The following is a 71,567-nucleotide window of genomic DNA, read 5'->3' on the forward strand; positions in this document are numbered from 1 at the left end:
TTTTCCACAGTCCCATCATTTTTAGGGACACATGAGTGTGAGGAGACAGTGTCTGTTGTACACATCACCTAATAATCTCTAATTCCAGGGGATTGGCAAATGTTTTGTGCTCCCCGTCATTCAGTCTGTGTAACTCCTATAGCTGAGCCTGGGCTTCTGCTCTCTCTGTCTATCAGCCTGTGAACACTTAGGCTTTGTGTTGTGTTTTATACAGAGCCGGAGACCTCGGAGTCTGGGAGGAGCAAACTGCTGACAGGAATCGTGGGGTTCATGTTGGGGGTTGTGTTCATCATATTGGGACTCATCATTTACCTGAAGAATAAAAAAGGTAAAATAATCAGAACTCGATAATCTCACCTCTTATTACTGTCACATCACTGTTCAAGGTAACCACACTCACAGCCAGATAATGTCATCTCTCCTGGGATGCAGTGGGTGAGGCCTATCTACCATATAGGGGAATTTCTCCTTTATATGGTAGACAGGCCCCATATGGTACATCCCAGGATGCACTGTGTGGGGTGGGGTTCCTCCAATTTTGTGTTTCAAGTTTAATCAATATTTGATATACCGCCTTTTAGAGATCTGTTGTGAGCTGTTTAGATTAAAATAATTGAAGGAAGAAAGGAAAAGGGAAAATAGTAACAGAGAGAGAGAGAACGAAGAGGTGCAATTCAACAGTATCAGAGCCCATAGGCAGCAGTGAGTTTGCATTGCTCTTTGGGCAAGTTACGAGGTTGGGGGCTAGGCTTAGGGTCATGGGGGATATGGGGTCCTGCTAGATTAACAGAGAATTTCTTCTATACCGGAGAATTTGTGTGGGGTTCAGACTGGGGGAACAGGGGTTGGGTTAGAAGGGGGGCATTAGACCACCAGGGATTTGATGTCAAGTGGAGAGAGGGGGAGCTGCCAGTCGGAAAACAATCGGGGAGCCCACTAGACTACTGGGGAGGAATCTTTAAGCTGGGGATACGAGGAGGTATTTGAGTAGAGTCAGGGACAGGGAGGGAGGGAGACTGCTAGGGTGCTATAGGCTGGTACACCAAGAAGTCCAGGGCAGGGTGCTTGAATTGAAGGGAGAGAAGGGGGTGTCACTAGACACCCACTCCTTTCAACAAACCCTTCTACTTTACCCCAAACTTGGTGAACAGTTTCCTGCGTTAAACGTGCAATGGAATCTTATGAGCATGGCTGCAAGGTACATAATGATCACATTAACATGCATTTAAATACATTTTAATGTAGTCTGCGGTAATAGTTTCAGCACAAGTTAATATCATTTGAGCATTGATTGGCCAGTAAAACCAGGTTAAAGCTGAGCTGATGGTTTGTGCATCAGCCCCTCAGATTGCAGCTGTCTAGGAACATGAAAATACCTACAGCACTTGAATGTTTGCTCTAAACATAAAAATCTTCACAGGCTCAAATTCCTGATCTTCCTGTATCTAGATTTAGGAATAACTCTGAATTGATTGATTTCTTTCTTTCTTTCTTTCTTTTTTCAGGTACAACTCAACTTAGGATTCCTCCCAATGAAGGTAAATAATCTCTAGAGAAAGACTGTGCCTGACGGTTTCCCTCAGCATATAGAAAGATGATGGATGAGACCGTGTGCAGAAAACACCCAGGAGAGTTTGTCTAGAATGCACCCAGGGAGTAGGGGACCTTGTAGTTAATATAATAGGTGGGGGTGAAGGCTTTGCAGTATATACCTTAGATGGTTTCCTACATAGAATTCACCTGGAAGGGAGCCCTTGCCCGTAACATTTCTTGTGAATTCTTTGCCCACAGTACAGTTGGGCAGGAAGCATTGGTGGGGAGGAGGCTGTGTTCAGAATACCCCATATTGTTTTAATCCCAGTAAGAGATATGTTAGGAAAGCTGTTTCATAAAGCATGAGAAGGTGATGGAGCGTGATGGAGAGACACAGACATAGAAACTTGGCCCAGCTGTAGGATGGGTTGGAGAGAGGGGGAAAGATGTACAAATCCAGGACTTAATGAGGTATCGGAGGACAGAGGAGAAGTTTGAGAAATAACCCCCTCCCCACCTCTCATTTATAGCTTTCTAATTCTTGTTACCCCTTGTGATAGAGTCACATCCAGGATAGTTGGGTTAAGGCAGTTTCAGTCTTTTTACAGATTAATCTTTTTTACAGATTAACTGGCTGTGCTGCAGCTCTGTCTGTACATTTTAGACTTAGCAGCTCTGTCTCTGAATCTCCCCCACAAATTCAAACTTAGTGGGTGTGACCTGATTCTCTGTTAGAGGGGCAGCCTTCTATACCAGTTTTTCTTGAGAAATCCACCTTTTTTACAGATTAACTGGCTGTGCTGCAGCTCTGTCTGTACATTTTAGACTTAGATCCCTCCCACCCACCCCTCTACCCACCCACCCCTAGGGTGATAGTTCTTATATACCCTCCCAAGCAACCTAATCTGCCTGCAGATAACTGCTCTGTCTCTGTGCTCAGGCTCTTCACCTCCTTTCCTCCCACATTTTTCAAACATAGTGGGTGTGACTTGTTCTTACTGGGCAGTGCCTACCTGCCTGCTGCCTACCATTCCAGTTTTAAGCCTCTAATCCAACTCTGCCGTTCTATCTATCGCTTAACACCTCAGTCACTACATATATACCCGTAACACCTCAGTTACTACTTATGGCCCCTTTACACATTCTCTTCCTTGCCCTGTCCCTTCCTAATCTTTTTCCCCTCCCCCTACCGCTGTCTACCACTGGAACTCACTGCCCACCCATGTCCTCTCCCATCTTGCTCACTACTGCAATACCCTACTCACCCCCGTCCCTCACCACCTCACCATCTCTCCTGTCCCCCTCCTCCTTCCTAGCTCTCAACCTTCAACACTTCCTTCCTGCCATTAACCCATCCCCATTCCTCCTAAGCGCATCCCGTCTTCGTCGCCTTCGTTGCCCTACCTCCCCCACCCTCCTCCGCACTCTCTTGCTCCTCCTCCTGCTATCCGCAGGAGACATCAATCCCAATCCAGGTCCCCCACACCTGTCCTCGTCCTATCCATGCAAACGTTTCCGGGATGTCTCCAATCTCATATCTATTCCCCTCCTCCCCCCCTCTTCACTCCCCTTCTCATGTGCACTGTGGAATGCCCACTCGGTCTGCAACAAACTTCCCTTCACCCACGATCTCTTCATCTCTCATTCCCTTCACCTGCTTGCCCTAACTGAAACCTGGCTCTCCCCTGACGACTCTGCCTCAGTTGCGGCTCTATGCCATGGAGGCTATCTCTTCTCCCATACTCCCCGCCTAGTTGGCCGTGGAGGAGGCGTCGGGTTACTACTCTCGCCCTCCTGTAGCTTCCAACCCCTCCTCCTACCACAGTCTCACTGCTTCTCATCCTTTGAAGTCCACTCCATCCGTCTATTCTACCCGTTGCCACTCAGAGTGGCAGTCATTTACCGCCCCCCTGATAAATCCCTCCCTTCCTTCCTCACCGACTTCGATGCCTGGCTTTCTGTTTTTCTTGAACCCTCATCTCCATCCCTCATTCTCGGAGACTTCAACATACACGTTGATGACCTGTCTAACTCTCACGCTTCTCAGTTCCTCACTCTAACATCCTCCTTCAACCTCCAGCTATGTTCCACCACCCCTACTCACCGTGATGGCCATTGCCTTGACCTCGTCCTCTCCTCTTCCGGCTCACCCTCCAATTTCCACACCTCAGCTCTTCCTGTCTCTGATCATCACCTGATCACCTTCACACTTCTTCACCCTCCCCCTCAGCCCCGCCCAACATTAACCACTACTTCCAGGAATCTCCAGATTATTGACCCTCCCACCTTATCATCTAGTATTTCTAATCTCCTCCCCTCCATCATGTCCTCCGAGTCTGTTGACGAGGCTGTCTCCGCTTACAATGCCACTCTCTCCTCTGCTCTGGACACCCTTGCACCATCCACCTCCCGTCCCACAAGGCGTACTAATCCCCAGCCCTGGCTGACCCCTTGCATCCGTTACCTTCGCTCCTGCGCCCGATCTGCTGAACGCCTCTGGAGGAAATCTCGCACCCATTCAGATTTCCTTCACTACAAATTCATGCTATCCTCCTTCCAGTCCTCACTATTCCTTGCCAAACAGGACTATTACACCCAATTGACTAATTCTCTCAGCTCTAACCCTCGTCGTCTCTTCGCCACCCTTAACTCCCTCCTCAAAGTGCCCTCCGCTCCCACCCCCCCGTCACTCTCTCCTCAATCACTGGCTGACTACTTCCGCGACAAGGTGCAAAAGATCAACCTTGAGTTCACTACCAAGCCACCTCCTCCTCTTCACCCTTCAACCCTCTCCCTCAACCAACCAACCCAGACCTCCTTCTCCTCCTTTCCTGATATCTCCGAGGAGGAAACCGCCCGCCTTCTTTCCTCCTCAAAATGCACCACTTGTTCCTCTGATCCCATCCCCACCAACTTACTTAACACCATCTCTCCTACTATCACCCCCTCCATCTGTCATATCCTCAACCTCTCTCTCTCCACTGCAACTGTCCCCGACACCTTCAAGCATGCTGTAGTCACGCCACTCCTCAAAAAACCATCACTAGACCCTACCTGTCCCTCCAACTACCGCCCCATCTCCCTCCTACCCTTCCTTTCCAAGACACTTGAGCGCGCAGTCCACAGCCGCTGCCTTGATTTTCTCTCCTCTCATGCCATCCTTGATCCGCTTCAATCCGGTTATCGCCCTCTTCACTCGACAGAAACAGCACTTTCTAAAGTCTGTAATGACCTGTTCCTTGCCAAATCCAGAGGCCACTACTCCATCCTCATCCTCCTGGATCTATCTGCCGCTTTTGACACTGTCAATCATGACTTACTTCTTGCCACACTGTCCTCATTTGGGTTCCAGGGCTCTGTCCTCTCCTGGTTCTCCTCCTATCTCTCCCACCGCACCTTCAAAGTTCACTCTCATGGATCTTCCTCCACCCCCATCCCCTTATCTGTTGGTGTTCCCCAGGGATCGGTCCTTGGACCCCTTCTCTTCTCAATCTACACCTCTTCCCTGGGCTCCCTGATCTCATCTCATGGTTTCCAGTATCATCTCTATGCTGATGACACCCAACTGTATCTCTCCACACCAGACATCACCGCGGAGACCCAGGCAAAGGTATCGGCCTGCTTATCCGACATTGCTGCCTGGATGTCCAACCGCCACCTGAAACTGAACATGTCCAAGACCGAGCTTATCGTCTTTCCACCAAAACCCACTTCTCCTCTTCCTCCACTTTCTATCTCAGTTGATAACACCCTCATCCTCCCCGTCTCATCTGCCCGCAACCTCGGAGTCATCTTTGACTCCTCTCTCTCCTTCTCTGCGCATATCCAGCAGATAGCCAAGACCTGTCGCTTCTTCCTCTTTAACATCAGCAAAATTCGCCCTTTCCTCTCTGAACACACCACCCGAACTCTCGTCCACGCTCTCATTACCTCTCGCCTGGACTACTGCAACTTACTCCTCACCGGCCTCCCACTTAGCCATCTATCCCCCCTTCAGTCTGTTCAGAACTCTGCTGCACGTCTCATATTCCGCCAGAACCGATATACTCATACCACCCCTCTCCTCAGGTCACTTCACTGGCTTCCGATCAGATACCGCATTCAATTCAAGCTTCTCCTTCTTACCTACAAATGCACTCAGTCTGCTGCCCCTCACTACCTCTCTACCCTCATCTCCCCTTACGTTCCCGCCCGTAACCTCCGTTCACAGGATAAATCCCTCCTCTCAGTACCCTTCTCCACCACCGCCAACTCCAGGCTCCGCTCATTCTGCCTCGCCTCACCCTATGCTTGGAACAACCTTCCTGAACCCTTACGCCAAGCCCCCTCCCTGCCCGTCTTCAAGTCTTTGCTTAAAGCCCACCTCTTCAATGCTGCGTTCGGCACCTAACCCTTACCGTTCAGTGAATCCAGACTGCCCCAATTTGACTGCCCCTATCGGACCGACCGTTCACTTGTCTATTAGATTGTAAGCTCTTTGAGCAGGGACTGTCTCTCTTTGTTAAATTGTACAGCGCTGCGTAACCCTAGTAGCGCTCTAGAAATGTTAAGTAGTAGTAGTAGTAGTAAATACAAGTCCCAGAAGGCATTGCAGGCAAGGAGCCAGGGGGTGAGGTGAAGAACCCGGACTAGACTCCTAGCTGCAATAGGGGAAGACATGGGTGTAAGCTGGCAGGACGTGTAGATTGGCTGCCACTAGTGGGAAAGAGAGATAGGAAACCCTGTGTGCAGGAGCTAATCATTAGTCTAATGTAAACTCCCTAGTCATGGAGCAGGTAAATTTGAATAATTAAAGAAATAAATGTATGGAAAGTCACAATTTCAAATAGGGTTCCCAAATAAACTCCACACAACCAAGGGATTTAACAAGAAAAGAAATATTAAAGGTTTATTAAAGGGTAAAGTAAATAGAAACACTGAGATATGTTTCTTAAAGGTGGTACCAATTTTTACAGGTTGATGGTAGCAAATAGAACTAGTGCAAGATGTTAAATGCTTTGTGATAAGTTACAAAGGAAATAAAGGCAATTACAATTTTACAATTTCGATCACAGCTACCAAGACCCCAACTCCACATGTGCAGTAACCCAAAACATCCCACAGCTCTAATTAGTGTACTCAGATCTGATATATATAATTTGTTAATTTGTGTGCACACAATAACACTACCAGTATATCAAAATCTTCGCTAGCATCGCGTTGGGTACCTTGGTCTTCTCCACATCCACGTCTCTTCAGTTGGTGAGGTCAGCTCACTGGTTCAGGGACTCCACGATACCTACTACTCTGACTCAAAAACTTGTGGACTAACTAGATTCAAATAAAAGATAAGCAGGGGGAATTCCTATCTAAAACCTCCCAAAACACAACCCCTTTTTTTCTTGTTCTGCTACACCACCCCTCTAATCACACTGATGGGCTGCTAAACTAAATCCCCTAAAGGCAGGTAGGCTCTTAAATGCAGGGCTCGAGGGCAGACTTAGGCTGGACAGTTTTCTTCCCAGGACAAGCTTCTGATATTTTCTCCTGAGGCAGACACTTGCTGGCAGGTACTCAAAAAAAAGTTCCTTTAGAGTCTGGGCATTCAGTGCAGGGGGGGATGTCTCTCTGTCTCTCTCCTGCTCCGGAGCTTCTTCCCTCTCTGAATCAGCCTCCCCTTTACAGGACAGCTCTCTCTCTCCTCTCTGAATAGGCAGACAGACACACACACGGATACACTGAGTAGACTTCTCTGGGATGCAGGGATCTTGCCACGCGGCTATTCAGCTCTGCACTGCTCCCAACCAGCTTCCCAGTGTTACAGCAAATCTTCTGCACCAGCTCACTCCAGGCCCCCTTTCTCCTCTTCTGTTCCTGTCTGCTTCAGTGCCCAGCCACACTCACCAACACTCTTTTTCTCCTCATCTGGGGTTCATTAGTGAGTCCTCTATCAGCCTGCTGCTGTCTCTCCTTGTCTTGATTGGATCTTATCCTCATCCAGCCTGCTTGAGCATGCCCCTCTGCCTGAGTCCGATTTCTCCTCTCAAGCCATGCTTGCAGTCCCCATTGTCTCCAATTGCCTTCTTCTTCCCAGGCAGCCTCTGCACTGCAAAACTTCTTTGTCCTACCTCTCTGTCCCCTGGATTGGCTTGAAATTCGCACCAATCTAAGGATCAGACTGCCTCCTGCTGTCCCATTGGTCCAAATTCTTGCCTTTAGCAGATCCTGGCTCCTATTGGCTATCTTCCACACTGTCCCCTCCTCTATTTCCAGCTCTCAAACAGCAAATCATCAGCCTTGTACTGGGCTCTCAGACAGCCAATCGGAAGATTTGTAACACGTTTCCTGCCTTTCTCCCACAGTTACAAACTGCTGAAACTTTATTAAACCTCCAGCATTTATGGACACCTGAGTTCTTTGTTTTATAGCAGTGCTGGAGCATTCTAAACACTTTAAACATTCTAACAAAAAGGTGCTAGTATTGTTGCTGGCTCTCAGCTTGTCCTCTGTGTCTCCCTGCCCTCTGCAAGATGCTCCCCCTGGGAAAAAGGGGAAGGGGGAGACAAGGTAAAGGCTTCCTTTTTTTTCTATATTTACACTAATGCTTAACTCAGCTGGTATGGATGTGGGGGAAGCTAATGGAAGGAGAATGATTGGTTGTGGTAGCAGAAGCCAGGGATTGATTAGGCAGGTGGGAAAGAGTCCCAGGAGAAGAGAGGGGAGAAGAAGGTAGAGTGAAGCAGATGCAGGGTGAAATCCCTTGGGTGTGAGAAAGTCCCAAAAGCATTTGCAGGCTGAAAACCCTTGGGTAAGAGAGGTCCCTAAAGTATTTGAATCTACCAGTGAAGCGGATGTAAGGTGGAATCAATCCCTTGGGTATGAGAAATCCCTAAAGTATTGAACCCCTTCCAAAGGTAACGAGAGTAGAAGGTAGAAATTGCTGCTTTGTGATTGAACTGATGATGAACTGAATGAACTGCCTATGTGGAATTGAACTGTGTTGAAAAGCATTGCTGAACTGAACTGAAAGGGATAGCCTTGCTAATTGAATTGAATTATGCCTGACAGAGGGGGAAGCCTGGAGATGTATTAAGTAGTGAATCTCCTGTTTCCTGAGGCACTATTTGCAGAACTTTAATCCTGAAAGGGCTTGGGGTGTGATACTGAGAAGGAAGAGACTGTGAAGGTGCTGGAGTGGTGAAGATACAGCGGGTGATCGTGACAACCTCTAAAATAAATAACTTCTCAAGTTATCACTTTTGATAGTCTCTGATGCTTGTCCTCCTTTGGTCTCCTGAGTTAAGCTGATCTCCGAGACCTCCAATCCATCATCTGAGACAGCAACGCAACCTTATGTCTAAAGCCTCCCACAGCCTAAGGATCAGGAAGGCGCCTCCGGCATCAGCAGCCAGGATTTAGAGGAACCGCTGCAGTCCCTACTGACACCTTGGGGTTTCCACTAGTGCTCCCAATACCTACAGCTGAGACCCTTCTCTGACCATGGGGAGAGGACTGAACCCCACCTGTAAGGAGCCCCTGCACCGTATGTTCTGAAGCACTTAAGAATCTCAGATCTATTCCTGTATGATATGTGACTGACAGAAATATTCTCTCCCATTTATTAACACCCCCTAGACTGGATCATTTCCTCCTCTCTGCTACACACGAAACTTACTGCACTATGGTACTATCTTCATTCTGAAACCAGCTGATGGACTGGGTGGACTTGTGATATGATCACATCAACAGGACAGTCACAACTAAGGACTGACATGCAAGTGGATCCTACTGTGAGAACCTTAAAGCAGGGGCTGGGGTCCTTCAGTGCAGTCAGTGTTATTGGTTGGTTTGTTTTGAAACCAGTTGTTGTAGCTGTGCAAATGGGAGCAGCCAAAAGAAAAAACTTCTGATCAATTGGGGTAGTGAAACAGGGCTGGTGCACAATGAGATCTTCCCAATTAAACTGAACAATCCTGATTATCCCAACATTATCCATCCATCCTGTAAAAATGCAGAAATGGACTCTCACTTTTAAATATTAAACTTTGTTTGAAAGGTGATATATAATGCAGGTGATTTCCAAAAGTCATTTACCAGATAAGTGGCTATTAAGCCAGGGAAATGGGCTACTTGAAAGTGATTGGTTTATAGTTAATTTTGCTTAAATAAGAAATCACTCTGGAAAATATTTTAACAGAACGGTGTACAAGATCAAAACAAAACCTCCTGATGCATCAGGGCAAAACAAGGGGGATCCTTATTCCTTGTGGAGGATTTTGAAGTCCTTTCAACAACGAGGACTATGGTTTGGATACACCACCCTCTTAAATGTTAAATCTGGAACACGGGAAAAGTGGTGAAATCCACATTCAGATAAGTGCACAGCATGAAGCTTGATTTTTGAGAAACTGTTTGATAATGTGAGTCTGTTAATTGAGAGAACTTGGATATTGGAGCCATTAAATACTTTTTCTATACTCGGCTTTTTCGGAAGCAATATTTTCTCCCTTTGGGGAGCTTTTCATTGCTCTTTTTACCGAGTATAATTTGTTGGAAACCAGTGGTAGGAAGCCATTTTGAGATGGACAGCGTTGGATGATCTCTCTGGGCAGTTGTTTATATAGGTTGTTTATATTCACCAGAACATAATCTGTTATTCAGGTTTTGTTTTCATTTGTTTGAACCAATAAAGAAATATTCATCCATTTCTTAATGTCTTCCGCCTTCCCATCTTCTTCTATAATGACTCTGTGTGTGATTCTGTGTTCACTGTGGTAAGTGTGTGACTTTCTTAGAGTGGCATAATCAAACGGCGCCGGCCATCTATATGGCCAGCCATCTTCGGGGCCGGCTCTGCAAAGGGGCGGAGCCAACTATTATCAAAAAAGATGGCCGGCCATCTTTTCTTTCGATAATACGGTTTGGGCTGGCTAAATCTCAACATTTAGGTCAAATGTTGAGATCGCTGGGTTTACAGATGGCCGGCTTCAAAAAAAGTGGGAAAAAAATCCAAGTGCTTGTCCGGGATGTCTTTAAGGCAGGGGCGTAGCCAGCCTTCCGTGGGGGAGGGGTCCAGAGCCCGGGGGGAGGGGGCACATTTTAGCCCTCCCCCCGGCGCCGCCCCCCCACCGCCGACATTGCCGCCCCCCCCCTCCCGCCGCGAACCCACCGCCACTGCAGCCTACCTTTACTTTTGCTGGCGGGGGATCCCACTCCCCACCAGCCGACGTCTTCTTCTCAGTCGTGTCCTGCTCTTTAATTTGTTCTCTGAGTACAATAACGTGCAGGATGTCAGCAAACAAATTGAAGAGCAGGAAGGACTGAGAAGACGTCGGCTGGCGGGGAGTGGGATCCCCGCCAGCAAAAGTAAAGGTAGGCGGGGGCGGGTTCGCCGGGAGGGGGGTCCTGGGGTGAATCTGCGGGGGCCCCGACCCCCTCAGGCCCCACGTAGCTACGCCACTGCTTTAAGGACATCCCTAACGTGCACTTTTTTGAACGGCCACCTCTGGATTACAAGACCAGTGCTCTAATCACTTGGCCACAGCTCCACTTATGGAGATGTCCCTCCCTTTTGATTATGCCCCTTCAGGTCTCTCTCAGCCATTCACAGACAGGGGTCTCTCTCAGCCACTCACAGGCAGCTAAATGCGCTGTGATTGGCTGAGAGCAACCCCTGTCTGTGATTGGCTGAGAGAGACCTGAAGGGGCATAATCAAAAGGGAGGGCCACCTAAGTAAGTGGAGCAGTGGCCAAGTGATTAGAGCACTGGTCTTGTAATCCAGAGATGGCTGGTTCAAATCCCACTGGTACTACTGAAAAAACCACACAGAAATGCTTTTGATTTAGGATGTCCCTGACAAGAAATTGGATTTTTTTTTGGGTGGGAGGGGATTAGTGACCACTGGAGGAGAAAGGGGAGGTCATCCCCGGTTCCCTCCGATGGTCATTTGGTCAGTTGGGGCTCCTTTTTGAAGTTTGGTTGTGAAAAAAAGGGACCAAGTAAAGCCGGCGAAATGCTCGTCAAGCCTAGCTTTTCTTTTTCCATTATCGGATGAAGCCAGCCATCTCGTGAGCACACCCCTGTCCCGTCTTCACTACCCTACCGACACGACCCCTTGAAATTTCACCGGCTCCACGATGGAAAGCAGTTGAATCCGGCCAAAATCAGACGGCCATCTTCCGATTTGTGTCGGAAGATGGCCGGCGATCACTTTTGAAAATGAGCTGGATAGTACCATAGGACTGCAGCTTATTTGGAATTTCTGGTTCAAGCCCTGAGTTGGCTATTCTGCTCCACAGGTTGGCCAGACCTGCGGTGCTGCGGAGGTGGTGTTCGCAAATCCTAGGAGGAAAGTGTCATGGTCATCACTCAAGGGTAATACCTAATAGCTGGATTCAGGATTACAGGAAGGGATCCCTAGTGCATGTGGTTTCACCCAGGGCCAGTGCAAATCAGGTGACAGGGTCAGCTCTGGCACGAAAAAACTCCAGCAAAGGCCTTGGCTTGGTTGGGCCTGTGTAGAAGACTAGATGGCCAGGGAGGAGGGTGTTTAAGCGGGTCAAATTGGTCTCCCCCCCCCCCCCCCCCAATCACCTACAGCTGTCTAGTTATTAATACTGTATGGGGCAGAAAGTTGCTTGGGTCACAGGCTCAGGCTCCTCCCCCCCCCCAATTGTGCTATTTATGAGGAGGTGGGGGCTGATGAGGACAGGAAGAACTAGAGGGTAAAAGATAGGGAAAGAAAGAGGAGTGAGGGAGAAAGAGGACTGAGATTTACCTGAAAGTGAAGAAAGAACATAAAGTAATGAGGATGTAAGGAAGAGATTTAGGGACAGAACAAAAATGAAAGAGAATGAGATTGAAGGAAAAATTAATATCTGTTGAGGAAATGTAATGAAAACAGCAGAGAGAAGAAAAAGTGGAGAGACTGAAAAAGGATTCAGAGGACAAAGAATAGAAAATCAGAATAAGTGACCAACATATACAAAATAAAACAAACAGAAAACACATGTAGAAAGAAGCCTCTTATTTTAGGTTTTGTGACTGAAATATGTAAGGTGATGCTCGTCACTTTATAGATGGAGTCTTTTGCAGGCAGTGATGGTTTTTATCAGATCTATGTGAGTTTTATCCAAAAATATTAACATGAGCTTCTAAGACCACTGAGGTCCCTTCTTCAGATGTGAATAATTTCTCAGATGTGACAACTGAAGCAACATCCTGAAACAGTACAACATGCTGCTTATCCTAGAAATAAGCAGTGGATTTTCCCCAAGTCCATGTTAATAATGGTCTATGGACTTTTCCTTTAGGAAGCAGTCCAAACCTTTTTTAAACCTCACTAAGCTAACTGCTTTTATGAAATTTTCTGGCAAGTAATTCTAGAGTTCAATTACATGTGTGAAGAAATATTTTCTCTGATTCATTTCAAATTTACTACTTTGTAACTTGATTGCGTGCCCCCCTAGTTCTAGTATTTTTGGAAAGAGTAAACAAGCGATTCATGTCTACTCATTCCACTCCACTCAATGTTTTATAGACCTCTATCATATCTCCCCTCAGCCATCTGTTCGCCAAGCTGAAGAGCCCTAGCCGCTTTAGCCTTTCCTAATAGGGAAGTCGTCCCATCCCCTTTATCATTTTCATCGCCCTTCTCTGTACCTTTTCTAATTCCACTATATCTTTTTTGAGATGCAGTGACTAGAACTGAACACAATATTCGAGGTATGGTCAGACCATGGAGCAATACAAAGGCATTATAACATCTTTATTTTTGTTTTCCATTCCTTTCCTAATAATACTTAACATTCTATTTGCTTTCTTAGCCGCCGCCGTACACTGAGCAGAGGGTTTCAACGTATTATCAACGACGACACCTAGATCTATTTCCTGGTCGGTGACTCCTAACGTGGAACCTTGCATGACGTAGCTATAATTCGGGTTCCTGTTTCCCCCAGAATGCATCACTCTGCACTTGCTCACATTAAAGGCCATCTGCCATCTCGATGCCCACCTTCCTGGTGGGAGGGTGGAGTTATTTTGGGAGGAGGGAGTGAGTGTTTTAAACCTTAATTAAAAAAAAAAAAAACCTTTAGAAAAGTGAGGTTGTGCTTAGTTCCCTTTATGCCTGATATAAAGCAAGCGGAGGATGTCTTTATAGTGATTTGGGGCTACATTGTTTTTACTCTTTTTATAGTATACTAGTAAAAAAGGCCCGTTTCTGAAAGAAATGAAACGGGCGCTAGCATGGTTGTCCTCTAATGGCCATTATGTTTTTAATGGAACTGTTAGGAGAGAGTATGTGTGAGAGAGTGAATGAGTGTGTGTGAGAGAGTGAGTATGTGTCAGAGAGAGAGAGAGAGAGAGAGAGAATGTGATTGAGAGACAGAATGTGTGTGTGTGTGTGTGTGTGTGTGTGTGTGTTTGAGTGAGAGAGTGTAGTGTGTGTCCCCTGTGCACCAATTATGCTCTCTCCCCTGCATTCATCCATATGCAGCAAAGTCCTCTGTGCCCTGCCCCCTTCATCCATCCATCTGCAGCATCTCTCCCCAGCCCCCTCCATCCATCCTGGTGCAGCAATTCTCCTCTGTCCCTTGCCCTCCCCCCCTACATGTGCATCAACTCTGCTTTCTCCCCTGGCCTCTCCTCCATCCACACATATCCAGGGCCCCCCTACCTCCATCTCTCTCCCCTCTGAGTTCCAGGCCCCCTCCCTACCTCTCTCTCTGTGTGCCCTCCGAGTTCCAGGCCCCCTCCCCTTTGAGTTCCAGGACCCCCTCACCTCCCCTTTGAATTCCAGGACCCCCTCCGCTCCCCTCCCCTTTGAGTTTCAGGACCCCCTCCCCTTCGAGTTCCAGGACCCCCTCCCTCCCCTTCGAGTTCCAGGATGCCCTCCCTCCCTCCCCTCCCCGTTGAGTTCCAGGATCCCCTCCCTCCCCTTCGAGTTCCACACCCCCGCGCCTCCCTCCCTCCCCTTCGAGTTCCAGGACCCCCTCCCCTCCGACTTGCAGGATGCTCCCTCCCTCCCTCCGAGGTCCACGCCCCCCCTCTCCTCCAACTTCCACGCCCCCGCACCTACCTCCCTGCTGGCTGTATTTTAAAAATTCTTACCTTGGGGTGCGGCGTTCACAGTGAAAGCGAGCGGTGCTTCACACTGCCTTTGCATGTACTGTATCTCAGCTCTGCCCCTGGTCCCACCTTCATTTCCTATTTCCTGCTCTCACTGGCAAGCAGCTGCCGGTCTTTTTTACCGCTGCCGTTCAGCTATCAGTGTCTTTCGAGTGCTGAAGCAGCTCCCACTCGTCTTTTTTGCCAGTGCCGTTCAGCTGTCACTGGTGTTAAACATCTGAAGCGGCACCTCGAGAGTAACATCTCTGCCCTCTCTTCATTATTGTGGTTGCGCGCTTCCCGCCTCCCTGCTAGGAGTAGTAACATCTCCTGACATCAGGCAAGCAGGGTTCTAGTGTGGGCCAGTGATGTGAGGAGATTGTTACAATCCCAGTGAGACACATTGGAACGTTGCAGGTGCAAATTATTATATAAACCTTGGAGCTGGGACCCGTTTGACCCCATCTATCCCCCCCGCCCCCCCTTTGGCCTGCCCCGCCAATAACTCGCCGACACCAGAGTTGGGTAACCATAGGCCGCAGCTTGCTTTATTAACCATGTACTTAATTAACTTCATTAGTTTGACGAAGCAATAGGCCCCCCCACCCTGAGCTACATATGTCCAGGCTTAACAGCAGCAGTTAGCCCCCCCCCCCTCTGCCGCTCGCCATGTTAGCAAAGCGGCAACTTCTCGGCTTCTTCCGGGCCCCACCATCACAGCAAGGGCTCTGCCTTGCGGACCTCCGCACATCTTCCGGGTCGCCCGACCCGCCTGTCAAGCCCTGGCTCAGCCCCCATGAGCCATAGCTCCCGTAGCTCAGGGTTTGATTGCTTCTTTTTGCCACAGGGGGAGGTTCTTGTGCCTGCAAGGACTCTCCCTCCCCCCCAAGAAAGCTGTGGCCTACTCAGACCCTGTCCCCCCAGTTGTTTTCCAGACATTCCTGGATATCCCACAAAACAAGTCCACGCCCACCTCGGACAAATGCACCTGGTCCCTCGCAATTAATCCCACACATTGGGTGTCCACCCAGTCATCCCTGATTTTGGAGACCCCCCCCCCCCCCCCCCATCCACACCCTGACCTGCCACAACCAACCAACAAGTGTGGTAAACAGGCCTAGCAGCCCGTAGTTCAAGGCGTTGTACCCCTCACCCCAACCTCTCAAGAAGGCCAGATGTACCTCCCATAGGCTCCCAAAGCCCACCTGCCACTACTGTGAATGGTGTCCGCTCCTAAGCCCACTTGACTGGCACTTGCTGCCGCCCCAATGCGGCAGGAATGCATCCCAAATTGCTCGGGATCTCCCCCGCCACTCCAAGTCACAGACGGAGTACTGCTGCCAATGGGTACCTCGTCAATACCGTGCCGTCGGCGTGCACCAACCATGAGGGGGAGCCCCCGGGCCGAACCTCTATGTAATCTGTCAACAAGGCTACTGGACCGGAGTCCCTACCTTGAACCCCCCTCGACCCTATTGTGCTCCTAAGCCCGCTTGACTGGCACTTGTTGCCGCCCCAATGCGGAAGGAATGCATCCCAAATTGCTCGGGATCTCCCCCGCCACTCCAAGTCACAGACGGAGTACTGCTGCCAATGGGTACCTCGTCAATACCGTGCCGTCGGCGTGCACCAATCATGAGGGGGAGTCCCCGGGCTGAACCTCTAAGTAATCTGTCAACAAGGCTACTGGACCGGAGTCCCTACCTCGAACCCCCCTCGACCCTATTGTGCTCCCTACCCTCCTCTGGTCTGCTTTAGACCGTAACAACTTGATGCACCACATGCCGTCCTGAATGCGTACATTCTCGTGCAGTAATCGCCACCAGCTCCCCCACACGAAAAGCCCCATAAAAGCCCAGGCAAAGGTGCCCGGAATGGTCTGGCTTCGAAAGCCGCCCGAGCCACCCCCAAGTATGTGCAACAATCGCACTAACAAGCCGTGGGTGATCAGCCTATGCGCATCCTCCATTGGAGGAACCATTCTGCTCCAACCTTTTACGGCACTGCCCACTAGGAAATGGGTACTAGGTTGACCCCCATCCAAAAGCCTTGCTGAAAAACGTGAAGCCTGCCAGCGCTGCCTAACCGCACTACTCGATCTCCCTTGACTCTGAGCGTTGTCGATGTATGCGGCGAGCTGCTCATCGGTAGCCTGCCCTCTGGACCAGCCCTCACTCTGAAGTAAGCTAGACACTTGGACATAGCCGCTGACATAGGCCCTCAGCATCTTCCACACCTTGGGTCTCCGAGTCGCCAAAGCTGCTCCGTCCTCTGCTGCCCTTCCAAGTCCGCTTCCAGTTCTAGGCCCTGAAAGGCTCAAATTGCAAGCGAGACAGTGCATCAGCTACCCGATTATCCAGCCCAGAAACATGTCTAGCCTGAAGGTGTACATTCAGACGCAAACAGCGCCGCACAAATTCCCGAATCTGGGAGTTCACTGACAAACGCCGCGCCGTCCACCACCTCCATGACCCCCTGATTGTCGCACCACCCTAGTATGCTCCTATCCCGCAGCCGCCCCACCACAGCTCGCGGGCTACCCCACCGGAAACAATTCCAAAAAGGTGATGTGCGCTGTAAGTCCCGCCGCAACCCAGCTGACCGCCATGGGGCAGCACACCAAGCACCCACACAGTACACTCCAAAGCCCAAGCTCCCCGCCGCATCTGTAAACAGCTCTAAATCCACATTGGACCCCACTGCACTCCACAGTGCCCAAGTACCATTAAATGCCAACAGGAATTCCAGCCACAACCACAGATCACTGCGCACCCCCGCAGATAATCGGACATGATGGTGAGGCTGCACTACCTCGGATGTCACCAACGCCAGATGCCGCGAAAAGGCACACCCCATCGGGATGACACTACAAGCAAATTTTAGACTCACCTAGAAAGACTGGATGGCCTCCAACGTGGCCGTCCTGCCCTGCAACACCCCCATGATCTGCTCCTCCAGCTGAACCACCTTCTCTTGCAGCAGCCTCATCACCATGCACCCCTTGTCGATCTCGATGCCCACCAACGTCAGAACCGACGTCAGAAATGACGTCAGAAGAAGGCGGGACATTGAGCGAAGGGAAGACTAGAGACGTCGGGAGCGCCGCCTCCTTCACTGACGCTGCGCCTTCGTTCGCTGCCGAAGGTAAATTTAAAAGGGATCTTGTGGGGGGGAGGGGAGAAGAGGGTGGGCAGTTGGGACATGGCCCAGGGAGCGGGAGGGCAGCGATCACCTTCACGGGGGGGGGGGGGGGGCGCAACTGTTCGTCTGCGGGGGGGGGGGGCGGGCGCCAACTGATCATCTGCAGGGGGGCGCCACAGACCCTGTCCGAACCCAATTAGAAACTACCCACCCCTGGTAAGAAATAATGAACCGACCTACCTGTCGCCCTGCCCTGCCTCCCGGGCGAGAGCCCCTCTTCCTGCCATACCCCCCATCTCGGGTCTCCCGCAGCCCGCCCGCCCATCCATGGAGCAGCCCGGAGGAGGGGGCACTGGCGCCATCCAGGAAGTCAGTCCAAAAAGGGGCCAGGCCCCCCACTGCTGCGGACCCCACCCCAATGTGGCACTGCCCGCTCTTCATGGTACTCCCTCCCCCAGCACCCCCCCTGGAAAAACTTTGCTGAGGCCCTCGGAGTGTCCCGCGCCACCCTGCTCACCCCCACAGCTTGCCCGCTCACCGGACACCCCCTTACCCGCTACTCGAGCCGGCCGCTGGGGCTCCTAACGCTCTCCCCCCCTCTCCCCTGCGATCCCCCTCCTGAGGAAAAGAGGCCTCCCCCGCTAGCTGGGGCTCCTAACGCTCTCCCCTGCGATCCCCCTCCTGAGGAAAAGAGGCCTCCCCCACCAGCCCCACCCCCATCGCATCTCCCATCGTCTGCACACACCCCCACCCCCCCAGCCTACGCCCACATGCTGCCTGCTGCCGTCTATGGAGTCACTGGCACAGAAGCAAGCTCCACATATTCCTGACTGTAATGCTTCTGACTGCCAACCCGGGACTCAATCCCCTAATGTTTCAGGCATAACTCAGTGCAGGCAGGAACTGTGCCTTCGAGCCACTGAAGCTGTGTGTCTGTAAGTTTTCCCACCTCATACAGCCTCGCTCCCTCTTGGAAAGCTGCACAGCTCGCCACAGCTCGCCACAGCAAACCGCCTCCGAGAAACAGGGAAAACGCCCTGAGCCTCGGAGGACCTTCTTTTTATTCCCCCCTTAGCCCCGCCCCCCCACGCCGCCATCCACCAATGGCAGCCCCCCAAAGACCCGCCAAGCAGCCACTAGCTTTAAACTGGCCACTCACTCAGGCGAAGGAAGGATTTGGGAGAGCTGGAATTGGAGCATCCTAAAAGGGTTGGGATGAAGGGAGGGGAGAAGTAGATCTAATATGAGGGAGAATGCTATTGGTGACCTCCAAAATACAGTTGGACAATAGGGGCACAAATTTGGATGGTCTGAACCGGTTAATCTGTAGTTCAGATGATATATAGGTTACACAGCATACATCCAAGTAGCTCCCGCGTTAGTTAAATAAGTAAAGTTGGGGAGGGAAGGGGGGAATTCAGGCTGGGAGGGGATTGGTTACATTCTAGATTTAAGCTGGTTTGTATTGGATTGGTTAGAATTTCTTTCCTTGTTGTAACCAAGACTGTTATGGCTAAAGAGGGGTGGGTCAGGGGGGAGGAGATGGGGGATATAAAAGGGGGGGGGGGGAAGAACTTGATGATGGATAATAGAAAATTTGAAATTGAAGAAAGCACTTATATATCTAGATTTCTGTATTTTTCTAGTGTTAAGTGAGCAATTATTTGTCATCAATAAAAATGTTGAACTTAAATATATATAAAAATAGAAGGGTGGGGTGGGGATAAAATGTTAAAAGTTTGATGACGGACGGTATCATGTTGTTTTTACAGAGTACATTTTCCTATTTGACTATCTGTTGTTCATTTTGTTGAATGTGTTTCTTTTGAATTGTCATCAATGAAAAATGTTGAACCATAAACTGGCCACTCACCGCAAACCCTTCCGCGCGTCATGCACGTGGCACTTCTGACCCCCTTCCCCCTCGCTGGCCCCTAACTAGAGCTGTCTTGAACGGGCCCAGCCCTCGTTTAACGGGGCCTGTCGAGACAAGCTCTCGGGCCTTTTATTATATTAGATTAGTTCATTTTCCAATGTTCATTTGTTCTATGTGCTGCACATTAATTTAGTTAAAAGACCTTATTAAATTAAAAGAAAACTTCTAAGCCCCATCATGTATCTCCTGTCCCGGTTCTTGTCCGACTGGTGCACAAACTCCAGGCTCTCAGTAGCACTGACACTTCTCACTCCCTGGTGACTGATGACACAGCTCAGCTTCAAAACCTGATTGGCTCACACACCTCTCTCCAGTGTTTCAGTGGAGGGGTTTTGCTGGTGTCAGTAGGGGTAGCAGTGCCAGTCTCCCTGTCACCCAGAAAGGGGTCTTTACTGGCTTTAGTCATTTCTTTTACTTTGTTTAATAAATAAAAACACGATGGTCTCTATCCGAGCGCCTGGAGCTGGGGGCTGCAGTCTGGGGGTTCTGATAATGATCCTGACTGTGCTGAGAACCCACTTAACTCACTGTGGGAACCCTCCAGGTAAGAAACCAAGAGAGATCTCTGATAGTGACAGGGCAGAGGACTGACAGAACTCACTTCAGGGACCCTCCAGGTAAGGATAAGAGAAAGACTGGGATCACGACATTTCTATATGTGACACTATGGAAAACCCACCACCACAACTGGTTGCAGGGACCCACAGATAAAGATCAAAGGTCAAGAAATATTTGATGCTGATATTGCTGAGAACTGACATAGCTCATTACAGGACTCGTCACTTAAACATCTGTGAGGGATTGGGGAGGAGGGGTGATGTGTGGGGCTTGAAGAAGTAACTTTGTAAATCTAGGTGCTTTGAAAAGAAGCCTCTGTGTGTGTGTGTGGGGGGGGGGGGGGGATGCTTTAGCTATAGGGAGATGGACTGTTGTGCATGGAGAATGTGTCTGTCTGGGGTCAGTTTTGTGTGTGGGATTTATTTTAGTGGCTATGTATGAGGTGGGATATGTTGGAGTCGTGCATGTGATGATGTGAGAGATCTGACTGAGGAGAGTGTGTTAGTGTGTGTGTGGGGGGGGGGGGTGAAGTGCGTAGGTAGAGCAGGTGTCCAAGTGTGGAGAGTGTATTGGGGGGGGGGGGTATGTCTTTCTTGGTTTGCCATTTTTGGCTCTGGGAGTGAAGAATTTGAGTTGCATCAGTTGTGAATATTCTCAGCCTGTAACTATCTTCTAAAGAGGGTGATTTATCGGGAGTTACTGTTCTCTGAAAACAGTAACCTGACCATTTTTTGTTCCTGTTTTTGAACTTGCCTGAAGGATTCCCATTTTCTTCCTGCATGTATAATTTGGTTACTTTCCCTCGTGTGTTCAGAAAGTAATTTTACCCATAGACAAACAGACATGAACCTAGGCGGGGATAGTGCTGGGCAGACTTATACGGTCTGTGCCAGAGCTGGTGGTTGGGAGGCGGGGTTGGTGGTTGGGAGGCGGGGATAGGGCTGGCCAGACTTATACGGTCTGTGCACTGAAGAGGATAGTACAAATAAAAAAAGTAGCACATATGAATTTATCTTCTTGGGCAGACTGGATGGACCGTGCAGGTCTTTTTCTGCCGTCATCTACTATGTTACTATGTTACATTAGTTCTTATGTTCCATAAATATGGTAATACTGACACTTTGTGGCCACTGGAGGTACTGCAGCCTCTTCCATTTGTATGCTTTGTAAGAGAGGAAATAACTTGAATCCTTAAAGGGATCCATGTCTGTCTGGCTGTTTCTCTGTCCAACAATGTAGAATGGGGTTTCCACCTCTTCCACTGTCCCAGAAGGAGTTATCTGTGACTTTCTTGATTTTATACAACTTTTTTTCCTATCTCTTTCCATTTTCATATTGTTCTGTACTCCCTCAGATTTTATAAAATCAGGTGCCCCTTAAATGTTCTTGTGGGGACTTTTTCTGCTCAGGTTAGAGAATTTTCTTGCTTTTTCGCTTAGGTCTTTGCATTCTTTTAGATGTTTTGTGTTTGAACAGCTTTATTAGTTCTTTTTTAATATTATTTATTTATCATTTTACTTAATTACATTCACATTTATCACATAAATGTAAGGAAATACAGAAATGAATATATAAAGGAAAACATTTTCTCTCAACAATATATATTTACATAATTGTCCACAATAGGAAGATGCAAGATCAGGAAAACAATCTTAAAGAAAATAAGAAAAACTCAAAATGGTTAATCTTACACGTCACATTTTCTGAGGGAGGAAGGTTAATCGGTTATTGCAGCCGGTACAGTGGTAACTGAAGGAAGTTGCTGCAGAGGATTCTTCATCTGTTTCCACAAACTCTTATAATTTCTTAGGTTCAAACAAATAAGTAATAAGGAAATTAACAGCTTTATTAGTTCTGATTTTGCAAACTTGAATACCACTCCCCACCCCCCAGCTCCCCACAAACACACTTAAAGCTCCCTGCACCCAGACACACATGTTCCACCTGCACTGCCCCCTTGTGGCAGGACTGGATGGATGTACTGGAGTCTGTAACTTCAGGAAGGGGAAAGACACTGTGATGTCAGATTGAAAGTTATACTTTTTATCTTGTTTAGTGTTGATGAGTGGAGGAGTGGCCTAGTGGTTAGGGTGGTGGACTTTGGTCCTGAGAAACTGAGTTTGATTCCCAGCACAGGCAGCTCCTTGTGACTCTGGGCAAGTCACTTAACCCTCCATTGCCCCATGTAAGCCTTAACCCTCCATTGCCCCATGTAAGCCGCATTGAGCCTGCCATGAGTGGGAAAGCGCAGGGTACAAATGTAACAAAAATAAATAAAATGTTTCATTGGCTCTTGGTATTTTTCTTTACTTTGTATAGATTTTGCTGGTATTTGCTGTGATCTATTGATGCACAGGATTATTTGCCTGTGGTTTGATAGATAATAAGATTGAGGTCTGTCAGTTAAAGAGTTTATCACTTATATATATACATCAGTAGCCGATAAAAGTATAGGTATTTTATCTATGGCATTTTAACGACACTATATCTGAATAGTGCCAGTGTGAAGTGATCCACAACAAGTACTGAGTTCTCCAATCCCTTCCTCTCCCTCAGAGATCCTCTGTGCTCAAATCTTCCACTCTGTGTGTGGTGGTGGCCAAAAAAGCAAACAGGATGCTAGGAATTATTAAGAAAGGGATTGTGAATAAGACCGAAAATACTATAATGCCTTTGTATCACTCCATGGTGCGTCCACACCTTGAGTATTGCGTTCAGTTCTGGTGGCCGTATCTCAAAAAACATATAGCAGAATTAGAAAAGGTTCAAAGAAGAGTGACCAAAATGATAAAGGGGATGGAATTCCTCTCGTATGAGGAAAGGTTGAAGAGGTTAGGGCTCTTCAGCTTGGAAAAGAGACGGATGAGGGGAGATATGATTGAGGTCTACAAACTCTTGAGTGGTGTAGAATGAGTAGAAGTAAATCGATTGTTTACTCGTTCCAAAAGTACAAAGACTAGGGGACACTTGAAGAAGTTACATGGAAATACTTTTAAAACAAATAGGAGGAAAAAAATGTTCACTCAACAAATATTTAAGCTCTGGAACTCTTTGCTGGAGGATGTGGTAACAGTAGTTAGTGTATCTGGGTTTTAAAAAGGTTTGGACAAGTTCCTGGAGGAAAAGTCCATAGTCTGCTATTGAGACAGACATGGGAAGCAACTGCTTGCCCTGGGATTTGTAGTATGGAGCATTGCCACAATTTGGGTTTCTGCCAGGTACTTGTGACCTGACTTGGCCACTGTTTGGAAAACAGGATACTGGGCTAGATGGACCATTGGTCTGACCCAGTATGGCTACTCTTATGTTCTTATGTTGTCTCAAGCTTTCTTGAATTCAAGTAGTCTTATGCTCCACCACTTCCACCGAGGCTATTCCAGGCATCCACTACTGTTCTGTCCCATCTTCATCCTATGCTCGCTTGTTCCAGAGCTTCCTTTCAGTTGAAAGAGACCTGCCTGCATTTATGCTATGAAGTTACTTAAATATCTCTATGATATCTCCCCTCTCCTGCCTTTCTTCCAAAGAATACATAGTGAGATCTTGTCTGTCCCAATACACTTTATGACGAAGACCAGTGAGCATATCAGTAGCCACCCTCTGGACCAACTCCATCCTGTTTATATCTTTGTTGAAGCTTCATCTCCAGAATTGTACACAATATTCTAAATGAGGTCTCAGCAGAGTCTTATACAGGGGCATCTTCACCTCCTTTTTCCCTTTGGCTGTTTCTCTCCCTATTCACCCAAACATCTTTCTGGCTTTTGTTGTCTCCTTCTCTACCAGTTCAGACAACTTAAGATCATCCCCTCCTAAACTGTACTGTGTTCCCTGCAGCTCAAATGATTGACCCTGCATTTTTAAATGTTAAATCTTCCAATTCTTCAAACTTCACTAGATCCCTCCTGATTTTATCCACATTGTCAGGCATGTGTACTATCTGCAAAGAGACAGACCTTACCAAACAGCTCTTCTGCAATATTGCTGATAAAAATGTTAAAAAGAATTGGCCCAAGAACTGATCCTTGGGGCACATCAATGGTAACGTCCCATTCCTCGGCGTCAGCTCCATTTACCGTTCCCTCTTCGTCACCTCCCACTTAACCAGTTCCTAACGCAGAGGCCAATGCTCAAAACTAGCGCCAGCATTAGCATGCGGTTAATGCCAGGTATCTGTGCATGTAATTGTGCGCCGAATGCTCAGAGGTTTCGAGCGCCAGTAGAAATGCACATGATAAAGATGGCCCTAAATTGTATTGAAATGTGTGATAATGAGGTCAGGAAGTATTCCTTTGCAGTGCACAGGAGGACGTGATGGTCTCAATATTGAAACATTTTCGCCAGGTGAGGGGCAGCATAGAAGGTTTTGAGCAGAGGATTTCCTGTCAGTTTTTCACCCTGAATTGCTGGTTTTGTCTTCTTTAATATGGGGACGGAGGCTCCTGCAAGTGTTCAAGACAGACAAGAAGTAGCAAAGCATGTGCGTGTGTCCGAGTGAAATACACATCAGCTCCAGTTCTTCTATGCTTAAATATAAACCTCACAAAATCTCCCAAGTGCTAGTAATATTTGCAAGGCTCATATTTAGGTCCTGAAGAAAAAACGCTAATGTGGGCTGACACTGCGGTTTTTCTCTGTGCCAGTGCACAAGATCCGCGCTTACTGCAAAACCTTTCTGCACATGTGTCAGGCGTGTTCTGTGCACATAGGAGCCGACTCTGTGGGTGCTGTGGGTGCTTGAGCACCCCCAATATTGAGAAAATTGTCTGTATGTGTCCAGGGAGGGGTTATTTCCATTGGGCTTAGCACCCCTAATAATTTTGAAAAGTTGGCTCCTATGTCTGTGCGCATGTGACAGGCATGTTCCTCCTTCCACTTCCTGTTTAATAGTGCAATTTAACTGGCATCAAATGTAAATATAATTCACTTCAAGCATCACTGAGCTAGTTTCTTGCATTATTGTTGCGTTGTGGGTTCATCTGTTACAAGAAATGATTTATCTTGGGGGAAAGAGCTCTAGAGCACTCGCTACTGTTTATAATTTAAGAGCAGGCGCTGTATTTATAAGTTTTAGGATATTAATTTCTCCACCAATCACCAAAGGTGATAATTGCAATAAATTAAATAAATTAAGTATATATAAAAGATACCATATACTCAGAACAAAAAGAGACCATATTTTTAGCTTCAAAAAGGTTGATTTAATATACAATTGCACACGAGAGGTAGGTTTTAAGAGATCTTTACAGATAATCTGTGCTTAAGTAAGGCAAGGTAGCAGGTCTAGATCAAAAGTTATGTTACTTACAAGTCCTTGTTACATAGTATGAACAGCATTAGGTAAGCACATGTTCAGGACAGGAGGGCTTCTGCAGTGAGTGGATCTGAGTTGCTTGCAGTTGAAGAGAATCTGAATCTTGGGGAAACAGCTTTTGCTTTTATATCTTGCAAGCTGCAGGAAGACATGCCATGTGGATCTTTGTCCTGGTTTCCTGGTTTCCACACGACCCTTGGGCATTTGCAAAGCATTGTGGTATCTTGGTCTCATGTCTTATGACATCACAAGACTTGCTGTCTGGATCTTGCTGACAAATGGGCTTTTGATGTGAAAAGGCTTCCTGCTCAGTCTCTGGAGCAGATACACATTACAAGTCCTTCCTTTCTGCACATGTCTGAAAGCTGATGGGAGGGGCAGGTATACCTTTGACAAGCAAATGTCTTGTTTATGGTTTCCCCTCTGAAGTCTTTGTTATCAATAGCTGGAGTTATGCCTTCTCCAGACTATCTGTCTGCTGGTGGAGATGTCTATGTGATTCTTCAAGTAGCCACCTTAGTCATGCTTTTGTTCAGTCTTTTTAGGTGGGAGGGTGGGAGGGCAGAGAGAGTTTTATTTCTCTTTGAAGCACAGTACCCTTTTGGTCTCTTAAATGTCTTCGTAATTAACTAGTCCTACTACCAGAAATTCCCAAGGAAAAGGGGAAAGAAGGTACATCTTTTAAAAGCTGCCTTTTTATATTGATAAAATAATTCTGACAATTGGCTTATACCATAATATTCCCTCTCTTGGTTGTGAGTGAAAATAAATTTTTAATATATTGGAATGAGGAACCATAAAATAAACTATAAAAGCTAAAATGAAAAAAAAAACCTAACTCTAACCTAGTACAGTTGCATAATTTCAAAAGAACAATAGCACAGGTACTGAACTGTTTACATGGGCATGTGTATTGGAAGAGGTGAATCTTTTAATAATGGACATTGAACAGACTGGACCGTGCAGGTATTTTCCTGCCGTCATCTACTATGTCACATCACTATGAATCTTGGAATATGTCCTTAGCTGGAATATGACTGTTATAAGCAAAAAGACTCATCATTATTACTTTTGTTTACTCATGACTTACATTTAGGTAGCTAGGGTTAAGTTTTCTGTGGTCAGTTTCATTAGGCTTTCATTCAGTCAGGTGGCAGAGTATGGCTTTGCTCTGGTTTAAAATAGGATTGCAAGTACACTTTATATGACTTCAGCCACAGAAGTGCCATTTTGCTCTATTTCCAGAGACCATCTCTTTTTGTGTCACCTGCTCAGGGGCATAGGCTGCTCCCAAGTTTGTGCCACAGGATATCTTACCCAGTATGCTAGCCAAATCAATAGCATGAGAGTGCGCAATTGACCAATTTATACCACTGCAATGGGGTGGAACAATCTATTCAGTCACTATTCTCAGCGTTTGACATTCCAAGGAAAAATACTCTGTGAATGTTTCCCTATATTCTCTATTTCAGAGGCTAACTGATGTATTAATAACAATAACATGTAAGGGAATAGGTAGCAGTTCAGGGGTGTGTATGGATAAATCATTGGGAACATACTGCAGCATTGGTCTGCAATTACTAAAATCGCTTACTATGAACAGTACATCATTAGCAGTAATAGAAGGACAGATAGTTCTAATACAGAAACAAGAATGGTAATATGGAACTGCTATACTACTGTTTCATTAGAAATAAAAAAGACATATGTATGCAATTATAGTAATAATTTCCTAGGTTACTATTACACACAAAACAATTATTCCTATCAATCCTATGCAATAATATTTACTTAATCATTGACCAAATAAACAAAAACAGAGTCATGGTATAGTGCCATGAAATACTGTTCAGAGAGAAACTTTTTTTTTTCAGAGAGAAACTATTTATGGGTAATGAGTGTGGTAAAAGGTTACCATATTTATCTGCTTTAGCAGTGTTTAATGTAGCAAATTAATAGACAATACTCATGTGTTTAATGTTGCAAAGAATTTAGAAAAGATATGTCAATTGTGCTTTGCACACAGCCAATATTTCATTCCAGGGAGAGACATTGTGTGCATACTGGCTGTAATCAGAAACATTCACTATACTGACTATATCTGATAGATCATGTAAAGAGAAACCTTTGCTCATAATTTCAAATATACACATGTGAATATATAACCTTAGATAGCAATTAGTAGACTTACTATATGTGAGCCATAGCTTGAATAATAGTGAACATGGTTTTCTTTTCTATAGCTCGTCTGCCAATGAAAATGGTCTCTTTTTTTTTTCTTTCTTGGACAATGTGAACTAATGGAGAAACTGTTGGTAGGGAGGGTCTATGAATGTCTGTGTATAGTTTCTTGGGTACCCCATAACATAAATCAAACATATAACATGGAGACTACATGACAAACAAAGAACTCTATTAGGCCTTTAGATCTCCGATCGTCCATTCCAGATCCAGGATTGAGCTTAACCTGCAAGTAGAACACAAGAACACAAAAGCAACGTACGTGGCATCCATCTTGGATTGCCAAAGCATTTTCATTCATTTAGAAATAAGCAACAATTAGCAAAATTAATAAAGCACAAAAAGCAGCACCTGCGGCATCCATTTGGATTACCACCGCAGTCTCATTCATTTAGAAATAAGCAACAATTAGCAAAATTATACATGGTTTTTATCTCAAGTAGAACAGCATAGATCTATTCATTTAAAAATGTAGAAGAGGCATAGATCTATTTTAAAATATAGAACAGGTATCTGAGATAGCCATGTATGTATTGATTACTAGCACCATTAAAATATTAATATCTCATAAGTATGAACTCGAACTCTGAAAAAGAAAAAAAAAGACATTTTAACATTAATTTAATTTAGCAGGTCACATGGCTCTCTGGTTCTGGTGGGGGGGGGATCCCTCTCTTGTTCACAGTTCCTTCCCATAATCTTAGACCATAGTATGTGAGCAGCGTGCAGTGCAGACAGGCTTTATTTTCTTAAGCTTTAGTTTCTTTTCTATAAAAATAAGCATATCTTGTTAATTCACATTAAAGCACAATATTAAGTTTCAGCTCAGGTGGGAGTTACTTATTGGACAGAGGCAATTTTAAAATTTCTTACCCAGTATTTTAGTTTCAACTCCAGTGGGAGTCACTCATCAGAAAAAGACATTTCTAAATCCTTAAACAATATTATATAGGTACATCTATTTCTCAAACATACTATAGTCACAATAGAAGCTACATCTTTAAATCTTAATATTGCAGAGAGACATTATTAAATCTTACACACTCAAAAGAACAATAGAAGCTACATTTTTAGAAGCTTTTTTTTTCAGAGAGAAACTTTTTTTTTTCAGAGAGAAACTATTTATGGGTAATGAGTGTGGTAATCTTATACCATAACACATCCATGGCTTTGAGCATCGGCCCCTCAGTCAGTCACTTTAAGGCGCCTACAGGGATCAGTCAGTTTACTTATAAGTCATCTATGTGGAACTGTGTCAAAGGCTTGGCTAAAATCTAAATAAACCACATCTAGCCTCTCCCTCAGTCCAACTCTCTGGTACCTGGACCAGGCGAAGAAATTAATCAGACAAGACCTGCCTCTGGTAAAACTCTCTCTCCTCTAATTCCTCATGTCTCTCTTAGGATGTGACGGTCTCTGCCACTGTCTCACCCTCTCAGTATTTCTTTGTTTCTCTGATGTTTCCTTGGATAAACAGTTTAAAGTAGAAGATAAAAAAAACAGATACAGTAAAACAAAGTAATAGAAACAAATGAAAAATAAACCAATATGAGAAACTGTGAAGAAATGAAGAGAAGAGCAGGAGAGAGGGCTGAGAGAGGAACCCTGTCATTATCCATCATTTTACACTCACAGACCTGAAGAGACTGCTGAGGAGCTTAAAGCAGGTATCTTCCCCAATAAACCTTGGAGCTGGGACCCCGTTCGACCCCAGCTATCCTTTACCCCAACCCCTCCCTCCCCCCAAAAAACTCCTTGACAACCAATTTTGGGTAACATAGGCCGCAGCTTACTTTATTACAATTAACTTCAATTAACAAGAACAATATAAGCCCCCCTTTCTCGAGCTACAAGAGTCCAGGCATACATCAGCAGTGGCTGCCCCCCCCCCCTTTAGCCGTTCGTCATATCAGCAAAACGGCCACTTCCGCTTCCGGGCTCCGCCACAGCAGCAAGAACCCTACGCCATGTGGACCTCCACACCTGAAGCCCGGGTCGCCTGACCCGCCTTTTCTGCCTTGGCTCAGCCCCCATGAGCACTCTCTCCTGTGGATCAGATTTGTTATGTTCTTTTTTTTGCCGTTGCAACAGCTTCTATTCCTGAAATGCAAACAAAAACACCATCCCCCCACCTCCCCCTTGCGAGGGTGGGCGGATGGGTAAACGCCTCTGAGGATCTAAGGGAACGCCCTGACCTCGTCACTATCCCCCAGCTTTATTTTCTTCTTTGCTCCGCCCCCCCCCCTCCAGTCTCTCCTTCCAATCAGCTTCCTGCCTCTTCCTTTTGCCAGCCCCTTAACCTGAAACTCTCCAGTCACACGACGGATTCGTGCTGAGGAATCCTCGTGGACCCGATCCTCCCCCCCCCCCCCCCCCGCTTCCTCTGCCCGCCTTGAGACCCGCTCGAATGGGCCCAGCCCTTGTTTAACTGGGCCGTCGAGACAAGCTCTGGGGCCTCTTATTCTGTTCAACTACCCCCACACAAAATATAGCTTTCCCCACCAGGGGCGTAGCTACAGGTGGGCCTGGGTGGGCCTAGGCCCACCCAATCTCAGCTCAGGCCCACCCTGTCTCAGCCTCTGCACCAATCAGGTGCTTTATAAACTGATTACCCTGCACACACGCACAGCCGCAGAACACTTTTTTGCTGCTGTTTGGGCTGCCCTGGCCTGAAGTCGAGTTGGGATTCGGGAGGGGGAGGAAGTTTTGGAGCTCTGGCACTGCTTTTTTTAAATTAAACTTAGCTGCTGCTCCCTCCTCCCTCCTCTGCTGTGCTGCTGGAGAAAAGGAATGCAGCAAAATCGGCCAGAGAAGTTATTTGTTTGCAGCTCTGGCACTGCTTTTTTAAACTTAGCAGCTGCCCCCCTCTCCTCATGCTGTGCCATGCTGCTGAAGAAATTTGGACACTCCTCAGCAGCGTCTGGGGCTGATCCATATTTCTCCAGCAGCATGGCACAGCACTGGGGGGGGGGGGAGGGCAGAAACTAAATTAAAAACGAGCAGCACCAGAGCTCCAAATAAACAACTTCCTGGGCCGATTTTGCTGCACAGTGGAAGCAGCAGTGCTGTACCCGGTGTGTGGGGGCAGGAGCAGAAGCTAGAAGTGCGGCATTCCCCCCCCCCCCCCCCCAGTCAAGCCTACTCTGTGGCCTCCTCTTCAGCACACTGCTTCAGGGCCTCATCAGGGGGTACTGCAGTAGACTCTGCAGGGAAGTGCTACCCAGGTAAAAAAAACAAACAAACCAAGTTTCTGTGTAGGGTTTGATTGCTGGGGGGGGGGGGGGGGGGGGGGGGGGTTGGTTGGGGAGGGCTTTGCACTGGTCAGGTTAAACAAACAGTTGTATGTATAATGGTGATTTTAAAAAAAAAGTTTTATAATTTCATTTTGGTGAGCTTGGGCTCTGCAATCCCCAGGTTAAAAAAAAAAGTTTTATATTTCATGCTGATGTGTTTCTGGTTGGGGGAGGGAGATTGGAAAGGGCAGGGCTGATGCTGGACTACAGGGAGTGGTGTGGGGTAGGAAAGGGTAGTACTGATGCCAGGCTACAGGGAGGGATGGGGGAGTAGGGAAGGGAAGGCCACTGTTTATGCCAGGCTACAGGTCAATTTCTAATTTTTGGTCGTTTATTCTGTAACTGGCCTAAACAGCTTAATAGTGTGGGTGGCTGTTTGATTGTGTTGTGTTCATATCTGTCCTTTAACAGTACAAAGTACTTACACGTCCGACTGAAGTTGAGACTCCTGAGGCAGATGCCCCATGCACCAAAACACAGGACTGCATCGAGTCTTGATACCTTTTTAAAAAAAAAAATAGATCCTATGAACTGTATATCGTTTTAGTTGACCTTTTGTTTTTGATATTTTTCATAAATATCCCTTGGTTGGCGCTTTCTTGGTTGTTGTTGTTCTCTATTTATGTTGATGCAGGACAGCTGTTGGGCAGACTATTTACTTAGATATCCATCATCAAAAGCATTCTAAGGCATTATTTATATATACATACCCCCCCAATTTATATATACATACCCCCCCCAATATTCAGTGCTATTTAACCAGTCAGCAACATCCACTGACCACTTAAATATCATTTAACTGGCTAACCGCAAATATTCAGCGGAAGATAGCCAGTAATCTCCGCTAAATATTTGCGGCTAGCAGCTAACCAGCTATGTCGCCCGTGTCATGACTCTTGGAGCTTGGTAATTAGAAGCCCCAATATCATGGAGCATAACCCTGGCACAGCAATCACCTGAAGTCTCTATTATTTTATGAAGTCTCTTTTATTGAATAAATCACAGATAATTTACTCACAGATAGATGTTCAGGATACAGAGACTTCTTAATCTGGAGGCTGTGGGAGGTGGAGGTCTGAAGAGAGGTAGTTGTATTGCAGGGGGAGGGGAAGGTAGTTGAACAGGTAGAAATAGTCCAAAGCTGGGTGACTGGAATGTGCGATATCTCATTTGGAAGAAGATATTCGCAGGGTAAAAAACCAGGTTCTTTACAGGGTGTTCTCAGCAGGACAGAGCTGTGTGGAGCCAGATGGTCCCTGGCTATAATGGTGAAAGAAGCCCCGCGTGGCTGAAAGGACAAAGATGTGGTGGGGCTTCACACAGGGAGGAGCAGATAGAGACCAATGGGGACAGAGCCTGCCATCAGATAGCAAGGGGTAGTCCTAGAGATAGGAGGGAAAGGTCATACCTGGCTGACCTCTGAGGACAGATAGTAAGACTGAACAGGAAGACAAAAGAGCCAAGCTTGGCAGGCAGAGAGAGAGAGAGAGAGAGAGAGAGAGAGAAGGTCTGAGCAGCCTCACAACCAGTGATAACAGTTCTTACACAGCCAAACAAGTGTGGTTGCACTGCCTGTGAACTACATTACCCACAGTGCATTGCTCATGTATTTTTCTAGTGGGAAACTGCAGCAATGATATTCCTTGGGACTGAGAATAACAGTAAAGGCATTACACACATTTTAGGATCACGATATAAACTAGTGCGAGGCTGTCGGAGGACAGAACAGCCCGTTATAGCCAGTTAGTGTCGATGGTCAGTGCTGAGTTAAGCAGTTAAATAGTACTGCATAAATAACACCTTAACCATATAGCGCTGAATATCTGTTAACCGTTTTAAGTTCCAGCGGCCAAACATAAAACCAGAAATTCAATGCCGATTGCCGGATGGGGCGCAACATTGAATTTCCTGGTTCAGCACTGGCAGCAGGTTTTAACTGCACAGCCTGCCAGCAGTTGAATGTCAATCCCATGGTGCCCACCCATATTAGCTCTGGGCCCACCCAAAATGTCATGTCTGGCTACGCCACTGTAATCCCCACACTTAATCTGCAATCTAGGCCAGTAGAATAGTGTCTCTCTTTCTCTCTCTCACACGGTCTCTTTTTCTATCTCCCTGTTTTTCTGCCAGACTATTACAGAGTCTCTTTCTCTCTCATACTTCATTTTTTAGGGCTGTTCATTTTCTCTGATGGGCTGCCTTTCTGTCCATGGGGGTGAGATGGTCTTTTTCTCTCTCAGAATGTTACTGTCTCTCTCTCTCTTTCATGCTCCCTCTTTTTAAGGGCTTTTCAATCTCTCTTTTTCTATCTCTCTCTGGCTGTCAAGGAGTGTGACAGTCTACAATACAATACAATTGACATTTCTATCCGCATTTACCCCATTCCGAGACACATTAGTGGGCATTTCTAGACAAGTACAGTATCTGATCGATATTAAAATTCAAGAAGCATTTACAAAAGTCAAAAGATAGGTTTTAAGATCTGAAAACCTGAGAACTGAGCTGCAATGAGGATAATGTAAACCCAGATGGAAGGATCATCATCACAGTCTGTCTCTCTCTGGGGGTTGGATTCTCTTTAACTTTCAGGATGACAAGGTCTCTCTCTCTCTGTGGGGATGTGATCGGTGGCCTCCTCCTGTCTCTCGAGTAGAGGTGGTCTCTTTCTATCTCCCTGTTTTTCTGCCAGACTATTACAGTGTCTCTCTCTCTCTCTCTCTCTCTCTCTCTCTCTCTCTCTCTCTCTCTCTCGCAGCGGTTTTCCTCCATCAGGCGAAGGCTGAGTGTCACTTCAGAGCCGGCGGGCAGGGGATGCGGTACCTGGAACGGCACTTCATTAACCGGGAGGAGTACGCGTACTTCGACAGTGACATCGGACACTTTGTGGGCAGGACGGAGCTGGGGGTGGCGCAGGCGGATTATTGGAACAATGACACAGCGTACATGGAGCTGACACGGGCTGCGGTGGAGACATTCTGCAGACACAACTACGAGACACATAAACCCTTCACCGAGCAGAGGAGAGGTGAGAGCAGAGAGACCACAGGAGAGAGACGAGGCAGAACAACCCCCCCCCCCCCCCCCCCCGCATCATCCAGAGCCAGGTCAGAGCACAGACCCACCCCCCCACACAAAAGAAAAAACAAACAAATTAGCACAGCCCCTCCTCACCACTTCCCACCAAACGGGGATATAAATCCCGGGTGAGAAGAAACCAGAGACCCTTGAGAAACTCAGAGAAAACAGACAGACAAAAGAGGTGAGAACAGAACGGCCCCCTCAAGGATTAGCAGCCAAGTGACCGGTTTCTCTTCTGCTCAAAACTCACTCCTTCCCCTTCTCTTCCCTGAACAGAACTGGGGGAACCAGTACAGACCCCAGCTCAGGGGTTTAAAGAAAAAGATGCCCCCTCAAAGACATGGGATCAAAGGCCCCCCTCCCAGGGCCGCTGAGAGGGGGGGACAGGGGGGATAAAAGTCCCGGGGCCTGGGCCTCCAGGGGGGGGCCGCTGCCGCCTGGCCCACCCTCTGTCGCCGCCTGGCCCGCCCTCCGTCACTCCCAGAACTAACCTTAAGCCTCCTTTCACTTCGCAGCAAGCAGCAGCAGGTCAGGCCACTCCTTCCTTCCATGTCCCACCCTCGCCTGACGTAACATCCGCGAGGGCGGGGCACGGAAGGAAGGACGAGAGGTCTGCCCTGCCGCTGCTTGCTGCGAAGTGAAAGAAGGCTTAAGGTTAGTTCCGAGGGCCCGGCCCGATAGCGGGTGGAGGGGGGCCCAGCGACCTCGGGTGGGTGGGCGGCGGGGGGGGCGGCGACCTCGGGTGGGGGAGGCCCGGGGGCAGCCTTGTCCCGGGCCCGGCTCTCGGTGGCCCTGCCCCCTCCCCATAGGCTATTCTCCATCTACCAGTCCCTGTGACATGCTCCATCTGTCACCCTGTGTCCTTCTGTTCCTGAACCCCTGTCATTTTCTGTCACTCTGTCCTCTGGCCACATGCAACAGGCTCCTCTCCCCATTGCAGGCAGATAATTCCCCTTCAGTTATTACTTCTGACTGCCTCCCCCCCCCCCCCCCCCCCCCCAGTTTCATGCTGCTTAATTACAGCCTCCAGCTGAATTACAGCCAGTGTTCAGATCAGGCATCATCAGCCTTCACCCCCCCCCCTCTTTTCCCCTTTATCTTGAGCCAGATGCATCAACCAAACGTAAAAAAAGCAAAAACGTAAAAGCTGTTACCGAATTTAAAAAAACAAACAATGCAGCAAAAAAACAAGTCACACATGTTCGGTGTGGTATTTGAAAGTACAATGCATCAATCTGCTGGAATCCCCGTCGGTAATCGGCCCCTAAAGCATGCGCAGAGCAACCAAACATTATGCTGGCTGCTCTGCGCATGCCACAACGTCAAAAAACAAAACACAAACACGTGGATCGGGAGGGGGCAAAGGCGCTCGTCAGGAGCGTCCTGTATGGACGGACTTGCTCCCCCCACCTGTGGTTGCCGCTGCCGCTCTCTCCTTCCTCCCCCAGCATTAAATAAAAACACAAAACAAACCTCAAAGCTTTAGGAGCCCTGGCCCCCCTCCCTTCCTGTCTCAAAACTCTTTCTCCACACAGCTCCGCCTCCCTCCGCCCCCGCCACCCCCCCTGAGATCGTCGCCATCGCTCCCCCCTCCACAGCCCCCCCCCGCATTACCAGGCCGTGCAGTGCCTCTCCTCTGCATGAAGGCGCTGCACGGGCAAGAAGACCATCAGATCGCTGCAGTCTTCAGGACGTCTCTCTCCTTCTCTGACCTGGCCCCGCCCCCGTCTGACATAAGAAACCTACATCAGACGGGGGCGGGGCCAGGGCAGGGAAGACGAAGGAGAGAGACGTCCTGAAGACTGCAGCGATCTGGTCTTCTTGCCCGTGCAGCGCCTTCATACAGAGGTGAGAGGCACTGCACAGGCCCGGTAATGGGGGGGGGGGGCCCAGGGGAGGGGGGGAGCGGCGGTGACAATCTCAAGGGGGCCGGCGGGAGTGGGGCATGGGGCGGAGGATGGCGGGAGGCGGAGCTGTGTGGGGAAAGAAAGAGTTGAGAGACAGGAAGGGAGGGGGGCCGGAGCTTTGATTTTTGTTTTCTTTTATTTAATGCTGGCGGAGGAAGCGGGGAGCAGCAGCAGCGACCATGGACGGGGGGGGGGCAAGGACGTCATTAAAGGCCACTCCTGACGAGCACCTTTGCCTCCTCCCGAACGTTTTTTTTTTTTTCTTTCAGTTTTATAGTGATGCAGGGGGAGCGGGGAGCAGCAGTGACCTCGGGAATCAATAAAAGACGCCCCTGACGGGCGTTTTCGCCCCCCCCCCCCCTCGCTTTTTTTTTGTTTTTTACATTACAGTTTTCAGTCGGATAGCCCTAACGACAGGTACAGACCTGTCGTTAGCTTTCCGGCACTTTTCCTGCGTTAGGGTAGTCAGAAAACTTTGATGCATCTCGTTTCTATGGGGTTTCTACACAATTTGCTCATCTGCATTCCGTTTTCGTTTTCTGCTACCTTGGTCGGAAAATGGCCTTTAATGCATGCCACGGTTCGAAAATTCTTTGTTAGAGGGTCGTTAAAGGGTCATTAAAGCTTAGTGCATCTTCCTCCTTGTCTGGTCACTGCAGAGACATTCCTCTGTCTGGGGAGTCCTGTAATCATTGATGTTTATTCCAGCCTCTGGATGTCACCATTAAGTGACTCCTTCCCCACCCCAGGCATGGACCCAGGATCCTCCTATCATTTAATGCTTCCTGGGGTCTCAGTGGTGCCTCTTCCCTCTCCCATCAGCTCTGATGAATTTACTATGTAGAGTCCCAAATCTAACAGACCATATCTGCCCCTCCCCAGAGAATAATAATCAGGCTGTGTGTCTGTTTTACAGTCCCCCCCAAAGTGAAAATCACCCCTACGAGGTCTCCCAGTTTGGAACACCAGAACCTGCTGGTTTGTATGGTCAGCGGATTCTTCCCCTCCGAGATTCAGGTGAAGTGGCTGAGGAACGGGGTGGAAGAGAGCAGGGTGGTCTATGCACAGCTCTTACAGAATGGAGACTGGACCTATCAGGTGGATGCGATACTGGAGACTGTCCTGGAGCACAGAGACACCTACACGTGTGAGGTGGAGCACAGCAGCCTGCAGCAGCCCCTCAGAGTGAATTGGGGTAAGATCATCCCCTTCCCCAGCTGTTTATCTGAGTAATACTTTTATATCAAATTCCCTAGGTTGCAAGGACAAGTAGATGCGTGTTTTAAGGCTGATTTATAAATACACTTAAAGGCCTAAAATAATCTGCTGAAATGGTGGTTAAAATGCAGCCAGGTTCCATTCACACCAGCTCAGGGGTTGGTGTAAGTGTATAAAGCTGAAGAATGTGCATCAGTGAGTGTTTTATGGTTCAACAATTTTATTGATGATTCAACATGTCAAACACACTCATCATGTTCAAACTAAACAGTTGGATATCTAATATATTGAGACAAATGCATCAGAACTTTTATCATCAGTGTTTTACATTTTCTCTCCTCCCCCCCCCCCCCCCCCCAAAGCCTTAGACCAAACAGATTATCATTATTATGAGTGACAAGCTAGTGACAACGTATACAATTACTGCTAATACCAGTTCAATAAATTGTTTCAATATAGATTGTTACTACACCTCAGTGAGTGTTTTATAACCGTTGTGTGCACTTCCTGACTCCACCCACACTGTGCACAAGCTATGGCACTGAACATGCCTGGGTCCTGTAAAAGTGAGAAACCTTCTTGTCACCAGGTGCATTTTCATGAGGGGGATAATTTCATAAGAAATCTTTTATGTGCCAACAACAGATTTTGTGCAAGGAAACACCTTTATAAAATGATCCCTCCAAGACTTCAGCAGAAGTCTCGCGAGGCCGCTGCTGGAAGTCTCGGCGGCCATTTTTAAATACTCGGAGTTGCAATTGACCAAAATCTCACACTAGAAAACCACGCGAAAAATACAACAAAGAAAATGTTCCAAGCAGTGTGTAAACTCAGAGTAAAACCTTTCTTCCCAGGGGAAATATTTCGCAACCTGGTACAATCAATGGTGCTAAGTCACCTAGACTATTGCAATTCACTATATGCTGGATGTAAAGAACAAATCATGAAGAAGCTCCAAACAGCCCAAAACACAGCAGCCAGACTCATATTTGGAAAAACGAAAGTGCCAAACCCCTAAGAGAAAATTACATTGGCTCCCAATAAAAGAACGTATTACGTTCAAAATCTGCACCCTGGTTCATAAAATCATTTACGGAGAGGCTCCAGTCTACACGTCAGACCTCATAGACTTACCACCCAGGAACACTAATAGATCAGCACACACATTCCTGAATCTCCACTATCCTAACTGTAAAGATCTAAAATATAAATTAACACATGCATCCAGCTTCCCCTACATAAGCACGCAGCTATGGAATGCCTTACCACTAGCCTTGAGAAAAATCCACGACCTAACTAACTTTCAGAGACTACTGAAGACCAACGTGTTCAAAAAGGCATACCACGATACAGCCTAACTACCAGTCAACGAAACTCAAGCCTGAACTAGATAAAACCCAACTCACTATACTGGACTACTATAGACTACTCTACCACGAATGAACTTTAACGCAATACCACCTTATCTCTAATTCCGATAATGAACTCTTTATAACTGACTGTTTAATCTACTATGCCAAACATGTTCTAATGTAATACCATGTGTATCTCTCACTCCGGAAATGACGATCGCCAGGACGGAATAATGTAAGCCACATTGAGCCTGCAAATAGGTGGGAAAATGTGGGATACAAATGCAAATAAATAAATAAATAAATCCCCCCTCCCCAGTGTCCTATTAGGAATGTAGCTTCCTGTTTCCTTCTATTCAGAGTGTAGCCCCGCCAAGTGTCCTATTAGGAGTGTAGCCTCCCACCATCCCCCCCCCCCCCCCCCCCCCGTCCTCAGCAGGGTGAGGAGCTCTTAGTCCTTTCTCACGTGGAGGGGGAATGGGAAATTTTAGGCTCTTAGGTCTGAGCAGATTGAACCCAGACCCTCACTTTTCACTCTCAATTAGTGGTTCCAGTGGAGAAGAAACCAGAGAATATCATGACACCTCTGGTGCCACCACTTCTTGAATACCGTGTTCAGTTCTGGTCTCCATCTCTTCAATCAGATTCAGAGGAATTAGAAATGATTCAGAGAAGGGAGATCAAAATGAATAAGGGGATAGAATGACTCTCATGTGAGCAAGGTCTAAAGAGGTTATGGCTGGTCAGCTTGGAGAAGAGATGGCTAAGGGGGGATACGATTGAGGAGCAGGTAAATACAAATTGATTGTTTACAGGGTGTAGAGTCAAGGCTCAAAGCTAAAGCCCTCACTGAAAGGGGGTTTCCACCCGGTCAGCAGTCACCTTATTGTGCACCTTATTGTGCTCTAATGGTTTCAGCACATGCACTAAAACCACTAGCACAGACCATAGCAATTCCTTTAAAAAAAAGGCTGACTGGTGCATTTAGGACTGGAAGCTGAAGGCCACGTCCAAGCTACCATTAGAAGGGTTGGTTGAGAGAAGAGACAGCAACACCCTTCCCCTTACAGGATCCCCCCAAAATGCCTCCCCCTCCAGCATACCCCCACATAACTAAGAAAAACTCCTGGTGGTCTGGTGGCCACAGATACACCCCAAATCAGAAGTTATCCCTGGTGGCCTAACATTGTGTCCCCCCTCTCCCCTCCCCCCCCCCCCCCCCCCCCCCCCCCATAGCTGTAAGATGGAAGCAGGAGCAATACCCACTCACTCCCGCTTCTCTGGGCTGCCATCTACGAAATGGCCCAGCCCAGTTCACATCCTAACTACTGTATTTTTCTAGAGACCTTTCTTCTCATGATTCAAGCAAAATTCTTGCACAGTGACCTGAACATACTCTGAACTCACCTATTTTCAAAGTAAAGCTCTTCATGCACTTTCTTTATAAAAATTGTTGTAGAGATCATGTGAGGAAAAGACCCCAAAGATGATGCACTAGTGTGGGGAGTTTCAAAAATGCCCCCAAAGGGCACTGAGAGCGCATGATTCTCAGATGGCTAATTTATGTGAATAAAATGCTTTTTATTTAAATAAATCACTTTTCCACAGTCCCATCATTTTTAGGGACACATGAGTGTGAGGAGACACTCATGTGTCTGTTGTACACATCACCTAATAGTCTCTAATTCCAGGGGATTGGCAAATGTTTTGTGCTCCCCATCATTCAGTCTGTGTAACTCCTGTAGCTGAGTTTGGGCTTCTGCTCTCCCTGTCAATCAGCCTGTGAACACTTAGGCTTTGTGTTGTGTTTTATACAGAGCCTGAGACCTCAGAGTCTGCAAGGAGCAAACTGCTGACGGGAATCATGGGGTTCGTGTTGGGGGTTGTGTTCATCATAGTGGGACTCATCATTTACCTGAAGAATAAAAAAGGTAAAATAATCAGAACTCGATAATCTCACCTCTTATTACTGTCACGTCACTCTTCAAGGTAACCACACTCACAGCCAGATAATGTCATCTCTCCTGGGATGCAGTGGGTGAGGCCCATCTACCATATAGGGGAATTTCTCCTTTATATGGTAGACAGGCCCATATGGTACATCCCAGGATGTAGTGTGTGGGGTGGGGTTCCTCCAGTTTTGTGATCCAAGTTTAATCAATATTTGATATATCGCCTATTTAGAGATCTGTTGTGAGCTGTTTAGATTCAAATAATTGAAGGAAGAAAGGAAAAGGGAAAATAGTAACAGAGAGAGAGAAAGAAGAGGTGCAATTCAACAGTATCTGGCGACCCTCAGGGGGAGGAATTCTGGCTTCCTCAGCTGAGAGGTGCCCAGCTCTAGCACCAGCTGCCTTTCAGGTGCTGTGGAGGACTTGCAGCTCATCTGCATATCCTTTACAGCCTTCTCCGGGGTGATTCCCAGGTCCACTCCGCTCCACTCAGGGCCTCCGCACTAGGTGCCCAGCGCCTGACGGTGCGCGGGGCATTTTTCTCTTTACATTTTTCTCCCAGTTACTATTTATGGCTCCAGTACACTTTTTCTTCTTGGTACTGTCCCTTCCTAATCTGTTTCTCCATCTGAAACCACTGTACACTGCAGGAACACATTGTCCACCTTCTGTATTCATCATCTCACCATCTCTTTTTTCCTCTTACTTTTTCTCAGCTCTCAACCTTCAACATTTCCTTCCTTCCATTCATCCATCTCCTTTCTATCTGAATACATCTCGCCTTCGTCGCTGTCGTCGTACCTCTCCTACTGTTCTCCATACTCTCTTGCTCCTTCTCCTGCTCTCCGCTGGGGACATTAATCCTAATCCTGGTCCTCCACATCAGCTCTCATTGTATTTGTGCAGGCCACACCTTGATATCTCCAATCTAATTTCTGTTCCTCTCCTCCCCCCTCCTTCCCTGCCTTTCTCTTGCACTCTGTGGAATGCCTGCTCTGTCTGTAACAAACTTTCCTACGTCCATGACCTCTTTATCTCCATCTGCTTGCCCTAACTGAAACTTGGCTTTACCCTGAGGACTCTGCTTCAGTCGCAGCCCTATGCCATGGAGGTTATCTTTTCTCCCATACTCCTCGCCCGATTGGCCGCAGAGGTGGTGTCGGGCTACTACTTTCACCCTCTTGTAGATTTCAACCTCTTCTTCTACCTCAGTCTCACTGTTTTTCTTCCTTCAAAGTCCACTCCATCCGTCTATTTGCTCCTCTGCCTCTCCGAATAGCAGTCATTTATCGACCCCCTGATAAGTCCCTTTCTTCCTTTCTCACTGACTTTGATGTCTGGCTTTCCTTCTTTCTTGAACCTTCATCTCCTTCCCTCATTCTTGGGGATTTTAACATTCATGCTAATGATCCCTCTGACTCTTATGCTTCTCAGTTTCTTGCTTTAACATCCTCTTTCAATCTTCAACTGTGCTCCACTGCCCCCACTCACCAGAATGGCCACTGTCTTGATCTTATCCTCTTCTCAAACTGCTCACTCTCCAGTTTCTGTGCCTCAACTCTTCCCCTCTCTGGCCATCATCTGATAACTTTCACACTTAGACACCCTCCTCCCCAGTCCCATCCAATCCTAACCAATACATTTAGGAATCTTCAGGCTTTTGACCCTTCTACTCTGTCCTCCAATGTTTCAAATCTCCTCTCTACCACTATGTTATCCAAGTCTGTCAATGAGGCTGTCTCTTCCTATAATACTATTCTCTCCTCTGCTCTGGATACTCTCGCTCCTCCCATTCCCCGTTCTGTAAAACATACCAAACCCCAGCCTTGGCTGACCTCTAGAATCCGCTACCTACGTTCCTGTGCCTGCTCTGCCGAACGCCTTTGGCTGAAATCCCGTGCCCATGCTGACTTCATACATTTCAAATTCTTGCTGACCTCCTTCCAGTCTGCTCTTTTACTTGCCAAACAGGACTGTTACATCCAGTTGACAAATTCTCTTGGCTCAAACCCTCGATGTCTCTTTGCCACACTGAACTCTCTCCTCAAAGTGCCTTCACCTCCATCCCCCCCTTCACTTTCCCCCCAGACTCTGGCTGAGTTCTTTCATGATAAGGTTCACAAGATTAAACTTGAATTCTCAACCAGGTCACCTCCACCTCTCCTTCCCATAGTCCATTCTCTCAACCCTCCAACCCCTGCCTCCTTTTCTTCCTTTTCTGAAATCACTGAAGAGGAAACTACACATCTTCTTTCCTCCTCAAAACTAACTACCTGTTTCTCTGATCCGATTCCCACCCATCTACTTAACACTATCTCTCCTACTGTCATCCCTTTTATCTGTAATATCGTCAATCTTTCACTATCCACTGCGACTGTTCCTGATGCCTTCAAACATGCCATAGTCACACCACTCCTTAAAAAACCTTCATTGGACCCTACCTGTCCTTCCAACTATCGCCCCATCTCCCTCCTCCCTTTCCTATCCAAGATACTTGAACGTGCTGTTCACCGCCGTTGCCTTGACTTTCTTTCATCTCAAGCTATTCTTGATCCACTTCAATCTGGCTTTTGCCTCCTTCATTCAACTGAAACAGCTCTTGCTAAAGTCTCCAATGATCTGTTTCTGGCCAGATCCAAAGGTCTCTATTCTATCCTCATCCTTCTCGATCTATCTGCTGCTTTTGACACTGTTGATCACAGCCTACTCCTTGATACACTGTCCTCACTTGGATTTCAGGGCTCTGTTCTTTCCTGGTTTTCTTCTTATCTCTCCCAGCGTACCTTTAGTGTATACTCTAGTGGATCCTCCTCTTATTCTATCCCACTGTCAGTTGGTGTACCTCAGGGATCCGTCCTGGGACCTCTTCTTTTCTCCATCTATACTTCTTCCCTTGGTACTCTGATCTCATCCGATGGTTTTCAGTATCATCTTTACGCTGATGACTCCCAGATCTACCTCTCCACACCAGAAATCTCAGCCGAAATCCAGGCCAAAGTATCAGCCTGCCTGTCTGACATTGCTGCCTGGATGTCTCAGCGCCATCTGAAACTAAACATGACCAAGACTGAGCTTCTCATCTTTCCCCCTAAATCAACCTCTCCTCCTCCCCCATTCTCTATTTCTGTGGATAACACGCTCATCCTTCCTGTCTCGTCAGCTTGTAACCTTGGGGTCATTTTCGACTCCTCCCTCTCCTTCTCTGCACATATTCAGCAGACTGCTAAAACCTGTCGTTTCTTTCTCTATAATATCAGCAAAATTCACCCTTTCCTTTCTGAGCACACTACCAGAACCCTCATCCACACTCTTATCACCTCTTGCTTAGACTATTGCAACTTGCTTCTCACAGGTCTCCCACTTAGCCATCTCTCTCCTCTTCAATCTGCTCAAAATTCGGTTGCACGACTAATATTCTGCCAGTGTCGTTATGCTCATATTAGCCCTCTCCTCAAGTCACTTCACTGGCTTCCTATCCATTTCCGCATACAGTTCAAACTCCTCTTATTGACCTTTAAGTGCATTCACTCTGCAGCTCCTCAGTACCTCTCCACTCTCATCTCTCCCTACATTCCTCCCCGGGAACTCACTGGGTAAATCTCTCTTATCTGCACCCTTCTCCTCCACTGCTAACTCCAGACTCCGTTCCTTTTATCTTGCTGCACCATATGCCTGGAATAGACTTCCTGAGCCGGTACGTCATGCTCCATCTCTGGCCGTCTTCAAATCTAAGCTAAAAGCCCACCATTTTGATGCTGCTTTTAACTCCTAATCCTTAATGACTTGTTCAGAACCCTTATTTTATCATCCTCACTTTACTATTCCCTTATCTCTTGTTTGTTCTGTTTGTCTGTCCTAATTAGATTGCAAGCTCTGTCGAGCAGGGACTGTCTCTTCATGTTCAAGTGTACAGGGCTGCGTACGTCTAGTAACGCTTTAGAAATGATAAGTAGTAGTAGTATCAGAGCCCATAGGCAGCAGTGAGTTCGCATTGCTCTTTGGGCAAGTTACAAGGTCGGGGGCTAAGCTTAGGGTCATGGGGGATATGGGGTCTCGCTAGACTATCTGAGAGTTTCTTCTAGACTACCAGAGAATTTGTGTGGGGTTCAGACTGGGGGAACAGGGGTTGTGTTAGAAGGGGGGGTCATTAGACTACCATGGATTTGATGTCAAGGGGAGAGGGGGGACTGCCAGTCGGAAAGCAGTCGGGGAGCCCACTAGACTACAGGGGAGGAATCTTTAAGCTGGGGATGGGGGGAGGTATTTGAGTAGGGTCAGAGGCAGGGAGGGAGGGAGGGAGAGAGACTGCTAGGGTGCTATAGGCTGGTGCACCAAGACGTCCGGGGCAGGGATTGAAGGGAGAGAAGGGGGTGTCACTAGACACCCACTCCTTTCAACAAACCCTTCTACTCTACCCCAGACCTGGTGAACAGTTTCCTGTGCTAAACGCGCATTGGAATCTTTTCTTGTGAGCATGGCTGCAAGGTACTTTATGATCACATTAACATGCATTTAAATACATTTTAATGTAGTCTGCAGTAATAGTTTCAGCACGTTAATATCATTTGAGCACTGATTGGCCAGTAAGACCCGTAGTAAAACCAGATTACAGCTGAGCTGATGGATTGTGCATCAGCCCCTCAGATTGCAGCTGTCTAGGAACATGAAAATACCTACAGCACTTTAATGTAGCTCACTTTCATCTACAACTGAAAAAGGTGTGCTCTAAACCTAAAAATCTTCAAAGGCTCGAATTCCTGATCTTCCTGTATCTAGACTTAGCAATAACTCTGAATTGATTGATTGATTGATTGATTTCTTTCTTTTTTCAGGTAGAACTGAACTTCGGATTCCTCCCAATGAAGGTAAATAATCCCTAGAGAAGGATTGAGAGTGTCTGTGCCTGATGGTTTCCCTCAGCATATAGAAAGATGATGAATGGGACCGTGTGCAGAAAACACCCAAGAGAGTTTGTCTAGAGATTCTTTGCCCACAGTACAGTTGGGCAGGAAGCATTGGTGGGGAGGAGGCTGTGTTTAGAATATCCCTTATTGTTTTAATCCCAGTAAGAGATATGTTAGGAAAACTGCTTCATAAATCACAAGAAAGTGATACAGAAAGAAAGATCGTGATGGAGAGACACAGACATAGAAACTTGGCCCATCTGTAGGATGGGATGGAGAGAAGGGGAAAGATGTACAAATCCAGGACTTAATGAGGTATCAGAGGACAGAGGAGAAGTTTGAGAAATAACCCCCTCCCCACCTTTCTAATTCTTGTTACCCCTCTAAAATAAATAACTTCTCAAGTTATCACCTTTGAGAGTCTCTGATGCTTGTCCTCCTTAGGTCTTCTGAGTTAAGCTGATCTCCGAGACCTCCAATCTATCATCTGAGACAGCAATGCAACCTTATGTCTAAAGCCTCCACAGCCTAAGGATCAGGAAGGCGCCTCCAGCATCAGCAGCCAGGATTTAGAGGAACCACTGCAGTCCCTACCGACACCTTGGGGTTTCCACCAGTGCTCCTAATACCTACAGCCGAGCCCCTTCTCTGACCATGGGGAGAGGACTGAACCCCACCTGTAAGGAGTCCTTGCATCGTATGTTCTGAAGCACTTAAGAATCTCAGATCTATTCCTGTATGATATGTGACTGACAGAAATATTCTCTCCCAGTTATTAACACCCCCTAGACTGGATCATTTCCTCACCTCTGCTACACATGACTTACTGCACTATGGTACTATCTTCATTCTGAAACCAGCTGATGGACTGGGTGAACTTGTGATATGATCACATCAACAGGACAGTCACAACTAAGGACTGACATGCAAGTGAATCCTACTGTGAGAACCTCAGCACTGCAGAGCTTAAAGCAGGGGAGGGGTCCTTCAGTGCAGTCAGTGTTATTGGTTTGTTTGTTTGTTTGTTTGTTTTGAAACCAGTTGTTGTAGCTGTGCAAATGGGAGCAGCCAAAAGAAAAAACTTCTGATCAATTGGGGCAGTGAAACAGGGCTGGTGCACAATGAGATTTTCCTAATTAAACTGAACAATCCTGATTATCCCGACATTATCCATCCTGTAACATCCTGTACAAATGCAAAAATGGACTCTCACTTTTTGTTAGGATAGTGCCTATGCTTCCTGCTCTCATTCATATGGCCACCTGGTGGCTGGAGCTGGTGACTGCCGTGGACTGACTGCTGGCTGTTTCCCATGCTCCAGAGGTTACTCCAGTCCAGTCCGGATCTTCCAGTATGTCTTGGAACTTTTTGGAACTAAGCAGTACTCGTACCGGGTGACCACCCTTGTTGTTTGCCTTTATTAGCCACCTGGTAGCTTTCTAGTTTGCCTTGCAACAGAGGTCCTCAGTGGATTCTTAGTCTGTGAGAGTTTTGTTGCAGTGCTAGTTTGCTACTTCTCATGTCAGCTAGACCTTGCTTGTTTTCAGACTTATTTTTCTTCTGCTTGCTGCCTGCCTCGACCTGGATTGTTTACTGGATTTCCCTCTGCTTGCTGCCCGCCCAGGACCCGGCCTGCTCACTGGTTATTCTACTGCTGCTGCCCGCCAAAACCTTGTTTGATTCGTGGATGTTTCTCCTGCTCACGGCCTGTGTTTCTGATCCAGTCCAGCACTGCCCGGTCCGGTAAGTCCTGCCAGCCACCTGCAGCCAGGGGCTCAACTCTTGGTAAATAGTGGCTAAGTGCAGGTGAAGTCTAGGGCACCTGCGTTGCCTGGTCCGGCTTGTGTTGCCTCTGCTGCTTCCTCTGTCCTGCTGTTCCTGTCCGGTCTGTGTCTTGCTGCCTGCTTGTGGGGTTCTCCTGCCACTGCCAGCTGTCAGTAGTAGTCCAAGGGCTCACTGTTCGTGACAGGCGCGGAGCGTGACAGTTTGCAAGGCCATGAGCTCGGAGGACCCAGTCGGGCTGTTGAAGCAGCTTTTTTCTCTCTATAACAAATTAAACTCCCGTCTGGAAGGGCTTGCTAAAGAAATATTTGCGCGTATGGAGGGACTCACTAAAGATTTGCATGCCCGGATGAATTATCTACAGGGAATGATACAGCCACGACGCCCGGACCCGGAGGTGCCTCAAGGCTTGGCGCCTTCCTCTCCAGGTGCAGTGCCGGGCACGTCAGGGATCCGTCTCAAGTCATCCCCGAGATATGACGGTAATCCCAAGGACTGTAGGGGTTTCCTCAATCAGTGTGAGATAATTTTTGAACTCCAGTCCCAGAACTTTCCTTCTGATAGAACCCGGATAGCTTACTTTATGTCATTGCTGTCCGGGCAAGCTCTAGCATGGGCGTCTCCTCTGTGGGAGAGGAATGACCCGGTGCTTCAGGATCTCCGCAGTTTCCTGGACCAGTTTAAACAAGTGTTCGAGGAGCCCGGGAAAGTGACCTCCGCTACTTCGGCTCTCTTGAGGTTAAAGCAGGGTACGCGGACTCTAGGTGACTATGCCATTAGGTTCCACACCCTGGCGTCTGAGTTAACCTGGAATAATGAGAGCCTGGTCGCGGCTTTCTGGCAGGGGTTGGCGCCCCACATTAAGGATGAGTTGGCCGGACGTGAACTCCCTACCGGGTTGGATGAGCTAATTAGACTCTGCACTACGATTGATATTTGGTTCCAGGAGCGTAACCAAGAACGGCGCGCCTCAGAAAAGATGGGGAATAAAACTTCTAGCCATCGGTGGGTGCCACCGTCTTCTAGTGGCTAGGAGGCTGTTCCCCTACCACCTGCAGAAGCAATGCAATTAAGGCATACCTCCCTCACGATGCAAGAGAAACAGATGCGTCGGACCCTCAACCTTTGTCTATATTGTGGTGATACGGGACACTATGCGGCCAGGTGTCCACTTAAACTTGCACCCTTGGGTCAGGGGCTGAAGGCCCTCACCATCGTCAGCCTGTCTTCTGGCATTCATCGTACACAACTCCTAGTGCCAGCCGTGCTTGATCTGGGTCATGCAGATGAGCATACTGAGGTTTTTCTGGACTCTGGGGCTGGTGGGAACTTTATAGCGGAGTCCCTGGTTCATCAATTCTCTATACAAACATTATCTAAGACCATTCCGCTCTTTTCAGTTTATGGACGCATTCAAGGATATGTCAACACCCAGACGACCCCGGTGAGCTTATGTATTGGTGATCACAGGGAAGACATTTCCCTGTACGTCCTCCAGTCAGCAGTGCAACCCATTGTGTTGGGGCTACCCTGGCTGCAGAGACACAATCCGATAGGGGTAAGGGTGAGATCTTGGACTGGGGTGAGTGTTGCAGGAGACTTTGCCTCTCTCCGGATGCCAGTGGCTCGGACAACGAACAGCCGGATCAAGACCCGGGCGCTTGGACGGATATTAGCGACTCACAGTCCCAGGACTCTGATGCTTCTCCAATGGGTCTGCACTGTGTCTACATTTCACCCCAATTCAGTCAGTTCCAAGTGGGAGCCTGCAACACGTCCAACCCCCAGACTCCATCCAACGAGGACGTGAAGAAGAGTCCTCAAGGCAGGGTGTCTCGTATCCTACCTAAAAGACAGGGCCGAAGGGTCAGGACAGTCCTGATATTCAGAGATCTAAGGGTTCTCAGTATAGCCTCCAGCACACCATGGCCTGTAGCTCCACCAGGGGCCTGGGCATTCGATCCGGCGTGGGTGACAAAGTCCAGCCTTACCCTCAACCGACCATCTCTCGACCCTTGCCTAGTATTGTGGTTGGGGAGTGTTCGCCTAAACTCACCGGCAGATGCCAGTGGAGGTATCCGTGGAGACCTCGAATCCCCGTGAGGCCCGGGGGGGAGGGCCTTGAGGAGGAGGTACTGTTACGATAGTGCCTATGCTTCCTGCTCTCATTCATACGGCCACCTGGTGGCTGGAGCTGGTGACTGCCATGGACTGACTACTGGCTGTTTCCCATGCTCCAGAGGTTACTCCAGTCCAGTCCGGATCTTCCAGCCCTCCAGTATGTCTTGGAACTTTTTGGAACTAAGCAGTACCCTTACTGGATGACCGCCCTTGTTGTTTGCCTTTATTAGCCACCTGGTAGCTTTCTAGTTTGCCTTGCAGCAGAGGTCCTCAGTGGATTCTTAGTCTGTGAGAGTTTTGTTGCAGTGCTACTTTGCTACTTCTCATGGCCCAGGACCCGGCCTGCTCACTGGATTATTCTACTGCTGCTGCCTGCCAAGACCTTGTTTGACTCGTGGACGTTTCTCCTGCTCACGGCCAGCTCACAGTCTGACTATACTGATTCACTGCAACCTTAAATAGCCAAGAATACTGTTATCTTTACCATCACCAGCTCACCAGGTGCTGTATTTCTGGTCAAGAAGAAAGAACATATAATGATCCTCTTCTTGCCCCCTCCAGCTACTGCAGATAAGGCAGAACTCTTCCTGCATTTTCCCAGTTAATTAACATTCCAGACTTCTAAGATGATTGTGGCCTATTTCTTACTAACAAGCTAGTTAATCACAAGCATGACATATATATATATATAACCTTTCTAACTTCAGCATCTTATTTCATTGATTATTATTATTAAAGATAGTGAGATGCAATTCTATTATCCTGCAGCTTGTACATTCTATAACAGAGTAAGCATAATCCTAATATATATACACATATAGAATGATCTTGATTTCCATTACAGATCCCTGGTGCATGAGGTTTCACCCAGGACCAGTGTAAATCAAGTGACAGGGTCAGCTCTGGCATGAAAAAACTCAAGGAAAGCCCTTGGCTTGGTTGGGCCTGTGTAGAAGACTAGATGGCCAGGGAGGAGGGTGTTTAAGCGGGGCAAATTGATCTCCCCCCTCCCCTATCACCTACAGCTGTCTGGTTATTAATACTGTATGGGGTAGAATAGAAGTTGCTTGGGTCACAGCCTCAGGCTCCATCCCCCCCCCCCCCCCCCCCCGCAGTTTTACTATTTATGAGGAGGTGGGGGGGGGGCTGATGAGGATAGGAAGAACTGGAGGGTAAAAGATAGGGAAAGAAAGAGGAGTGAGGGAGAAAGAGGACTGAGATTTACCTGAAAGTGAAGAGAGAACAGAAAGTGATGAGGATGTAAGGAAGAGATTTAGGGACAGAGAACAAAGAAATGAAAGAGAATGAGATTGAATGGAAAATTAATGTCTATGTTGAAGAAATGTAATGAAGGCAGTAGAGAGAAGAAAAAGTGGAGAGACTGGAAAAGGATTCAGAAGACAGAGAATAGAAAATCAGAATAAGAGACCAACATATACAAAATAGAACAAACAAACAGAAAACAAATGCAGAAAGAAGCCTCTTATTTTCAATTTTTTGACTGGAATATGTAAGGTGATGCTCGTCACTTTATAGATGGAGTCTTTGGTAGGGTTACCATATGGCTCCAGAAAAAGGAGGACGGATTGAGCCAGCCGGGTTTTACTTCCATTGCTTTCCATTGAAAGCAATGGAAGTAAAACCCGGCTGGCGCAATTGCTTTCCATTGAAAGCAATGGAAGTAAAACCCGGCTGGCGCAATTGCTTTCCATTGAAAGCAATGGAAGTAAAACCCGGCTGGCTCAATCCGTCCTCCTTTTTCTGGAGCCATATGGTAACCCTAGTCTTTGGCAGGCAGTGATGTTTTTATTGGATCTATGTGAGTTTTATCCAAAAACTAGTAAAAAAAAGGCCCGTTTCCAACGCAATGAAACGGGCACTAGCTATGTAATGAGTTCCTGCCATTAATGTTTCCACGGTTGTATTCTGAATATAATTGTTTACATGTGTAAGATTTCTTTATATACAATATTTTTTGTGTAAACTGTGTTACAATGTGGTAAAAGTTTTTTCCTTGTTCAATCAGTTTAACAATCACATCAGAAGAGCTCCTTACTCATGAGAATGCAACATACAGTTGCCCATGTGAGAGACAGAGTGACAGTGTGTTTTACAGACAGTGTAAGAGAGAGATACACAGAGTGATTGAGTGTGTGTGTGATGTCTGTGTGTGTGTGTGTGTGTGTGTATGTATGTGTGTGAGTAAGTGACAAAGTAATTAAATGTTTGTCTTCCCTTCCGTTCTGTGCACTTGCCTCCACTGATGTTCATACCTCCCTCTATATGATTGTTTGTTAGAGATTCAATCCACTCCATTTCCCTCCTCCAAGTTTCGCTCTGTCTGATTGGTTCTTCGTTCCTGTGACATTGCGTTTGTTTGCTTGGCAACTATGCAGCATTCCATTTCCTCGAGGTGAGGGCGGGGACAGTGAGAGCCAATGAAACACTGAACTACAGACTTACAAACCCTACATTGCCCCAGTGCCACAGAGTCAGCTTCAGAATGTTGGAGGTGCTTTTTATTATATAGGATATTGCACATGAGCTTCTAAGACATCTGAGATCCAGATGTGAATAATATTTCAGATGTGACAACCGAAGCAAGATCCCAAAACAGTACAATACATTTCATGCTGCTTAACCTAAAAATAAGTTGTGGATTTTCACCAAGTCCATTTTATGATTCAACGTTTTTTATTGATGACATGTTAGATAAATGGGACAACAAACATTTCCACATTTTAAAGATACAATTATCCAAAATTTAACAAAGCTCCGCAAAGTCCAATTGTCACTGTCTGTCATCAAACTTTTAACATTTTATCCCCCTCCCACCCTCTCGTATCAGGTTGGAATCTTTAATAGCTTGTGTTTCAACCTTATATAACCAACCCAACAATAAACACTCCATGTCTAACCTGCAATCTCAACTCTGTACAGCTTTGCCAACCGTGAATTACATTCAACTGAATTATCTTGTCTCCGGTTACATTTATTCTTACTCCTACCCTTCCCCCCATCCTCCCCCCTTTTCCCCCCCTCCCTCCCCTCTAGCTCCACCCCCCCTTTCCCCCCCTTTTCAAAACAACAACCAAGCATCAGACTCTCATTTTACTATTGTCCATATTTCTCTAGAGGTTCAATAGGTGACTCCGGGCCGCCGGCGTGAGGGTCTGCCACAGGGGCGCCCAGCATTGTTGGAATTTCTGCCCCGCTACCGATTCCAGATTGTAATGATCTTGACGTTCCAGGCGCATTAGATACAACATCCTGACTCTCCATGCTTGCCGGGTGGGTGGATTCTTTGTGATCCACTCTGCCAAAATCACTTGCTTAGCAACAATGGTGGCCTTCGACACAAATGTCGCAAATCCTTTGGGAGTAGGCGCTCTTAGCTTCGGATGTCCGAACAGCAGGGCGGCATCATATGACCACTGTGAGCCCCATATCCCGGAGACATAGGTCAGCAAATCTCTCCAAAATTTCTCCACTGTCCTACATCTCCAGAACATATGTCCCAATGTTGCCCCCTCCCCGCCACACTTGGGGCACGAGCCCCACGGAGACACTCCCAAATGAAAAGCTCTGCGGGGGGCAACATACAGTCTCATCACAAATTTGTATTGTAATTCCCATTGACTCACAGCCTTGGTCAAACGTCTGATGGATAAAATATGTGCTTTTACCTGCGTCTCCGTGATGTCAATCAATAAGTCCTCTTTCCACTTTTCTGCCAGCCGCAAGTAGTCCACCTCTGCCGCAGTGTCTCTGATGTGCCTATGGTGATAAGTTAGGGGCACCTCCTGCTGTGCCCCTAGGGAAAACGCCGTCCTCAACTCCTCTTGTACATCTTCTGCTAGCCATTCCCATGGCAGAGTTCCAATATAATGTTTAAGTTGTAAGTAATAAAATCTGTCTCTTTCTTCCAGACCATATTCCCTCTGCAGCTCTGTAAACGGTTTTATCGTTCCCTCCAAGGTGACCGCTTGTAGCAGGTATTTCACTCCCTTTTGCCTCCATCTGTGGAATACCGCATACAAATTTCCAGGCGCAAAGTCTCTGTTGCCACAGATGGACCGGAACGGAGTCACTCTTGCCGAGAATTTATGTAGTCGGCATATCCAGGCCCACGTCGCCTTCGCTGACGTCATTATCCCTGAATACCTTAGTACCTCTGGTATGGGTCCTCCTCCCACATGCAGATAGTTAGAGAAGTGCATTTGGGGTATCAATTGTGTCTCCAACGCGGTATTTGAAAATTCCTCTGTCCCTCGGTACCAGTCAGTTATATGTCGCATTCCACATGCTACTGTCAGTTGTCTTACACTTAGCAGTCCAAGTCCTCCATACTCCACTGGGATCGTCAAGGTGGACAATGGAAGGCGTGCTCTCTTCCCCTGCCAGAGAAATCTTTGCGTACTGTTGGTTAATTTCCTCTCATCTGCCTTTTTCAAGTATATTGGTATGGTCTGGAACACGTACAGCCACTTGGGAATTATGCACATATTGTAAAGGGCAATTCTCCCCATAAGCGTAATGGGCAGTGATTTCCACATGCTCAACTTTTCCTCCGTCTCTGCCAGTAACCTCCTAACATTCTCCTTATATAGAGTGTCTAAATTTGCAGGCAACTGTATACCAAGATATGTGATTGGATTTTGGGTCCATTGCAAGGGTGCGGGGCCTCTCCACCTGTCCCCCTCCCCCTCTTTCAATGGGAGTATAAATGATTTGCTATAGTTTAATCTGAACCCAGAATGTTTGCCATACTCTTCCATCTCTCTCAGTGACATTTCCAAGGAGGTACTGGGGTCTGTCAACGTCAATAACAGATCATCCGCATATGCGAGTACTTTCAATGGTCTGCCCTGCATCTCCACCCCTCCTATGGCTTCATTCCCTAGTAAATGTTTTAATAATGGTTCTAATGTCAAAATGAAGAGCAATGGCGAAAGTGGGCAGCCCTGCCTAGTACCTCTATTGATGGGAAACTCTCTCTCTTTCTTGCCATTGACCATCACACTAGCCTTGGGTTCTGTATACAGGACCTGGACCGCCCCCGCAAACCAGCCCCCCACCCCTATGTGTGTCAGCACCTGAAACAAAAACTCCCAATTCACCTGGTCAAAAGCCTTCTCTGCATCCAGGCTAATCACCCACGCCGGCCTCTTTTTTTCTTTACATAGTGCCATCGCCAGGAGCAATTTCCGTACGTTATGGACTGCTCTTCGTTTTCTTATAAAGCCCACCTGTTCAGGTCCAATGATGCTAGGTAAACACCCCGCGAGGCGCTCTGCCAAAATTTTTGCTAAGAGCTTTACTTCTACATTTAGCAGAGATATCGGCCTGTATGACCCCGGCTGTTCTATCGGTTTCCCCGCTTTGGGAATTAGTGTCACCAAAGCTGTATTAGCGTAAGGTGGAAAACAACCATCTTCAAGCACCTCTTCATAGTAACTTAACAGGTGAAGTAGTGCCTTGGGTGGGAGCATTTTGTAATATTCGCCAGATAGTCCGTCTGGGCCTGGGGCTGATCTAAATTTCAGTGCTTTCACCGCCTGCTGCAGTTCCTTTATTGTCAGTGGGGCATTTAGCAGTTCTATTTGCTGGGCTGTTAGTCTTGGAAGGTGAGCTTCTTCTATATACTTCACCATTTCTACCTTTTGGGGTGCCGGTTGTTTCCTGTATAGTGTAGAGTAATACTCTGTGAATATTTTGCCAATTTCCCCATGATCGCATGTTAAATTCCCTGCTGCGTCTCGTAATGTGGTCACCGCCCTGGAGCCTCCCTGCGCCCGAATTACTCTGGCTAGCAATCTGCCTGCTTTATTCCCGAATTTGTGCAGTCTGTATTTATAATGTAAGGTGGATCTACTTTCCTTCTCATGTAGCAGGGAATTTAGAGTGGCCTGGATGGCTTTTAGGGTATCTAGCGTGTCTACTGTCGGCCGTTGGGCGTGTATTCTCTGAGCTCTTTTAAGTCTTTTTTCTAGTAACAAGATGCCTGCAGCTCTCTTTTTATTTTGTTTACTACAGTAAGCGATTATGTCTCCCCTCAGAACCGTTTTTGAAGCTGTCCAGAACAGGGCAGGCTGGGAATGTACATGTTGCCCATTATTGCTCGCATATTCTTCCCACTTAGCCGCTATATATTTTGCAAATTTAGGGTCTGAATACAAATAGGCTGGAAACCTCCAGCCCTTATATCCTTCTTTATCATTTTGGAGCTCCATGTCCACCCACACAAAGGCATGGTCCGAGATTTCCTCCGGGCCTATGTCCGCTGCCACCACATGCGTGAACAATGTCTGCTCCACTAATATATAATCTAATCGGGATTGAGTGCCATGTGCCCTGGACCGATGCGTGTATTCTCGCTCTGTGGGGTGTATTACTCTCCAAGTATCTATTAACTCAAGATCCCTCATAAAAGAGGTCATCGCTTTTGCTCTTTGCCCAAGGTAGTGAGCTGAGGTGTTACTCGAGCAATCTATTTGGGGGTCGGCCACTAAATTGAAATCTCCCACTACTACCAATTTCTCTCTTCCTTTAGTGACGCATTTCCCTCTTAGATTCCGGAGGAAGGCTGGGTCATAGGTATTTGGTCCATAAAGAACCACTAATCTTATCTCTTGCCCCGGCATCCATATCTTAATGATAATATATCGCCCATCCTTACCAACCGCTGCCTGTACCGCTTTGTATACCAACCCCTTTCGGGATAATATGGCCACTCCTCCTTTCTTCCCCTGTGCGGGCACTGAGAACACCTCTCCCACCCACATCCTCCGCAGCTTACTGTGCTCTAGATCGTTTAGGTGCGTTTCCTGCATGCAGGCAATGTCTGCCCTGTGTCTTCGTAAGGCTGTTAGGATTTTCGCCCTCTTAATTGGAGAGTTTACTCCCCCTATGTTCCATGTCACAATTCTAACCATCATATCTAACGTCTGTAGTCTGCATCCCACACATAGTGTCTTTCCCCCTCTTTCTTCTAATTCTCTGATGCCAAGCTGTACAATTCCTAAAACTTATCCCCCCATCCCCCCCTAGCCTTCCCCCCCATCCATCCCTTCCCCTTAACCATAAACACCCAGTGTCCATCTCTTAACTCAAAGATGGATGTGGAGATCACTCCAGGACGTGAGTCCATGCCCTTCGCTTACCATCATTAGTGCTTTTGGCTGCTCCTTTGGACTACTAGCCCCCTTTCAAGTAGTTTCCATCAAGCCAGCCTCTTTTATTGCTGTTGTAGCTGCCGGAACTGATGAAAATGCTTCCCATTTGTCTTTAATCAATACTCTCAAGGTGGCTGGGAACTTCAAGGTAAACTTTATATTTTTCTGCGCTAAGGCAGAGCAAATCGGATGAAATTTGCGTCTTTGCTGCTGCACCTCTGCTGAGAAGTCTTGAAAAATTAGAATTTTGTTTCCATCATGTGTTAAGGATCCTCTCCGCAATCGGAAACCTTGTAAAATTTCATTTTTGTGGCGAAAGTTGAAAATTCTGGCCATTACTATTCTTGGCCTTGACTGTTGTTCTGCTTTCCGGCCTACTCTGTGGGCTCGTTCTATCACGAGTGGCCCTATGGCGTCTGAGAGCGCGAGTTCTTTTGCAAGCCAATTCTCAAGCCAGCATGTCAAATTACGTTCTGGAACAGTCTCCGGTAGCCCTACTATTCGGATATTATTCCTTCGTGAGCGATTTTCTAGCTCTTCCAGCTTCTCATGACTTTCTTTTAATTGCTGTGTGAGGATCGCAATGTCAGGGCCATATCCTCGGCCATCGTCCTCTAATGCCGTCACACGCGTTTCCAAATCTCCTACACGCGTCCCCACACCGTCCAACCTTGTGGTTAGGCTTTCCAGTGTCCTCTCCATTTCCGCCCATTTTGGGTCCCAGGCTTTCGCCACAGCTAAAGTAATTTGCATGAGTTGTGCTTCGGTGAAGTTCCCGGGTTGTGATACCTCCCCCTCCGCCATATTGTTTTTCCCGGGGCCGGTTGTCTTTGCTTTTTCTATCTTCTCTTTCTTGGCGGATCGTTGCGCCATCACTCCATCCGCCCTCCTTAAGTATCTGTCCATATAGTGGTCAGTTCGCTCGGTCGAATATTGCCCAAAGAAGCTTTTTTTTATCCAATTATCAGGCATGGATCTCGGAGCCCCAACAACGTGCTGCCGTTCAGCTCATGCTCCCACGTGATCTCCCCACCAAGTCCATTTTAATAATGGTCTATGGACTTTTCCTGTAGGAAGCAGTCCAAACCTTTTTTAAACCTCACTAAGCTAACTGCTTTTATGAAAATTTCTGGCAACTAATTCTAGAGTTCAATTATGTATTTATTTTATTTATTTGTTGCATTTGTATTGTTTGCGCCTGTTCTTGCAGCCAGCGGAGTCCAATCAGGCCAGCAGTACTACGCAGACAAACCCTCTCAACTGTTATCTTTTAAAAACCGGACAGCTGGATTATGGACCATTTGCACTACAACAAATAAAAACAAAAAGAGAAAAAAACCAAGAGAAGCTTCCGTTGGGGGAAAAACACAGTTTATTCTTTATCCACAGATTTAGGATAAATAATAAGAAGTAGTCATAGAAATAGTCTAGAATATGACAGAAATGAGAACATATATAGAAATGGAAATTGCAATGGAAAGTGGGAGCAGGACATTCTTTCAAACTCCCTGGCTTGGGAGCCAAATGAGATGTACACTGTCCAACCGCCTATCTGGCAGAGAAATATTATATAGGGTTTCTTTTCCCTTACAAGACAAAAGGGAGCACAAGGGGGAGGGGTTGTCACACTCCCTTAGCACCTTACAGTCAGTCAGGATCTCTAGTATCAATAAAATACACAGCATCTGTTTACATTTCCTTTGAAGATGCAGTGAGTTAAAAACTGCTTCCCCTCAGAGGTACTACATCTATCAGTCAGCTCAGACCCTGAGCCCATTTCATAACATAGCAGGGAAATACAGTGTTTGATCCAATTGCTCTAGGCAGAGAAAGAAGTCTTCTGCAAGTGTTATTTCCCTCACTGTTACAAGATATAGTCAATCTCATTTGCTTTGAAATAGCCCCACACAAAAGATCAGGGAAAGAGTTCCGTCTGTAGTATTCCCTGAAGCCTGATCTTGCTCAATGAGAGAGATATTGTGGGCAATCAGGTTTAATCACCTGACTTGGCAAGAGGGGGGAGGTAGAGAGTGAATTGACTTGCTATTCCAGCAAGCTTTCCCCTGTTTTTGGAAAGAGAAAAACCTCCATTTTTCCCTGTCCAAATATGAGGAATTTATTCTGTATATTAAATAATTGGAGGCCTTCCACCTCCTACAACAACTCCCCCCCCCCCCCCCTGCAATAATAATTACTGCCTCATGATTCAGTGACCAGGCGCAAAGGGAACCCTCAGAATGCAGAGCCCAGTCTGTAGTTATTAAAAGAAAAATATAGGCATTTCAAGGAGAGATAGAGTGTGTAACCAGAAGAGGAGAATTAATTGATTAAACACAAGCAGAAGAACTCAGTGTATCAGGATCTGTAGTAAGTGTAGTGGTATATGAGTTTCTTGGAGTGTAATTAGCAGACATAAAAAGAATTCTAGGTGGAGTGCATGCTTTTCTCAAGCAGGGAGTAATGCATCCTAGCAAACAGCAAGATAGGCTTACCATAGCAATGATACATAACAGTCCAATAAAAAGAGATTTTAAGTTGGAACCTAAACGAGAGAACCATGAAGTGAAAGTATCCCAACCGGACATGTCTAATAGACCTTTGTATTGTAACTTTCCATTAGGAGGCCAGGCCTGGTGAGCCCAAGAACCACAAACCTAATTAGTGTCCCACTAATTAGGGGACTCCTATCCATGCAAACGATTCCGTGATGTCTCCAACCTCGTCTCTATTCCCCTCCTCCCCCCCCTTCCCTCCCCTTCTCATGCGCCTTGTGGAATGCCCACTCGATCTGCAACAAACTGCCCTTCACCCACGATCTCTTCATCTCTCGTTCCCTCCAACTGCTCGCCCTAACTGAAACCTGGCTCTCCCCTGACAACTCTGCCTCAGTCGCGGCCCTTTGTCATGGAGGTTATCTCTTCTCCCACACTGAGCCCGCAAATAGGTGGGAAAATGTGGGATACAAATGCAAACACTCCCCGCCCAGATGGCCGCGGTGGAGGCGTCGGGCTACTTCTCTCGCCCTCCTGTAGTTTCCAACCCCTCCTCCTACCGCAGTCTCACTGCTTCTCGTCCTTTGAAGCTCACTCCATCCGGCTATTCTACCCATTACCACTCAGAGTTGCAGTCATCTACCGCCCCCCTAATAAGCCCCATTCCTTACTGACTTCGACGCTTGGCTCACCGTCTTTCTTGATCCCGTATCTCCATCCCTCATTCTTGGTGATTTTAACATTCACGTTGACAACCCATCCAACTCCTACGCTTCTAAATTCCTCACTCTGATATCCTCCTTTAACCTCCGACTATGCTCTACCACCCCTACTCACCGTGATGGCCATTGTCTCGACCTCGTTCTCTTCTCTTCCTGCTCACCTTCCAATTTCTGCACCTCAGTCCTTCCTATCTCAGATCATCACCTAATCACCCTCACTCTTCATCACCCTCCCCCTCAACCTCGCCCAACTATATCCACTGCCTTCAGGAATCTCCAAGCTGTCGACCACCCTACCCTATCCTCTCACATCTCCACTCTCTTCCCTTCCATCTCGTCTTCTGAATCTGTCGACACGGCTGTCTCTACCTACAATGAAATTCTCTCCACTGCTCTGGATACCCTAGCACCATCTGTTTCTCGCCCCACTAAGCGCATTAATCCTCAGCCCTGGTTAACCCCTTGCATCCGTTACCTTCGCTTCTGCACCCGATCTGCTGAACGACTCTGGAGGAAATCTCGCACCCTGTCAGACTTCACCCATTACAAATTCATGCTATCCTCCTTCCAGTCCTCCCTATTCCTTGCCAAACAGGAATATTATTCTCAATTAACCAATTCTCTTGGCTCCAACCCTCGTCGCCTCTTCGCCACCCTCAACTCCCTACTTAAAGTACCCTCCGCTCCCACCCCACCCCCCTTCACTCTCTCCTCAAACACTAGCTGACTACTTCCGCGATAAAGTGCAGAAGATAAACCTTGAATTCACTTCCAAGCCTTCTCCTCCCTGTGACTTCTTAACCCACTCCCTCAACCAACCTAACCTGGCCTCCTTCTCCTCCTTCCTGAGATCACCAAAGAGGAAACTGCTCGCCTTCTTTCTTCCTCTAAGTGCACCACCTGTTCTTCTGATCCCATTCCCACCAATCTGCTTACCAACATCTCTCCTACAGTTAACCCCTCAATCTGTCACATCCTCAACCTCTCTCTCTCCACTGCCACTGTCCCTGACACCTTCAAGCATGCTGTAGTCACACCACTTCTAAAAAAACCATCACTTGACCCCACCTGTCCCTCCAACTACCGCCCCATCTCTCTTCTACCCTTCCTCTCCAAATTACTTGAACGTGCTGTCCACAGCCGCTGCCTTGACTTCCTCTCCTCTCAGGCCGTCCTCGACCCGCTTCAATCCGGCTTTCACCCACTACACTCAACAGAAACAGCACTCTCTAAAGTCTGCAATGACCTGTTCCTTGCCAAATCCAAAGGTCACTATTCCATCCTCATCCTCCTCGACCTATCTGCCGCCTTTGACACCGTCAATCATAATTTACTTCTTGACACACTGTCCTCATTTGGGTTCCAGGGCTCCGTCCTCTCCTGGTTCTCCTCGTATCTTTCCCAACGCACATTCAGAGTATTTTCTAATGGCTCTTCTTCCACCCCCGTCCCGCTCTCTGTTGGGGTCCCTCAAGGATCTGTCCTTGGAACACTTCTTTTCTCGATATACACCTCTTCCCTGGGCTCGTTGATCTCATCACATGGTTTCCAGTACCATCTCTATGCTGATGACACCCAGCTTTACCTCTCCACTCCCGACATCACAGTTGAAACCCAGGCCAAAGTTTCGGCCTGCCTTTCTGACATCGCTGCCTGGATGTCTAACCGGCATCTGAAACTGAACATGGCAAAGACTGAGCTCCTTGTCTTTCCACCCAAACCCTCTTCTCCTCTTCCCCCACTTTCTGTCTCTGTTGACAATGCCCTCATCCTCCCCGTCAGTTCAGCCCGCAATCTCGGAGTCATTTTTGACTCCTCCCTCTCCTTCTCTGCCCATTTCCAGCAGACAGCTAAGACCTTCCTCTATAATATTAGCAAAATTCGCCCATTCCTCTCTGAACAGACCACCCGAACCCTCGTCCACTCACTCGTTACCTCTCGTCTTGACTATTGCAAACTTCTCCTCGCTGGCCTCCTGCTTAGCCACCTATCCCCCCTTCAATCTGTCCAAAATTCCGCCGCACGTCTTATCTACCGCGTGAACCGATACTCTCATATCACCCCTCTCCTCAAGTCGCTTCACTGGCTCCCGATCCGCTACCGTATACAGTTCAAGCTTCTCCTATTGACCTTCAAGTGCACTCAATCTGTAGCCCCCCATTACCTCTCTACCCTCCTTTCCCCGTATGTTCCCACCCGTAACCTCCGCTCTCAGGACAAATCACTCCTTTCTGTACCCTTCTCCACCACCGCTAACTCCAGACTCCGCCCCTTCTGCCTCGCATCACCTTATGCCTGGAACAGACTTCCTGAGCCCATACGCCATGCGCCCTCCCTGCCCATTTTCAAGTCCTTACTCAAGGCCCATCTCTTCTCCCTTGCTTTTGGCGCCTAACCACCTTCCCACTCCTGATACCTACACTGACTACATAGATTTTACCTTTAGATTGTAAGCTCTCTTGAGCAGGGACTGTCCTTCCCCATGTTTAAACTTGTACAGCGCTGCGTAACCCTGGCAGAGCTATAGAAATGCTTAGTAGTAGTAGTAGTAGTAGCACTAAAAATATAGTAACATAGTAGATGATGGCATAGAAAGACCTGCTATGTGTTACTCTATGTGCATATCTGACCTTGATTTGTATCTGCCACTTTCAGGGCACAGACCGTAGAAGTCTGCCCAACAGTAGCCCCGCCTCCCAACCTCTCTACTACCTATCTGAGGTTCATAACCTAGCATGTGCATTAGCTACATAGACAATGCAACAGATGTGCATTCATTCTAGAATCTACAAAAAGTGTAAGGATTGTTGGAGGAGGTATAGGGCAGGCCTCCAATTATTTGACCATAGAAAGGCCAGGATTACCAGTGCGGACATAGTGCATATTAGAGGCTGCCAAGCAGGCAGTGAGGGGGCCTAGGTAACTGGAAAAGAAAGCAGAGTAATTAAGAGATGGCTGGGACTGCCATGCACCATTAGGAAGAAGGTGCATCATACAGACAGAAGTATCAGTATTGTCCAGAGCCGGGCCTGAGCCATTGTTGGTAAGCAGAAAAGGAAAAGAAGCAAAAGAGAACAAATTAAAGGAAAGATCAGAACTGAGCATGTTCATATACAGAACCACTATGACATGACAGAGTGTAAGTAGGGAAAAACAAGTTAAATTATCAGAGATGGACTAGGAGACAGGGGGATGGCCAAGTTAGAACTAGGCACAAAGGGTGCACAGCCCACACAATCAGAGAGATGTGCAGGACTGGCTAGGCATGGGATCTACAGGTTATTTTATTCCAAAAGGTAGGGCAGCAAAGGAGAGATAGCAAAAGTGAAAGGTAAATACCTGGCAGGGGTAGAGGATAATTTGCATTTTGTTTCCCACATTAGAGGTAATTTAGTAATTTGCAGGCAAACATAACTTTCCCAGAAAACCAAAATGTAAAACCAATGAGTGTCCAGAAATGTAAATGTAGCATGAGGGCTGTGCAAGGGAGGTCCACACAGAAATAAATAAAACTCAGAGCAACAGGGGCATGAAAATGGAATGCAGCTACCAGAAAATAAAACTTCAACTGATTCACAAAATACTGTAGCTTAAGAAATACAAAATCAGGCAAAATAGTACTGAGAAGGAAAAAGGCAGTGGTCATTTGAATGAGTCCATTAAGTCCACAAAAAGCAAATAACATTCTGCAGCAGTAGTGTATAGATGTTCAAAGCATGATCAGTCTGGTGCAGGCAGTGCAGTTGTTATGGTATAAGCCAATCATCAGAATTAAATGTGTAGCATGATGTTGTGTTGGATCAGATACAGCGAATGCTACATACCTGTAGAAGGTATTCTCCGAGGACAGCAGGCTGATTGTTCTCACTGATGGGTGACGTCCACGGCAGCCCCTCCAATCGGAATCTTCACTAGCAAAAGCCTTTGCTAGCCCTCGCGCGCCGATGCGCACCGCGCATGCGCGGCCATCTTCCCGCCCGAAACCGGCTCGTGCCGGCCAGTCTCATATGTAGCAAGACAAAGAGAAGGGAAGACACAACTCCAAAAAGGGGAGGCGGGCGGGTTTGTGAGAACAATCAGCCTGCTGTCCTCGGAGAATACCTTCTACAGGTATGTAGCATTCGCTTTCTCCGAGGACAAGCAGGCTGCTTGTTCTCACTGATGGGGTATCCCTAGCCCCCAGGCTCACTCAAAACAACAACCATGGTCAATTGGGCCTCGCAACGGCGAGGACATAACTGAGATTGACCTAAAAAATTTACCAACTAACTGAGAGTGCAGCCTGGAACAGAACAAACAGGGCCCTCGGGGGGTGGAGTTGGATCCTAAAGCCAGAACAGGTTGTAAAGCACTGACTGCCCAAACCGACTGTCGCGTCGGGTATCCTGCTGCAGGCAGTAATGAGATGTGAATCTGTGGACAGATGACCATGTCGCAGCTTTGCAAATCTCTTCAATAGTGGCTGACTTCAAGTGGGCTACCGACGCAGCCATGGCTCTAACATTATGAGCTCTGACATGACCCTCAAGAGCCAGCCCAGCCTGGGCGTAAGTGAAGGAAATGCAATCTGCTAGCCAATTGGATATGGTGCGTTTCCCCACAGCCACTCCCCTTCTGTTGGGATCAAAAGAAACAAACAATTGGGCGGACTGTCTGTTGGGCTGTGTCCGCTCCAGATAGAAGGCCAATGCTCTCTTGCAGTCCAATGTGTGCAGCTGACGTTCAGCAGGGCAGGAATGAGGACGGGGAAAGAATGTTGGCAAGACAATTGACTGGTTCAGATGGAACTCCGACACAACCTTTGGCAAGAACTTAGGGTGAGTGCGGAGGACTACTCTGTTATGATGAAATTTGGTGTAAGGGGCCTGGGCTACCAGGGCCTGAAGCTCACTGACTCTACGAGCTGAAGTAACTGCCACCAAGAAAATGACCTTCCAGGTCAAGTACTTCAGATGGCAGGAATTCAGTGGCTCAAAAGGAGGTTTCATCAGCTGGGTGAGAACGACATTGAGATCCCATGACACTGTAGGAGGCTTGATAGGGGGCTTTGACAAAAGCAAACCTCTCATGAAGCGAACAACTAAAGGCTGTCCTGAGATCGGCTTACCTTCCACACGGTAATGGTATGCACTGATTGCACTAAGGTGAACCCTTACAGAGTTGGTCTTGAGACCAGACTCAGACAGGTGCAGAAGGTATTCAAGCAGGGTCTGTGTAGGACAAGAGCGAGGATCTAGGGCCTTGCTGTCACACCAGACGGCAAACCTCCTCCACAGAAAGAAGTAACTCCTCTTAGTGGAATCTTTCCTGGAAGCAAGCAAGATACGGGAGACACCCTCTGACAGACCCAAAGAGGCAAAGTCTACGCTCTCAACATCCAGGCCGTGAGAGCCAGGGACCGGAGGCTGGGATGCAGAAGTGCCCCTTCGTCCTGTGTGATGAGGGTCGGAAAACACTCCAATCTCCACGGTTCTTCGGAGGACAACTCCAGAAGAAGAGGGAACCAGATCTGACGCCGCCAAAAAGGAGCAATCAGAATCATGGTGCCTCGGTCTTGCTTGAGTTTCAACAAAGTCTTCCCCACCAGAGGTATGGGAGGATAAGCATACAGCAGACCCTCCCCCCAGTCCAGGAGGAAGGCATCCGATGCCAGTCTGCCGTGGGCCTGAAGCCTGGAACAGAACTGAGGGACTTTGTGGTTGGCTCGAGATGCGAAGAGATCTACCAAGGGGGTGCCCCACACCTGGAAGATCTGCCGCACTACACGGGAATTGAGCGACCACTCGTGAGGTTGCATAATCCTGCTCAACCTGTCGGCCAGACTGTTGTTTACGCCTGCCAGATATGTGGCTTGGAGCACCATGCCGTGACGGCGAGCCCAGAGCCACATGCTGACGGCTTCCTGACACAGGGGGCGAGATCCGGTGCCCCCCTGCTTGTTGTCGTAATACATGGCAACCTGGTTGTCTGTCTGAATTTGGATAATTTGGTGAGACAGCCGATCTCTGAAAGCCTTCAGAGCATTCCAGATCGCTCGTAACTCCAGAAGATTGATCTGCAGATCGCGTTCCTGGAGGGACCAGCTTCCTTGGGTGTGAAGCCCATCGACATGAGCTCCCCATCCCAGGAGAGACGCATCCGTGGTCAGCACTTTTTGCGGCTGAGGAATTTGGAAAGGACGTCCCAGAGTCAGATTGGACCAAATCGTCCACCAATACAGGGATTTGAGAAAACTCGTGGACAGGTGGATCACGTCTTCTAGATCCCCAGCAACCTGAAACCACTGGGAAGCTAGGGTCCATTGAGCAGATCTCATGTGAAGGCGGGCCATGGGAGTCACATGGACTGTGGAGGCCATGTGGCCCAGCAATCTCAACATCTGCCGAGCTGTGATCTGCTGTGACGCTCGCACCCGCGAGACGAGGGACAACAAGTTGTTGGCTCTCGCCTCTGGGAGATAGGCGCGAGCCGTCCGAGAATCCAGCAGAGCTCCTATGAATTCGAGTTTCTGCACTGGGAGAAGATGGGACTTTGGATAATTTATCACAAACCCCAGTAGCTCCAGGAGGCGAATAGTCATCTGCATGGACTGCAGGGCTCCTGCCTCGGATGTGTTCTTCACCAGCCAATCGTCGAGATATGGGAACACGTGCACCCCCAGCCTGTGAAGTGCCGCTGCTACTACAGCCAAGCACTTTGTGAACACTCTGGGCGCAGAGGCGAGCCCAAAGGGTAGCACACAGTACTGGAAGTGACGTGTGCCCAGCTGAAATCGCAGATACTGTCTGTGAGCTGGCAGTATCGGGATGTGAGTGTAGGCGTCCTTCAAGTCCAGAGAGCATAGCCAATCGTTTTCCTGAATCATGGGAAGAAGGGTGCCCAGGGAAAGCATCCTGAACTTTTCTTTGACCAGATGTTTGTTCAGGGCCCTTAGGTCTAGGATGGGACGCATCCCCCCTGTTTTCTTTTCCGCAAGGAAGTACCTGGAATAGAATCCCAGCCCTTCTTGCCCGGATGGCACGGGCTCGACCGCATTGGCGCTGAGAAGGGCGGAGAGTTCCTCTGCAAGTACCTGCTTGTGCTGGAAGCTGTAAGACTGAGCTCCCGGTGGACAATTTGGAGGTTTTGAGGCCAAATTGAGGGTGTATCCTTGCCGGACTATTTGGAGAACCCACTGATCGGAGGTTATGAGAGGCCACCTTTGGTGAAAAGCTTTCAACCTCCCTCCGACTGGCAGGTCGCCCGGCACTGACACTTGGATGTCGGCTATGCTCTGCTGGAGCCAGTCAAAAGCTCGTCCCTTGCTTTTGCTGGGGAGCCGAGGGGCCTTGCTGAGTCGCACGCCAGGGGCGTATCTGGAATCCGGCGGTAGGGGGGGCCAGAGCCAGAGAGGGGGGGCACATTTTTGCCTCCCTCCCCCCCCGCCGCCGCCGCCGCCGCCTCTCTCCACCCCCTCCCCGCCGTCAACCCTCCCCCGCTGCTTACTTTTGCTGGCGCCGAGGTCCGACCCGCAATCGCCGTTTTTCGTCTTCCTCCGTGGCCATGCTTCCAGGAAGTAACGCTGCAGTGCTGATTCGTTGAATCCAGTTCGGCGTCTGACGTCAGACGTCGAACTGGATTCAACGAATCAGCACTGCAGCGTTACTTCCTGGAAGCATGGCCACGGAGGAAGACGAAAAACGGCGATTGCGGGTCGGACCTCGGCGCCAGCAAAAGTAAGCAGCGGGGGAGGGTTGACGGCGGGGAGGGGGGCCAGGGCGAAATCTGCGGGGGCCCAGGCCCCTGTGGCCCCACGCAGATACGCCCCTGTCGCACGCTGCTGACGAGAGCGAGCGCGCTGGGGCTTAGCCTGGGCCACAGGCTGTCGAGAAGGAGGATTGTACCTACGCTTGCCAGAAGAGTAGGGAACAGTCTTCCTTCCCCGAAAAAATCTTCTACCTGTAGAGGTAGAGGCTGAAGGCTGCCGGCGGGAGAACTTGTCGAATGCGGTGTCCCGCTGGTGGAGCTGCTCTACCACCTGTTCGACTTTCTCTCCAAAAATATTATCCGCACGGCAAGGCGAGTCCGCAATCCGCTGCTGGATTCTATTCTCCAGGTCGGAGGCACGCAGCCATGAGAGTCTGCGCATCACCACACCTTGAGCAGCGGCCCTGGACGCAACATCAAAGGTGTCATACACCCCTCTGGCCAGGAATTTTCTGCACGCCTTCAGCTGCCTGACCACCTCCTGAAATGGCTTGGCTTGCTCAGGGGGGAGCGCATCCACCTAGCCCGCCAACTGCCGCACATTGTTCCGCATGTGTATGCTCGTGTAGAGCTGGTAAGACTGAATTTTGGCCACGAGCATAGAAGAATGGTAGGCCTTCCTCCCAAAGGAGTCCAAGGTTCTAGAGTCCTTGCCCGGGGGCGCCGAAGCATGCTCCCTAGAACTCTTGGCCTTCTTTAGGGCCAAATCCACAACTCCAGAGTCGTGAGGCTTGGTCCAGTTCGCCAGCAATGTCTTTTTGAGGACATGATGCATGGGTACTGTGGACGCTTCCTTAGGTGGAGAAGGATAGTCCAGGAGCTCAAACATTTCAGCCCTTTAGTCACTTCTTTTACTTTGTTTAATAAATAAAAACACGATGGTCTCTATCCGAGCGCCTGGAGCTGGGGGCTGCAGTCTGGGGGTTCTCATAATGATCCTGACTGTGCTGAGAACCCACTTAACTCACTGCGGGAACCCTCCAGGTAAGAAACCAAGAGAGATCTCTGATAGTGACAGGGCAGAGGACTGACAGAACTTACTACAAGGACCCTCCATGTAAGGATAAGAGAAAGACTGGGATCACGTCATTTCTATATGTGACACTATGGAAAACCCACCACCACAACTGGTTGCAGGGACCCACAGATAAAGATCATTTAGGGGCTCTGAAATCAAAGGTCAGGAAATATTTGATGCTGATAGTGCTGAGAACTGACATAGCTCATTACAGGACTCTTAAACATCAAACATCTTAAACATCTGTGAGGGATTGGGGAGGAGGGGTGATGTGTGGGGCTTGAAGAAGTAACTTTGTAAATCTAGGTGCTTTGAAAAGAAGCCTCTGTGTGTGTGGGGGGGGGGGGGGGGATGTTTTAGCTATAGGGAGACGGACTGGTGTGCATGGAGAGTGTGTCTGTCTGGGGTCTGTTTTGTGTGTGGGATTTATGAGTAGGGGTTTGTGGGTCTAGAGTTATGAGTTTGGATAGTGGCTATGTATGAGGTGGGATATGTTGGAGTTGTGCATGTGATGATGTGAGAGATCTGATTGAGGAGAGTGTGTTAGTGTGTATGTGTGTGTGTGGGGGGGGGGGTGAAGTGTGTAGGGAGGGAAGGTGTCCAAGTGTGGAGGGTGTGTTCGGGGGGGGGGGGAGGGAGGGGGTTATGTCTTTCTTGGTCTGCCTTTTTTGGCTCTGGGAGTGAAGAATTTGAGTTGCATCAGTTGTGAATATTCTCAGCCTGTAACTATCTGCTAAAGAGGGTGATTTATCAGGAGTTACTGTTCTCTGAAAACAGTAACCTGACCATTTTTTGTTCGTTTTTGAACTTGCCTGAAAGATTCCCATTTTCTTCCTGCATGTATAATTTGGTTACTTTCCCTCCTGTGTTCAGAAAGTAATTTTACCCATAGACAGACAGACATGAACCTATTGCACATTAGTTCTTATGTTCCATAAATATGGTAATACTGACACTTTGTGGTCACTGGAAGTACTGCAGCCTCTTCCATTTGTATGCTTTGTAAGAGAGGAAATAACTTGAATCGTTAAAGGGATCCATGTCTGTCTGGCTGTTTCTCTGTCCAACAATGTAGAATGTGGGGGTTAGTTAGAGGCTTGGTCCAGTTCGCCAGCAATGTCTTTTTGAGGACATGATGCATGGGTACTGTGGACGCTTCCTTAGGTGGAGAAGGATAGTCCAGGAGCTCAAACATTTCAGCCCTGGGCTCGTCCTCCACAACCACCGGGAAGGGGATGGCCGTAGACATCTCCCGGACAAAGGAAGTGAAAGACAGACTCTCGGGAGGAGAAAGCTGTCTTTCAGGAGAGGGAGTGGGATCGGAAGGAAGACCCTCAGACTCCTCGTCAGAGAAATATCTGATGTCTCCTTCGTCTTCCTACGAGGCCTCACCCTCGGTGTCAGACACAAGTTCACGGACCTGTGTCTGCAACCGTGCCCAACGACTCTGTGGGGCCACGTCCACGATGGGAGCGTCGAGAGGTAGACTCTCTCGCCTGCATCGGCGAAGCTCCCTCCGCCGACGTAGTCGGGGAGCCTTCCTGGGAGGCGATCGCAGTCGGTGCCGCACGCGGTACCGATGCAGAAGGCCTCACCTCGGGCATGACACCAGCCGGCGCCTCGCTCGACGGTACCGGTGGCGCAAGCACCCCCGGTACCGGAGGGGTAGGGTGCAACAGCTCCCCCCTGGGAGAACAGCCCGGAGGCTCTCTTACAGAGCGGCTGTGGAGAAAGACATCGATGTCGATGCAGGAGTCGATGTCAAAACCTGTTCCGGGCGTGGAGGCTGTTCCGGGCTGTCCAGAGTGGAGCGCATCGACACCTCCTGAACAGAGGGTGAGCGGTCCTCTCGGTGCCGATGCCTACTGGGTGCAGACTCCCTCGGCGACCCAGAGCTCTCGGTGCCGACACGGGAAGGAGACCGGTGACGATGCTTCTTCGATTTCTTGGAACGAAGCATGTCACCGGAGCTTCCCGGCACCGACGAGGAGGACGTCGAATCAAGCCGTCTCTTCCTCGGGGCCGAGGCCGAAGGAGGGCGGTCTCAGGGGGGCTGTACCGCGGGAGCCCTCAGGGCAGGAGGAGACCCACCCGAAGGCTCACCGCCACCAGCAGGGGAATGGACAGCCCTCACCTGCGCTCCAGACGAAGCACCACCGTCCGACGACATCAGCAAAAGAGGAGGTCTCGATGTCACCGACGCCGACGCGGCCCTCCGATGTCGCCCCGATGCAGAGGGTCGATGCCTCGATACACTCGATGCAGTCAGGGGCGAAGATGAAGGTCCGGGCGCTGACGACGTCGATGCACTGGATCCTCCCGGTGCCGATGCCGACGAAGAGCCCGAGAACAAAACGTTCCACTGGGCCAATCTCGCTACCTGAGTCCGCTTTTGTACAAGGGAACACAGACTACAGGCCTGCGGGCGGTGCCCAGCCCCTAAGCACTGAAGACACGACGCGTGCCTATCAGTGAGCGAGATGACCCGGGCGCACTGGGTGCACTTCTTGAAGCCGCTGGGAGACTTCGATGTCATGGGCGGAAAAATCACGCGGGGCGAGATCAAAAGTCGAAATGGCGGAAAAGGCACCACAAAAACAAGGGGAAGAAAACTTCGACCCGAGGCCTAAAAGCGGCCTACCCCGACGACGAAAGAAAACTTACCGGGGCGAAAAACTGGAAATATGGGAAGGAAAAGACTGGAGAGTCCCCTTCCACACAGAGTTTTTTTTTTTTTTTTCACACGAAGAAGAACGACGCGCGAGGTCGACTTTCCGGGGCGCGACACGGCGAAAACACGACCGTACCGAGCGCGGACAAAAGAAGACTGGCCGGCACGAGCCGGTTCGGGCGGGAAGACGGCTGCGCATGCGCGGTGCGCATCGGCACGCGAGGACTAGCAAAGGACTTTGCTAGAAAAGTGTTCCGATTGGAGGGGCTGCCGTGGACGTCACCCATCAGTGAGAACAAGCAGCCTGCTTGTCCTCGGAGAATTAT

At 48.0% G+C, this 71,567-nt stretch overlaps 2 protein-coding genes across 3 annotated transcripts in view; both read left to right on the plus strand.

Moving 5' to 3' along the window:
* Positions 1 to 1,591, plus strand: part of LOC115458726 (class II histocompatibility antigen, B-L beta chain-like) — a 26,481-nt gene extending 24,890 nt beyond the window's left edge. Inside the window, exons 4-5 of the mRNA XM_030188550.1 lie at positions 215 to 328; positions 1,506 to 1,591. Coding sequence (XP_030044410.1) covers positions 215 to 328; positions 1,506 to 1,546 — 155 coding nt within the window. The 3' untranslated portion in view covers positions 1,547 to 1,591. The remainder of the gene's footprint in view (positions 1 to 214; positions 329 to 1,505) is intronic.
* Positions 1,592 to 20,078: 18,487 nt separating this feature from the next.
* Positions 20,079 to 49,480, plus strand: LOC115458725 (H-2 class II histocompatibility antigen, E-S beta chain-like). 2 transcript variants are annotated; one of them, XM_030188548.1, is made up of 6 exons: positions 20,079 to 20,241; positions 33,859 to 34,128; positions 37,005 to 37,283; positions 40,476 to 40,589; positions 45,443 to 45,475; positions 45,959 to 49,480. In XM_030188548.1, exons 1-6 carry the CDS (start codon positions 20,136 to 20,138, stop codon positions 45,970 to 45,972), a joined length of 816 nt encoding a protein of 271 aa, XP_030044408.1. In that variant the 5' UTR covers positions 20,079 to 20,135; the 3' UTR covers positions 45,973 to 49,480. The 2 variants fall into 2 exon arrangements, with proteins under 2 accessions (XP_030044408.1, XP_030044409.1); XM_030188549.1 differs by lacking the exon at positions 40,476 to 40,589 and having other exon boundaries at positions 20,083 to 20,241; positions 45,959 to 46,454.
* Positions 49,481 to 71,567: the final 22,087 nt, after the last annotated feature.

Source organism: Microcaecilia unicolor, unplaced genomic scaffold (assembly GCF_901765095.1).
Source record: "Microcaecilia unicolor unplaced genomic scaffold, aMicUni1.1, whole genome shotgun sequence".
Lineage (NCBI taxonomy): Eukaryota > Metazoa > Chordata > Amphibia > Gymnophiona > Siphonopidae > Microcaecilia > Microcaecilia unicolor.

What these genes read in the sequence shown, in the direction of transcription:
- LOC115458725 (XM_030188548.1), top strand. Translation starts at nt 20,136, where the DNA reads ATGGTCTCTATCCGAGCGCCTGGAGCTGGGGGCTGCAGTCTGGGGGTT. An exon ending in CTTCACCGAGCAGAGGAGAG is followed by an intron (nt 34,129 to 37,004) that starts GTGAGAGCAGAG and finishes TCTGTTTTACAG; the next exon opens with TCCCCCCCAAAGTGAAAATC. An exon ending in GCCCCTCAGAGTGAATTGGG is followed by an intron (nt 37,284 to 40,475) that starts GTAAGATCATCC and finishes TGTTTTATACAG; the next exon opens with AGCCTGAGACCTCAGAGTCT.